The sequence below is a fragment of the Rhinoraja longicauda genome, chromosome 27, assembly GCF_053455715.1.
Source record: "Rhinoraja longicauda isolate Sanriku21f chromosome 27, sRhiLon1.1, whole genome shotgun sequence".
Classification (NCBI taxonomy): domain Eukaryota; kingdom Metazoa; phylum Chordata; class Chondrichthyes; order Rajiformes; family Arhynchobatidae; genus Rhinoraja; species Rhinoraja longicauda.
In genome coordinates, this window is record NC_135979.1 from 8,911,029 (window position 1) to 8,972,239 (window position 61,211).

Sequence of the window (61,211 nt, forward strand, 5' to 3'; positions counted from 1 at the left end):
GGTTTCCTGAAGGAAGATCTCTGCCTCTAACAAATTGAATGGTGGCCGTCCAAGTGCGGCCTTGAGAGATTATAGGGGAGGTGTGATTGTAGTTCTGCAATGTTGCTATGGGCACGGCCGTCAGTGAGAGAGTTCAATACACGTCAGACCTCATCCCTGTCCCTGGTCCCTGAGATGGGCTGTTTTATTCCCTCACACGTTCATTCATTGTTTGACGTGATAATTGCAAACCCTTGTCTCCAACGTGGTCAATTAGCCTGAAAGGCCTCCATCAGCCAGAGGGGCTCGGATTTTTCACAGCGAACCTTCTGTTAAAAGACGGCAGGTGTTCCTGCTTGTCTTCACCACCACTTTTCTTTCAGGCTATTTCTTCTCGATGTCAAGAATCTCAGAAAAAGCAATTGGTTATAGACAATAGACAATAGACAATAGACAATAGGTGCAGGAGTAGGCCCTTCGAGCCAGCACCGCCATTCAATGCGATCATGGCTGATCACTCTCAATCAGTACCCCGTTCCTGCCTTCTCCCCATACCCCCTCACTCCGCTATCCTTAAGAGCTCTATCCAGCTCTCTCTTGAAAGCATCCAACGAACTGGCCTCCACTGCCTTCTGAGGCAGAGAATTCCACACCTTCACCACTCTCTGACTGAAAAAGTTCTTCCTCATCTCCGTTCTAAATGGCCTACCCCTTATTCTTAAACTGTGGCCCCTTGTTCTGGACTCCCCCAACATTGGGAACACGTTTCCTGCCTCTAATGTGTCCAATCCCCTAATTATCTTATATGTTTCAATAAGATCCCCCCTCATCCTTCTAAATTCCAGTGTACACAAGCCATATTTCTCCAGCCTTTCAACATACGACTGTCCCGCCATTCCGGGAATTAACCTAGTGAACCTACGCTGCACGCCCTCAATAGCAAGAATATCCTTCCTCAAATTTGGAGACCAAAACTGCACACAGTACTCCAGGTGCGGTCTCACCAGGGCCCGGTACAACTGTAGAAGGACCTCTTTGCTCCTATACTCAACTCCTCTTGTTACGAAGGCCAACATTCCATTGGCTTTCTTCACTGCCTGCTGTACCTGCATGCTTCCTTTCAGTGACTGATGCACTAGGACACCCAGATCTCGTTGAACTGGTTCCGAGAGGATAATGGGCAGGGGAAAAAATAGTGCTTGCGGCACATTTCCTGCTGTTGCCTCGTGACAAGTTGGATATTATCTACTAGAATGCTAGGCCAGCCTCACAGATACCTGTACCATTTCAAAGGTAGACACAAAGTGCTGGAATAACTCAACGGGTCAGGCAGCATCTCGAGAGAAAAAGGATGGGTGATGTTTCGGGTCGGGGCCCTTCCTCAGCCAGAGTCACTCCAGCACTTTGTGTCTATCTTTGATATAACCAGCATCTGCAGTTCTTGGTTTCGACATTTTGTCAGTCTGAACAAAGGTCCCGACCTGATACGTCAGCCTACCTGTCCACCAACCAATTTACGTTAATCATTCATGCATCGTCAACATTTAAACGTTAATCAATTACACTTAAAATACTAGATTAGCTTGCTATGCTTAACATGAGCCTAAGATTTCTTTGTGCAAACATGCAAAAATGTGAGTATCTGCTCCTAAAAAAAAAAATCACAATTAAACGATCAGCAGGAATTCAGACGATGTGATGGTCTGATTTAGAGGGCACTTTGTGACAGGGTGGTGGAAGCAAATTCAAGAGTAATCTTTGAAAGGGAATTGGATAAATATTTGAGGGGGGAAAATACCGAACATTGGAAAAGAGAGGGAGGAATGGTTGTCAGTTCCAAAGTACAGGAATAATGGGCCAAATGACCTTCCTTGAGCTTTCTCTACCGATCCAGAATATTGCTGTGTCAGATTCTGCTGAAGGAAAAATGCAAGAGTCTCCAGTAAACCATATCTCAGTCCCAGACACATTTGTCCTCATTAATTATTTAGTCAGGTGCGTTTTGTTGCTATTTATAGGTGTACTGATATGGTTGGAGACACAAGAGATTGCAGAGCACATCTCCAGAACCTTGAGCAGAGAAAAACAAATGGATGGAGGCACTCAGCACCTGAATGGCCACTGTCCTTAATGGTCTAACTTCCAAAAAAATCCAAAATGGCTTTATTTGTCATTCGTTCTGAACGAGATTACTTAGCCAGCAGTACAAAAAACACAAGACACAACCCCAACACAAACATCCATCACAGTGGCTCCAAACACCCCCTCACTGTGGTGGAGGCCAAAAACTTCCCCTCTCTCTTCCCCCATGCCCCTCCCACGTACAGACAACTCGACCCCTACCGAGGCGACCGACCCGCACAGCCCCCTTAAGGAGATGGAAAGTCCACGCGGCCGAGCCGCACCGGGCGATGGAAAGTCCCGCGGCCGTGCCACACTGGAAAGTCCCGCGGCCGAGCCGCGCCGGGCGCTGTTCAGTCCCGTGGCCGCGCCGCACCGGGCGGAGGAAGGCCCCGCGGCCGCACCGGGCGCTGTTCAGTCCCATGGCCGCACCGCACCGGGCAATGGAAGGCCCCGCGGCCGAGCCGCACCGGGCGATGGAAGGCCCCACGGCCGAGCCGCACCGGGCACTGTTCAGTCCCATGGCCGCGCCGCATCGGGGGATGGAAGGCCCCGCGGCCGAGCCGCACCGGGCACTGTTCAGTCCCATGGCCGAGCCGCACCGGGCACTGTTCAGTCCCGTGGCCGAGCCGCACCGGGCGATGGAAGGCCCCGCGGCCAAGCCTCGCCCCGAGGAAGAGACCTAAAAAAGAAAGATTTCCCCAACCCCCCCCACACATGCACCCCCCCCCCCCACACATACACCCCCCCCCCCCCCCCACACATACACAACCAAAAACAAAACACCCCAACACCAACACACAAACAAAAAAAGGACAAAGGACAAACAGACTGCCAGCGAGCCGCAGCCGTTAGGCGCCGCCACACGTGAATGGAACTTCTATTATTATACCTGTGGCCTTAACCTGCAGAGTCTCACACTCAGGTGCAAGCATTGCAGCACAGGATTAGTGTGTAGGAAGGAACTGCAGATGCTGGTATGCACTAAAGGAAGACACAAAATGCTGGAGTAACTCAGTGACAAGGGGGACATCCTTGTAATTGAGGGGGACAGGAGGGTTTTCATAGAAGGCCAGGGAGGGGTGAGACGAGGATGAACAAAAAGATGAGTGTCTTTCCTCTCTGGGCTAATGAGGATTAGGCCTGCCATTATTACTTTCAGTATTACTTGCTGCTGTGGATTGTAGGTTACTGGAGTGGCAGGTGACAATGGACTAGGATCAAGGAACTACTAGTGCAGTTGGGACATGTTGGTCGGCGTGGACAAGTTGGGCTGAAGGGTCTGTTTACCCATGTAAATCGAGGGGGACTGTTTCCAAAAAAACAGATGTGTGCAGAAGCAGGGAAACAGATTTAAAGTTGAGGGCTAAAGATACAAAGGGGAGAGTGGTAAAAAAACGTTCTTATGAGGAGCAGCTGCTCGCCAAATGCAGAAGTGCTTGCAATTGAGTCGAACAGGACTTTCAAAAGGGATTTGAAGGGGAAAATCATTTGCAGGGCTTTGTGGAAAGTGTGGGGGATGGGAGCAACAGGATTTCTCTCTCATGTCCTGTTCAGGCCAGTGGCCCCTTCAGTGTTTGCAGTTTCAAGAACAGAAGCAAAGCTTCCAGTTCTACAGTTAAACTAACGCTCATCTGCAGGAAGTCAGCATGCTTATCTGCAGGTTTCTGTGTGTGTGTTAACCGCATCCTTAGCACAGAGGCCTGCGTTACACGCAGGAAGGGTAGGGTCTGTGAGCAAAATACCGCCTGTTGAAGACGTAAACAACGTACAGCAGAGCCCACATTAACCCTTGGTGCTTCCAGCACGTTGAGTGACCTTTGATGGACTGAGAACGAAATTCATAGAATCATCATTTGGGGCGGCACGGTGGCGCAGGGGAAGAGTTGCTGCCTTACAGCGAATGCAGCGCTGGAGACCCGGGTTCAATCCCGACTACGGGTGCTGTCTGTACGGAGTTTGTACGTTTTCCCCCGTGACCGCTTGGGTTTTCTCCGAGATCTTCGGTTTCCTCCCACACTCCAAAGACGCACAGGTTTGTAGGTTAATTGGCTTGGGCAAATGAAAAAATTGTAGGTGGGTGCAGTGGGTGTAGGATAGGCGGGGATCGCTGGTCGGTGCGGACCCGGTGGGCCGAAGGGCCTGTTTCCGCGCTGCATCTCTAAACTAAACTAAATTAAAATCATGTTTTAATTTTAATGACGGTAATGACTCACTGATGTGAATCCAGGTCCCTCCTGCGTCAATCAGCTAAGAGTCATAGAGTCATCGAGTGATACAGTGTGGAAACAAGCCCTTCGGCCCAACTTGCCCACACTGGCCAACATGTTCCAGGTACACTAGTCCCACCTGCCTCCGCTTGGTCCATACCCCTCCAAACCTGTCCTGTCCATGTACCTGTCTAGCTGTTTCTTAAACTTTGGGTTAGCCCCAGCCTCAAACACCTCCTCTGGCAGCTTGTTCCATACACCCACCACCCTCTGTGTGAAAACGTTATCCCTCAGATTCCTCTTGAATCTTTTCCCTTTCACCTTGAACCCATGCCCTCTGGTCCTCGATTCCCCAAATGCTGGGCAAGAGATTGTGTGCATCGACCCGATCTATTCCTCTTGTGTATCTTGTTGCTTGTTGCTGCTTTTCTATTTGTGTTCATTCAGCTTCATCTTATTGCCACTTAGCACCTGGTCCCTACAATATCTTGTGAGGATGACTGGATTGCTATTGATGTTAATGCAGCTCCCTCACCTTGTCCACTCCTCAGCATATCCCTGGAAACCTGTCAGCGACAATATCACGACCGACACAGAGCTACACCTTTCACAGTTCTGGCAAAAGCAAAATGGACAATAGGTGCAGGAGGAGGCCATTCGGCCCTTCGAGCCAGCACCACCGTTCAATGTGATCATGGCTGATCATTCTCAATCAGTACCCCGTTCCTGCCTTCTCCCCATACCCCCTGACTCCGCTATCCTTAAGAGCTCTATCTAGTTCTTTCTTGAATGCATTCAGAGAATTGGCCTCCACTGCCCTCTGAGGCAGTGAATTCCACAGATTCACAACTCTCTGACTGAAAAAGGTTTTCCTCATCTCAGTTCTAAATGGCCTACCCCTTATTCTTAAACTGTGGCCCCTGGTTCTGGACTCCCCCAACATTGGGAACATGTTTCCTGCCTCTAACGTGTTCAACCCCTTAATAATCTTATATGTTTCGATAAGATCCCCTCTCATCCTTCTAAATTCCACTGTAGACAAGCCTAAAATACGGCGTCTACTTAGAAAACTGGGGATTTCTAAGGAAAGATCTTCAAGCCAAAATGTTAGCTCTCTTTCCTTCTGCCAGATAACCTAAATGTAGCCGATTTTTCTGTTTTTATTGTATCAGAATCATTCCATCACAATGCGCGTTTGTGACTTCTCCGCTGATACTAATCCACGTCCCTCAGTCAGACTCAACATCTTGTTTCTGTTTGCCTGAGATGCTGAACACATTATCCTCCCCTCCCCCACTACCAATGTCAAGGCATTTTAAGAATGGTGTTTAAAGGGAGGACACAGAACATACAATATAATACAGTTGAGATTGACACAAAATGCTGGAGTAACTCAGCAGGTCATAAGTTTATAAGTTATTGGAGCAGAATTAGGCCATTCGGCCCATCAAGACTACGTCACCATTCCATCATGGCTGATCTATCTTTCCCTCTCAATCCCATTCTCCTGCCTTTGCCCCATAACCTCTGACACTCGTAGCATGGATAGGTGACGTTTTGGGTCGAGACTCTTCTTCACACTGAAGAAGTATTCCGACCTGAAACGTTGCCTAAACAGGTTCTCCGGGGATGCTGCCTGGCCCGCTGAGTTGCTCCAGGATTTTGCGTCTATGTTTGGTATAAACCAGCAGCTGCAGTCCCTTGTCGAACAGCACAGCACAGGAACAGGCCCTTCGGCCCACAATGTTTGTGCCAAACGATGCCAATATAAACTAATCTCATCTGCCTGAACATACCCTCCTACTCTCTAAGTGCTGTCACTTCAAGCGCTTGTTTGGATTTAGTGTCGTTTTCCTTCATTGCTGATCTTAGTGAGGCAAGGGTTAATGGGTCTGAGATCGCGGTTGCCTCACTGCATTGAGGTATCGCTACCGATGTTGCTTGCAACTGAGGGCAGACGGTAGACTTGGTGACACAGGTCCACCACCGATTTTCTGGCAACTGAAAGAAGGCCCGGCGCCTTCTTTGATCCGGACAAAATGACGGGACTTGATGCACTTGAAATTCCCTCCTCCCCGGAAGTCTCCCCGAAAATGTGGTGCCTCGGCCGGGTGAGGCGGCCGACCGCGGCCTCATTGAGACTTCCGCGGCCAATTGTTGGGTCGAATTCGCCCCCCCCCCCGTTGATGGGGCTCTGGAACTCCAGCCCAGCCGGGAGCCAGCAGGTCCGTTCCCAGTAGCCGACTTCCATGGCCGACTTTGTGGTCCGGTATATCATCCCCTCGCCAGCCTATACGGATCGTTCCAGCACTGTTGGACTCCTCTTGGAGGCCGCAACATCTGTTGGCAATACGGATAATCCAGAAAGCCTGGAACCAAGGGTACTGGGAAATCAGTAACATAATTACGGCGGCACGGTAGCGCAGCAGTAGAGTTGCTGCTTTACAGCGAATGCAGCGCCGGAGACACAGGTTCGATCCTGACTACGGGTGCTGCACTGTAAGGAGTTTGTACGTTCTCCCCGTGACCTGCGTGGGTTTTCTCCGAGATCTTCGGTTTCCTCCCACACTCCAAAGACGTGCATGTATGTAGGTTAATTGGCTGGGTAAAATGTAAAAATTGTCCCTAGTGGGTGTAGGATAGTGTTAATGTGCGGGGATCGCTGGGCGGCACGGACTTGGTGGGCCGAAAAGGCCTGTTTCCGGCTGTATATATATATATATGATATGATAATCTGTGTGTAATGGCAGTTTCTTTACCCTCTCATAGTCCCACTTCGATAGCCATTACTACTCGGGGATGAAATGTAGGTATAGCTTACGCACACGTCGCACCCTGATATGACAAAAACGAATCTTCCAAACTTCTTTTCTTCATTAATTGGTTTTTATTATAGTAGCACAAATCATAGAGTAATTCATCAGATTCCGTACTTTATCAACTGTTTCTTCTTCTAACAATATCTCAGAATTCTTGTAGTTATTACCGTATGGTTCTTACAAATATAACCAGTGCGAGCGCGTGTGATAAAGAACTGTATCCTCACCATCCTCCGAGTCTAAACTGACCCACAACCTCTGTCGACACGCTCCTCCCATCTAGACACTCCCAATTACGTATTAAGTCACACCCACAAGCAGGGCAAAAAAAAGACATAAACTAGAAATATTAAAACATAGCCATAACACAATGACAATAACTGAATTCAGCATAAATGGCCCCTACACTGTGGTTGAAAACCTTGCAGAGGCTTAAAAGTCTGGGTTCACAGGAGGGCAATGCATCTTTGTGGTGAACTACTGAATTAGCTGGCTGGTTAGCATGCTACCAAAGCTTTGCACTGAACCTCGGTACACGTGACAATAAACTAAACTGAACGGAACTGATTTGCAGCCATGTTAATTTTTAAAATAGCATCTCGGTGTTGAAATTAAATATTTGCGCAAAAAATTTAAATAAAATATATTAAATCCCTTGGTCAGTTCAAGTAATGCATCACTAGTAGTAATTCCACAGGCACATCCTCTTCTTTTTCATTTATATAATCTTTAAAAAAAACTATGAAAATGTTAATACAATAGCAATTTCTCCTGCCTAATTAATGTGGGGTTCCCACAGGGTTAAAAGTACGAAACGTATCAGTTCCCTGGATTAATCCTAACGGTCTTGGGTGACTGCGTCTTAAACAAGGGTGTAATATGTCTCCTCGTTGATACCTAATGTGTCTGCCTCTTTTGAGTTGCCATCTGTGACAAATTCTCCCAGGAATATTGCCCAGTTGTTGACTTTCTGTCAGACATAAAGGCTGACGTTCGCAGGACAAAGAGAGAGATGTGCACAGGAGACGCAAATACATGAGATAGTACGAAAGAACACACACACACACACACACACACATGCAGACGGACGTACACGCAGACAGACACACACGCACACGCAGAGCCAGACACACACACATGCAGACGGACGTACACGCAGACAGACACACACGCACACGCAGAGCCAGACACACTCACGCAGTCAGTCACGCCCATGCAGAGACAGACGCACACGCAGAGCCAGACACACTCACGCAGAGTCAGTCACGCCCATGCAGAGACAGACACGGACTCACGCCGTGACAAACGCATGCACGCACACGCACATAGAGGCCAGCACAGTGGCGCAGCAGTAGAGTTGTGGCCTCACGGCGGCAGAAACCCGGGTTTGATCCTGTCTGTGCGGAGTTTGCATGTTCCCCCTGGTGCTCCGGTTTCCCTCCAGATTCCAACGACATGCATATTTTTAGGTTAATTGACTTCTGTAAATCGTCCTTAGTGTGTCGGATAGAATTAGTGTACAGGTAATCGCTGGGGTCGGCAAGAACTCAGTGTGCCAAAGGGCCTGTTTTCACACTGTAACCTCTAATCTAAGATCCAAACAAAGAGAGACACACATGTATTGAAACATGTAGACAGATGGAGGACCATACATTCCTCCATGTTCCTCAGGACGACATCAGGAAGCGCTAATGTCATCTGTTGCCAGCCCTTATTTAATCTGGCTTTTTCTCGTCTCCAGTTACCCCCTCCGTTCCGTTTCACCCCCCCCCCCCACCTCTACTTTGAGTCTGAAGAAGGGTTCTGCCTTGAAACGTCACCTATTCTTTTTCTTTTTCTCCAGAGATGCTGCCTGATTCACCGAGTTACTCCAGCAATTTGTCTCTGTCTTTGGACGGCACATCTGATACATAAACACACACACACATGCACTCCAAGAAAAATGTGTTCATTAATAAAAACAGAAGCCTGCAAGCAATCTTACACATGTGCACTGGCACTCACTCACACATAGACATAGGAACAATATGCAGTTCACAAGTTATAGAAGTAGAATTTGGCCATTCGGTCCATCGAGTGTACTCTGCCATTCAATCATGGCTGATCTCTGCCTCCTAATCCCATTTTCCTGCCTTCTCCCCATAACCCTTGACACCCGTTCTAATCAAGAATCTGTATCTCTGCCTTAAAAAGTATCCACTGACTTGGCTTCCACACCCCTCTGTGGCAATGAGTTCCACAGATTAACTACCCTCTAACTAAAGAAGTTCCTCCTCACCTCCTTTCTAAAAGAGCGCCCTTTAATTCTGAAGCTCTGTCAAGTCAAGTCAAATTTATCCAAAAATCCAAAATCCAAAATTGCTTTATTTGTCATTCCTTACGGAACGAGATTACTTAGCCAGCAGTACAAAAACACAAGACACAACCCCAACACAAACATCCATCACAGCGACTCCAAACATCCCCTCACTGTGATGGAGGCCAAAAACTTCCCCTCTCTCTTCCCCCATGCCCCTCCCACGTACAGACAACTCGACCCCTACCGAGGCGACCGACCCGCACAGCCCCCGCAAGGAGATGGAAAGTCCACACGGCCAAGCCGCACCGGGCGATGGAATGCCCCGCGGTCGAGCCGCACCGGGCGATGGAAGGCCCGTGGCTGAGCCGCACCGGGCGATGGAAAGCCCCGCGGCCGCACCGGGCGCTGTTCAGTCCCGTGGCCGAGCCGCACCGGGCGATGGAAGGCCCCGCGGCTGAGCCGCACCGGGCACTGTTCAGTCCCGAGGCCGAGCCGCACCGGGCGCTGTTCAATCCCGTGGCAGAGCCGCACCGGGCGATGGAAGGCCCCGCGGCCGAGCCGCACCGGGCGCTGTTCAGTCCCGTGGCCGAGCCACACCGGGCGATGGAAGGCCCCGCGGCCGAGCCGCACCGGGCGCTGTTCAGTCCCGTGGCCGAGCCACACCGGGCGATGGAAGGCCCCGCGGCCGAGCCGCACCGGGCGCTGTTCAGTCCCGAGGCCGAGCCGCACCGGGCGATGGAAGGCCCCGCGGAAGAGAACTAAAAAAAGAAAGATTTCCCCCCCCCCCCACATACACCCCCCCCCACACATACACAACCAAAACAAAACACCCCAACACCAACACACAAACAAAAAGGACAAAGGTCAAACAGACTGCCAGCGAGCCGCAGCCGTTAGGCGCTGCCACACGTCACACGACATACACATAAATGTGCAGTGAAATGAAAGATTACCCACAGCCCAACAACAAGAGCAATAAAAGAGCAATAAAAATAAGCAATAAACTTATAAGCAATAAGCAATAAACAATAAGCAATAAGCAATAAGCAATAAACAGAGCTCTGACCTTTGGTCCTAGGCTCTCTCACCAGTGGTAAACATCCTTTCCACATCCACTCTATCTGTGCCTTTCATTATTCTGTAAGTTTCAATGAGGACCCCCCTCAACCTTCTAAACTCCAGCGAGTACAGGCACAGTGCCGTCAAACGCTCATCATGTGCTAACCCACTCAGTCCTGGAATCATTCTTGTAAACCCCCCTCTGGACCCTCTCCAGAGCCAGCACATCCTTCCTCAGAGATGGATGGGTGTTGCGTGATTAACATGCAGCCGACAGCCGGTGGAATTCTCTACCTCAGAAGGCAGTGGAGGCCAATTCTCTGAATGCATTCAAGAGAGAGCTAGATAGAGCTCTTAAGGATAGCAGAGTCAGGGGGTACGGGGAGAAGGCAGGAACGGGGTACTGATTGAGAATGGTCAGCCATGATCACATTGAATGCCTTCGACAAGGTCCCACATAGGAGATTAGTGGGCAAAATTAGGGCACATGGTATTGGGGGTAGGGTAATGACATGGATAGAAAATTGGTTGACAGACAGAAAGCAAAGAGTGGGGATAAATGGGTCCCTTTCGGAATGGCAGGCAGTGACCAGTGGGGTACCGCAAGGTTCGGTGCTGGGACCCCAGCTATTTACGATATACATTAATGACTTAGACGAAGGGATTAAAAGTACCATTAGCAAATTTGCAGATGATACTAAGCTGGGGGGTAGTGTGAATTGTGAGGAAGATGCAATAAGGCTGCAGGGTGACTTGGACAGGTTGTGTGAGTGGGCGGATACATGGCAGATGCAGTTTAATGTAGATAAGTGTGAGGTTATTCACTTTGGAAGTAAGAATAGAAAGGCAGATTATTATCTGAATGGTGTCAAGTTAGGAGGAGGGGGAGTTCAACGAGATCTGGGTGTCCTAGTGCATCAGTCAATGAAAGGAAGCATGCAGGTACAGCAGGCAGTGAAGAAAGCCAATGGAATGTTGGCCTTCGTAACAAGAGGAGTTGAGTATAGGAGCAAAGAGGTCCTCTACAGTTGTACCGGGCCCTGGTGAGACCGCACCTGGAGTACTGTGTGCAGTTTTGGTCTCCAAATTTGAGGAAGGATATTCTTGTTATGGAGGGCGTGCAGCGTAGGTTCACTAGGTTAATTCCCGGAATGGCGGGACTGTCGTATGTTGAAAGGCTGGGGCGATTGGGCTTGTATACACTGGAATTTAGAAGGATGAGGGGGGATCTTATTGAAACATATAAGATAATTAGGGGATTGGACACATTAGAGGCAGGAAACATGTTCCCAATGTTGGGGGAGTCCAGAACAAGGGGCCACAGTTTAAGAATAAGGGGTAGGCCATTTAGAACGGAGATGAGGAAGAACTTTTTCAGTCAGAGAGTGGTGAAGGTGTGGAATTCTCTGCCTCAGAAGGCAGTGGAGGCCAGTTCGTTGGATGCTTTCAAGAGAGAGCTGGATAGAGCTCTTAAGGATAGCGGAATGAGGGGGTATGGGGAGAAGGCAGGAACGGGGTACTGATTGAGAGTGATCAGCCATGATCGCATTGAATGGCGGTGCTGGCTCGAAGGGCTGAATGGCCTACTCCTGCACCTATTATCTATTGTCTATTGTCTATTGAAGGGCCGAATGGCCTCCTCCTGCACCTATTGTCTATTGACATGCGAGAACACGCATGCCACTTTCCTTGAACGCTTCGGAGTAGCGACCGACCCTCGGTCACCATGGCAACAGGCTGCTGGGTGTGTAATTGGTGTGAATGCACAGAACCAAACGACGGAAGCAAAGCAGCACAAAGAGGCACAACCCTAACCCTCAGCTCAGCTGCAGGAGAAAGAGAGTAAACACAACACAAACCACAACTCAGCAGAGGGGAGAATGATTAGGACTAGGCTATGTTAGTGACGGAAATACACCGGGCAATTTAAAAAGTCAAAATAACTGTGGAATAAGACGAGGAGGAATGAATTGCAAAACTCAATGCTGAAATGTTGAGAATAAGCTTTCATTCTAGAAATTTCCAGCCAGAAGCCAGAGGAAGGACAGGCTGAGAGGGGTGAGAGGAGGAAACAGACTAACGATGCTGAGGCCAAGATGGGAGAAGGGCCGGGTAGACGAAGGACAGAGTACCTGAACGTACAATGTTTACCATTTAAAACGGTGCCTGGGAACCATGAGAATAGAGCGAAATTATCGGTCATATTTTTACCATTTAGTTCCATATGGTGTCGCAACTGAGTAATCAAATTTCCAAGGAGATTCGAATATATGACAGAGATGGTATTGCTGAGTAATACCATTTCCAAAAAGATAGGTTCATAAGTGATAGGAGCAGAATTGAGCCATTCGGCCCATCGTCTACTCCGCCATTCAATCATCTACCTTTCCCTCTCAACCACATTCTCCTGCCTTCACCCCATAACCCCATAATCAATTTGATTGGAGTATATGATAGAGATAGTATTGCTGAGTAATAAGATTTTCAAGATTTGAGTACATGACAGGGATAGTATTGTTGAGTAATAATATTTCCAAGGAGATTTGTGTATGACATAGTATTGTTTAGTAATAATGTTTCCAGGGAGATTTGAGTACATGATAAAGATTATCACAGTCATAATCTGTATTATTACTCTGTATTATTCTGCATTACTCTGTATTATTACTCTGTATTATTACAGAGTAATGATATTTCCAAGGAGATTTGAATACATGGCAGAGATAGTATTGTTGAGTAATAATGTTTCCAAGATTTGAGTACATGACAGAGATAGTATTGTTGAGTAATAATATTTCCAAGATTTGAGTACATGACAGGGATAGTAATGTTGAGTAATAATTTTTCCAAGGAGATATGAGTACATGACAGGAATAGTATTACAGAGTAATAATATTTCCAAAGGAGATTTGAGTACATGACAGGGATAGTATTGGTTTTTACAGCATTTTAAAGGCTCTCCTGGTCAAAGTCCTCAAGGCAATCTGAATGCCAAGTGAGAGAGGATAGAAAGCTGAACTAATTATAAAAGATTATTTCATGCCTGGAGTGTCTCCTCTCTTATTGAAAAACGTCCTTGAAATAACTGCGTGGATAGTCCTATTTTTGTTATTAAACATGGAAAGACATCACATAAATGAGAATCTAGTTGGGGAAGAATATTTAACTGACAAAAACCCCCGCCTTCAAGAAGTGTAAACTCTCACCTTATGAGGAGAGTGGTAGTATTCCACTGATTCATGTGGGGATGATAGAATCATTCAGTGTAGATCTAAGGCATTTGGCCCTTCATCTCTGCCCTGGTTCCTTGTTAGAGTTTTTGTACAATCTTTCCTTTCACCTAGAACTGTAGAACGCAGAGCAGTACAGCACAGCGATGGGCCCTTCGACCCACAATGTTTGTGCTGACAAGATGCCAGGTTAAACCCATCTCCCCTCCCTGTACATGATCCATATCCTCTATTCCCTGTACTTCCATGTGCCAATCCTAAAGATAGCTTAAGATAGACACCAAAGACTGGAGTGATTCCGCGGGACAGGTAGCGTCTCTGGAGCGAAGGAATGGGTGACGCTTCGGGTCGAGACCTTTCTTCAGACTTAATCTCCACTCTCGTATCTGCTTCTGTGACCTGAGTGGATTTTCTCCAAGATCTTCAGTTTCCTGCCACACTCCTAAGACATACAAGTTTGTAGGTTAATTGGCTTGGTATAAAATGTAAAAGAAAGTCCCTAGTGTGTGTAGAATAGTGTAAGTGTGCGGGGATCGCTGGTCGGTGCGGAGTCAGTGGGTCGAAGGGCCTTTTTTCCACAGTGGATTTCTAAACAGCTTCTCCATCATGTTCATAAGTTCTAGGAGCAGAATTAGGCCATTCGGTCCATCAAGTTTGCTCCGCCATTTAATCATGGCTGATCTATGCGGTAACTCAGCAAGACAGGCAGCATCTCTGGATAGAAGGAATGGGCGACTTTTTGGGATCGAGACCCTTCTTCAGCCTGAGGATGGGTCTCAACCCGAAACATCACCCATTCCTTCTCTCCAGAGATGCTGCCTGACCCGCTGAGGTACTCCAGCTTTTTGCGTCCATTTTCTCTTGGCTAATACTGCCTTTCTCTACATTGAATGAGTTACATTATCCATTCGTGTATCCATTGATGAGGGTATCACAGGACAGGCCGGGATTTACTGCCCATCTCTAATTGCTCTCGACCTGAGTAATTTACTGAACCATGTCAGTTATGAATCAGTCACGTTGCTGCCTGTCTGGAACCACAAAACGGCCAGAGGTTTATGCTCTTTATAGTAAGGCGATACAGGCAGATTTTTATCTGATCTGCTGTGGCTAGATATGAATCCCAGGTGCTTGAGGTTAAGAACGGTATAATCATGTTCCCACATCGCCAACCGCCTACTCGTGCTCTTGTTAGTCATTTGACACCTTGTCTTAAGAGGATGTTTTAAATGTTTAAGCAAAGTTACAGGTTTTTAATGAGCATTTAGAAAGGAAATCATAGAAGAAGCCTGGGAAACTGAAATGAAGGTTAAATAAAAACTGGAGGAAAACTGAGATCTTGGGTAATTCCATTGCATCATGACATCAGGGTAGGTTTAGTTTTGTTTAATTTAGTTTTGAGATACAACATGGAAACAGGCCTTTCTGCCCACCGAGCCCGTGCCGAGCAGCTTCACTATTCGCAACCCTTCAATACGTTCATCACACACCTTCTGTCTTTTCATTTCTGGCCTTTGTCAAATCATCTGCCTGTCAACCCCTCCTCCCCCCCCCCCCCCCCCCCCCCCCCAACTCTATCTGCCTGCCGGACATTGTCCAGCTATTCCTCTCTTCCAGCTTTCCTCTCCCCCCCCACCCCCACCCCCCAACCACTCCCCACAATCAGTCTGTAGAAGGGTCCCAACCCGAAACGTCACTCATACATGCTCGCCAAGCTGCTCTGTGACCCGCTGAGTTACTCCAGCACTTTGTGTCTTCTAATCACAACTAGGCAGACAGCAGGACGCCAGCCTTTCTAACTGCCCAGAGGTTATACGTCTGTCAGCCAAATAGCCTTTCTTTTCCCTTCCTGCCAACTCTCCATAATTAATAAATCTTCAAAGAGAATGTTCAGTTAATTGTTCTACGGGGCTAGAACAATATTCTGGGGGTATTAATTTTTAATTCCTTGAGACTCCAAGACAATCTCCAAGACTCCAAGACACGCTTCACAGTGGCGCAGCGGGTAGAGCTGTTGCCTCACATCACCAAGACCTGGGTTCGATCCTGACCTCGGGTGCTGTCTGTGTGGAGTTTGCACATTCTCTCTGTGACGGCGTGGGTTTCCTCCGGGTGCTCCGGTTTCCTCCCACATCTGAAGGACGTGTGGGTTTGTATCTTCATTGGCTTCTGTAAATTGCCTCCAGTGCATAGGATATAGAATTAGATTAGAGATTAGTCAGAAGAAGGGCCTCGACCTGAAACATCGCCCATTCCTTCTCTCCAGAGATGCTGCCTGTCCCACTGAGTTACTCCAGCATTTTGTGTCTATCTTCGGTCTAAACCAGCATCTGCAGTTCCTCCCGACAGACGACCTCTAGTGACTGCTTTAATTTTTTCCTTGGGTTCTTTTTACTCAGTGGTACATTTTTGTATTGGAAGGACAGATTAACAATCCAAATTACCCCAAAGCCACTTATGTGAAAAATGCTTAATTTGAAACCCCAGACTGATTTTTTAGTCATAATCCGAAATTGCAAATACCACAATTTATTAACTATTTTTTGCTCAGATTTCCATCAAAGGACAGTATGCCAATAATATGTCCTTATTTATAATGCATGAAATTACCACAGGGGTTTTTTTAACGTTTGCCTGAAATTACTTTTAACGATTTGGATCTATCTCAAAATAACATTTCATAATTGATTTTAAAATATTCATTTTATATACATATCGAATTAAACTTGAATTCTTAAAACTTCGTAAAATTTAGCATCAATACCATCTCCAACCCTGCCCTCACCTTTAATTTGCTTTGTTTTATAGGTTGCATTGATTCTCCAAGCACTAAAACACACCATTATATCCAAATAAAACTGTTGAAAGTGGGAATTTCTGCTTGCCTGTTATGCTCTAAGTCTAATCGATCTCCCCATTGACTCCACGCCACCAAATTATTGTTACTGTTAACTTGCAAATTTGACTGTCTAAATATAATCCATCCAGTTTTTTTGTTTTTAGTTTTAGAAGTACCGCGCGGAAACAGGCCCTTCAGCCCACTAAGTCCGCACCGACCAGCGATCCCCACACACGAACGCTATCCTACACACGCTGGGGCCAGTTTTTACATTTGTACCAAGCCAATTAACCTAGAAACCTGCACGTCTTTGGAATGTGCAAGGAATCCGAACGTCTCAGAAAAAAACCACGCAGGTCACGGGGAGAACGTACAAACTCCGTACAGACAGCACCCGCAGTCGGGATCGAAACCGTGTGTCTGGCACTGTGAGGCAGCAACTCTACCGCTGCACCATTCATTCAGTCTCCAAATGGATTGATAGAAGAAGGGGGGCCAACAGATATTCACGCAGATGTTGCAAGGGCTGAACAAACTGAAACTTAAACATCTGAACCCAGCAGAACACTGAGAAGCTTGCAGGACCAAGAGGCAGGATGCAGCGTTTACTTTGAATACAGCTGAATATGAATAGGGATATAGATATGAATATGAATAAGAAAAATCTGGCATTTACCAGGCATTATATGGATTATGTTGTTAGCACGGTTGCCAACTGTCCCGAATTAGCCGGGACATCCCGTATTTTGGGCTAAATTAGTTTGTCCCGTATTAGTAGGGTTGCCAACTTCCTCACTCCCCAAATATGGGACAGGGTGATGTCACCGCCCCACGTGACCTCACCCAGCCAGGGGCCACATGCTCCCGCTCCACCAATGGCGGCCACATGCTCCCGTTCCATGAAGGAACGGCTGACGTTTTGGCTCGAGACCCTTCATCAGACTGAAGTGTACAGAGCCGCCAGTTTGGCGCCATTTTCAAGTCCCAGTTGTTACGAGTGCAGGGAATACTCACACACCCGTGATTCTATCCAAACCCCTTGGGGCACACCGCATGAAGCCATGAGATCAAGCTCAATGAACGCACAATCTGCACACTCCAGCACCTCCCCTGGTACATCCTTTGCCTTGGTTCATTGTCAAGCATTTGAGACGATTTGAAGAAGGGTCTCGACCCGAAACGTCGCCCATTCCTTCTCTCCCGAGATGCTGCCTGACCTGCTGAGTTACTCCAGCATTTTGTGAATAAATACCTTCGATTTGTACCAGCATCTGCAGTTATTTTCTTATAATACTTGTGAGGCATCTATTCACCCAATTATCGAAATGAACAACAACAATAGACAATAGGTGCAGGAGCAGGCCATTCGGCCCTTCGAGCCAGCACCGCCATTCAATGTGATCATGGCTGATCATTCTCAATCAGTACCCCGTTCTTGCTTTCTCCCCATACCCCCTGACTCCGCTATCCTTAAGAGCTCTATCTAGCTCTCTCTTGAATGTATTCAGAGAATTGGCCTCCACTGCCCTCTGAGGCAGAGAATTCCACAGATTCACAACTCTCTGACTGAAAAGGTTTTTCCTCATCTCTGTTCTAAATGGCATACCCCTTATTCTTAAACTGTGGCCCCTGGTTCTGGACTCCCCCAACATTGAGAACATGTTTCCTGTTCAGCTGACACCGTCTCCCGGTTACTGATGATAGATCACAACTTCCAGCCATGCCTGGAATATTCAAAAACCCCCAAATGAAATCCCACCGGCTAATTTCACTGAATACAAATGAATGAGTCAGGAAAGCTACCGAATTCCTGCAAAGCAATTAGTTCAATAACACCTGTCAGGGCAAGAAGCTTCTCGGGCTGACTGTAAAAGGTCACCTGTAATGTCTATGAAACTACAGCAATTTAGACTGCAACGTCACCAGACCAGATGATCTCATCATCATCTCAGCTGCAGCAATTTACTGTACGCGAGCTGGCTGACTCACTTGCTAATCTGCAGCAAGTTCACAAAGACCTTCACTGGCAGTCACGCCATTGGGACCTCCCGTGGCTGCATGAACAAATTAGACTCCCTTTCAAGTGACACTAATTCCACAGACTATGACTGACTTTCAAGTTTAATACTGTGTGTAGACTCAATGAAGAAGCCACTCATCTCCAATCTGGAATCAGGCATCAAATCCCTTAATTTCCCACTTTCCGGATCTTCACTATGACAAGCAAACAGATCAAACCAGAGACCCGAGTCCTTGAAGACGGTAAATCCTCCAAGTTTAAAAGCATAAAAACATATCTAACCTTAATATCTTGTTTGAATTCGCATTTAATTAAATTGTACGAAGGATTTACAATTATGTATAGGACGTCCTGCTTTACAATCCTGTCCCAGTTGGTGCAATGGGAGAACCTTGTTCCCACTGCATTGGGGCATATGAACTAGGAGCTGGAGTAGACCATCTGGCCCTTGGAGCCCAGACCACCATTGTTGCTCTTCTACCTTTGCACCATTTTCCTCCACTATCATCATATCTCTAAATTCTCTTAATACTGAAGAAAGGATGCACTTTCCATTGGGGGAGTACAATAACGGTTCCTGTCTCCTACAATCTATTTATTCATCCTACATCTATTACTCCTACAATCTATTACTGTGTTGAATGAGTTCAACACACAGGTTTCCACAGGTCTCTGGTGTGGAGAATTCCAAGGATTCGTCTTTCTCAATGAAGAAATATCTCCTTGGACTGAAACTGTGACTCTTGTTACTAGATCCTTCAGCCAGAGAAAACATTCTCCCGGCATCCAGCCCTGTTGCGAATTTTGGCACTTGCAATGAGATCACCTCTCATGCTTCCAAACTCGACAAAGCGCAATTTCTCTCCCTCTTCAAAAGTGCTCTCTCTTTCTCTCTCTCTCTCTCTCTCTCTCCCTCTTCAAATGGTAAAAGCCACCATATCTGGAACCAGTCCAATGAATGGTTGGTGCAATCGATGGTTGGTGCAGACATGATTGAATGGCGGAGTGGTCTCGCCGGGGCTATGACCTTGGGTCATATGTCTCCTGTGACCTATGACAGTGGGGCCAAAGGGTCTGTTTCATAAACGTATCACTCTAAGTGAACCTTCACTGCACTCTCTCTATGGCAAGTGCATCCTTTCTCAGGTAAGGAGATCAAAATTGTGTACAACACTCCAGGTGCACCCTCAACGAGGGCTGAAACAATTGTAATTAGGCGTCCATGGGCGATGGTCCAATCTTATTATAACAGCTAACCTACTATTTGCCTTCCAAATCATTTGTTCCCCTGCATTTTCACATTGAATGAGTTTTGTACATGCACACCCAGATCCCTTTGAGCTTCTAAAGCATCCATCAACTCCGGAAAAACTCTTCCTGCAGACCTTTGCAATTACCCATACTTAAGACCAGAATATTGGTTTTGGACTGGGCTGTTCATCTCTTGTACATTGTTGGCAATCACTACTTCTAGAGTTTACCGAGCTACAAGATCTTTTAATAATCCTCCCTCATTAACCTGATCAATTCTAAAATAATTCAGTTCAGGTATGTTCCATTACATATTGGCTTAAGAAACAATCCTTTTGGATATATGACCCAAGGTCATGACCAACGAGAGAACAGGCCATTCTAGACTGGGTATTGAGTAATGAGGAAGGGTTAGTTAGCAGTCTTGTTGTGCGAGGCCCCTTGGGCAAGAATGATCATAATATGGTAGAGTTCTTCATTAGGATGGAGAGTGACAAAGTCAATACAGAAACAAGTGTTCTGAACTTAAAGAAAGGTAACTTTGAGGGTATGAGGCGTGAATTGTCCAAGATAGACTGGCGATTGATGCTGAAAGGGTTGACGGTGGACATGCAATGGAAGGCATTTAAAGGTCGCATGGATGAACTACAACAAGTGTTCATCCCAGTTTGGCAAAAGAACAAACCAGGAAAGGTAGTGCATCCGTGGCTAACAAGGGAAATCAAGGATAGTATTAAAACAAAAGATGAAGCATACAGATTAGCCAGAAAAAGTAGCATACCAGAGGACTGGGAGAAATTCAGAGTCCAGCAGAGGAGGACAAAGGGCTTAATTAGGAAAGGGAAAATAGATTATGAGGGAAAACTGGCAAGGAACATAAAAACTGACTGCAAAAGCTTTTATAGATATGTCAAGAGAAAAAGATTAGTTAAGACAAATGTAGGTCCCTTGCAGTCGGAAACAGGTGAATTGATCATAGGGAACAAGGAGATGGCAGAACAATTGAACAAATACAACCAGGGGTCACAGCTTAAGGATAAGGGGGCAGTCTTTTAGGACCCAGATGAGAAAACATTTCTTCACACAGAGTGGTGAGTCTGTGGAATTCTCTGCCACAGAAGGTAGTTGAGGCCAGTTCATTGGCTATATTTAAGAGGGAGTTAGATGTGGCCCTTTTTGCTAAAGGGATCAGGGGGTATGGAGAGAAGGCAGGTATGGGCTACTGAGCTGGATGATCAGCCATGATCATATTGAATGGCGGTGCAGGCTCGAAGGGCCGAATGGCCTACTCCTGCACCTATTTTCTATGTTTCTATGTCTATCTACAAATTCCTCTTCCATGGTAGTCTTGCTGTGGAAGAGGTGGAATCTAGAGGCCCCCTAACCAAATCTGGTGTACGACAGCCCCCAATAAGAGCTTTGATGGATGACCTTACCATAACCACAACATCGGTCCCAGGGAGTAGGTGGATCCTACAAGGTCTTGAGAAACCTATCACCTGGGCAAGGATGAGTTTCAAGCCAACCAAGTCAAGGTCCATGGTGCTGAAGAAGGGGAAGGTGACTGACAAATTCTACTTCTTACTATCCGGAACTGCCATTCCCTCCATCACTGAGAAACCTGTCAAGAGTTTGGGGAAACTTTATGACGCAACTGAGAGACTCTGCCGCCATTAAAAAGTCCATCGAAGGCCTTGAAGCCTGGCTCACCAAAGTCGACAAGTCAGGCCTACCTGGCAGATTCAAGGCCTGGATCTATCAGCATTCCATCCTGCCCCAAGTCCTGTGGCCTCTGCTGGTTTACGCTGTTCCATTGACAACAGTTGAGTCCCTCGAAAGGAAGATCAGTGGCTTTGTTCGCAAGTGGCTTGGCCTTCCCCGCAGCCTCAACAGTGCAGCACTGTACGGGACCAGTAACATCTTGCAGCTCCCTTTCAGTGGTCTCACTGAAGAGTTTATGGTGGTGCGGACAAGACAAGCCCTACAGTACAGGGACTCCAGGGACCAGAAGGTGCCATCGGCTGGCATCGAGGTGAGAACAGGGTTGGAATGGAGGGCGGAGAAAGCAGTGGAGGTGGCAGAGTCACGCCTAAGGCAAAAGGCTTTGGTGGGAGTCATGGCAACTGGCAGAGCGGGCTTGGGATACTTCCCTAAGACCCATGTTGGCAAGGCCCAGGGCAAGGAGAGACACCTTCTCATCCAGGAAGAGGTGCGAGCAGGTGTGGAGGAAGAGCGTGTGAGCAGGACGGTGGGGCTCAGGCAGCAGGGAGCGTGGACAAGGTGGGAGAGCATACCGCAGCGCAGGATTACCTGGTCAAACATCATGCAGGCAGACTCCCAGCCCGTCCGGTTCCTTGTCCAAGCTGTCTACGATGCCCTACCAAGCCCAACAAACCTCCCTGTCTGGGGCAAGAGCGTGACACCTTCCTGCCCACTTTGCACTGGAAGGGGACCATTAGAACATCTTCTCAGCAGGTGCCCAAAGTCTATTGGCGAAGGTCGCTATCGGTGGCGCCACGACCAGGTGCTCAAGGTGGTTGCTGAGAGCATAGCCACTGCCATCAGTAACAGCAAACACCACCACGCCCCGAAGAAATCAATCACTTTTGTCAATGCTGGAGGGAAGCCTGGACCACAACCAAAAACAAGGGTGGGCCTCCTCTACACGGCCACTGACTGGCAGCTGCATGTCGATCTGGGCAAACAGCTGAACTTTCCGCAGCACATCACAGCAACATCACTCCGGCCAGACATAATCACCACCTCCGAAGTGACAAAACAGCTGATAATTCTGGAGCTGACAGTGCCCTGGGAAGAGCGTATGGAAGAAGCTAATGGGCGGAAACGTGCAAAGTACCAGGAGCTGGTGGAGATGTGCCGGCACAGAGGCTGGAAGATACGCTATGAACCCATAGAGATGGGCTGCAGAGGCTTTGCAGGTCGCTCACTCCGCAAAGTCCTCAACCAGTTGGGCATTACGGGGCTGGCAAAGAAGAGGGCCATTCAATCCGCAAGCGAAGCCGCAGGGAAAGCCACTAGACGGCTTTGGATTAAGAGGGCTGATCCGTGGGCAGTTGCTGCTGGGACGCAAGTCGGGGCCTGATCAACCCCGGCTGGGTCACCTGGGTGAGGGTGTCTGAGGCCTGAAAAACCCCAATGACCCCAGGGTCACATCACTGAGGATGCGTCCCAGCGCACCCAGAAGATGTATCTTTCACATTCACATTGCCAGTGGATCAATCTGCTCTGGGAAACGTTGTTGTCATTGCTTTGCTTATCCTGCCAGTGGACCTGGAAGTGTTTGCTGCCACATCTGTTTGGTACCTCCCCGTACATCCAGGTGTCTCTCCAGGTAGTCCATAATTCGGAATGTGCGAAGGGCTGGAACCGTGCTGCCCAATAGACTGTCAACTTTACACAGGGTTGGAGATCTTGTTCCTCAAATACATTTCTCCTCAAAATTAATGTGGCAAAAGCCACATAAACCACACTTGAGGCAGGAGCAAATCCCTCCATCGGTGTCCGTGTTCTTTGAGAGATGGCTCCCAGGATACTGAAATAGTCTAAGCGTTCTGGGGTGTTGTTGGTGTTGAGCAGGTTTTGTTTTATACTTTAGGCTTTGGAGACACAGCGTCCTTTGCCCACTGAGTCCATGCCAATCAGTGATCACACTGTACACCAACACTATCCGACACACTAGGGGCAATTTTACCAAAGCCAATTAATCTACAAGCCTGTATGGTTTTTGGAGTGTGGGAGGAAACCAGAGTACCTGGAGAAAACCCACAGGTAGAACATACAAACTCCATACAGAGAGCGTCCGTAGTCAGGATCGAACCCGGGTCTCTGGCGGCGTGGGGCAACAACTCTACTGCTGAGCCGCCCACAGAGGGGTTGATGAAAGGAATTTGTTGTGTGCAAAGACCCGACCCTCAAGGATGACTTGGAGCTCAGTCTCAAAACATGTGCACTTGTAAGTGCCTGTGTACTGTGTTCAACAACTGTGTTCAACAACTGTGGTGAAGTGACCTTGGTTCTGGATGGAAATGACAGTGGATGATAGACTCTTGTTTGAGCCTTCACCCCAACTCATCCCACTGGGAACCTTGTGGAGGTGCAGCAATCCACCACCTAAGATTGCGAGAAAGTCTTGGGGTGATGGCACAGCATCACGTCACGGTGATGGCGGCACGGTGGCGCAGCGGTAGAGTTGCTGTCTTACAGCGAATGCAGCGCCGGAGACTCAGGTTCGATCCTGACTACGGGCGCCGTCTGTACGGAGTTTGTACGTTCCCCCCGTGACCTGCGTGGATTTTCTCCGAGATCTTCGGTTTCCTCCCACACTCCAAAGACGTACAGGTATGTAGGTTAATTGACTGGGTAAATGTAAAAATTGTCCCTAGTGGGTGTAGGATAGTGTTAATGTGCGGGGATCGCTGGGCGGCGCGGACTCGGTGGGCCGAAGTGCCTGTTTCCACGCTGTATCTCTAAATCTAAAATCTTTCACATTAAGATCGAGTGTTTTGAGCAGTGGAGGATATCGACAGCATTGCCAGGCCATGCCGACCCCTGCAACACAGATCCATTGCCCGCCGCTGGAATAATAGGTCTTTAAGGCCAAGGTCAGACACTAAACTTTTAACGCAACGATACACCAGCGAAGGGAGGTGCCCACATTTCACCCCAATGATATCCTTGCATCTACACGATCAGTTTAAAAAAAAAATGTGCTTGCTAACATGTAGGTAGCTGATTATTGCACATGGAGTTAGTTATTGTCCTTAGCATAACTTTGTATAATCAATTAGAAACATAGAAAGTAGGTGCAGGGGTAGGCCATTCGGCCCTTCGAGCCAGCAACGCCATTCAATGTGATCATGGCCGATCATCCAGAATCAGCACCCTGTTCCTGCTTTCTCCCCATATCCCTTGATTCCGTTAACCCTAAGGGCAATATCTAACTCTCTCTTGAAGACATCTTAGACAGTCCTTTGGCTTTGGACTTGGTTTTCTGGGTTGAGCGATTATCCTGGTGTTAAGGCACAAGGACTTTATGCTCTAAATGTAATTTAGAACTTGAAGGGACTAAGTCACACCGGCAACTTGGCGATTCTTATGTACTTCCTCGGTGAAGTCTAATATTACATTATGCATAATATTCTTGCATTAGTATTCATTGTGCTCTAGTAGTTATTCATGACTGCACTCATGTATAGTTTGATTTTACTGAATTGTATGAAAAACAAGGAATCCCTTTGTACCTAGGGTGATATGATGACAATGTATCATTGAGCCAAGATCATGGTTGGTCAAGGTCATGTTGTATACCATCATGTGGCAGACAAGATGGAGATGAATGTCTGCATGGCCCCACAGCAAAAGCGTCCACATCGCGGGGCTGGAAACTGGGAGTGTCCTGAGCTAATTCTGCTACCACCGCCATCTATTGCAACAAGTGATGGCTCCCACTGATGGTCGCCGGAAGCTTGCGGCCTTTCAGGACGGATGGTGACAGCGATGTCGACTTTTGAAACATGGACGGTGGACACGAAAGAAGAAGAATGTCTGCATGTATTAATTGGAAAAGGATTGTTCACATTTACAGAGGCGAGGTTTGTTTGCGAGGTCGATGTGGGAGCCTGCTCTATTCTTGGAGCCGATGTGATGTGTCTCTTCTGACACTATGTGGCTGGAATCAGAATCCACAATGCAATTTGAGGTGCTCTTCAGTCAATAGCAAGCGGTTGAAGAGGACCCTGGTGGGAAGGACGGGGATAGGCAGAGAAAGGAAGTGCAGAGCTCTGCATGCAGCCTAATCACACTCGTGCAGCCTTGCAGTCAGTATCCTCCTAGATCTTGCACACAAGGCATGACCATTCAAGCTCTGGAAAGCAAGCCCCTGGTGCATCCTCCAGTCAGATCTCACACCAAGGATCCAGCTGCATGTTCTGTTAAATGCCTCGCGCCTTTAAGTCAAAGGGGGAGACCCGGGAACAACATGGTCGCCTTTTCCTTCCACAAGAGCGTCCCATTGATTAAAATCCTTTGGTAGATCTAGAAATTAAATCAGAAAGTGGTCAATAATTTTGTCCATTAAGTATGGGCATCAGTCTGAGGCAGGGTCTCGACCCGAAACGTCACCCATTGCTTCTCTCCTGAGATGCTGCCTGACCCGCTGAGTTACTCCAGCATTTATGTGTTTACCATTAATTTTCACAAAGTGATTTCTAACTGTTTCTCTCGCTTTGTCAGGCTTAACCGGACTCGAGGTGAATGACGAAGACAGACACAAAAAGCTGGAGTAAATCAGCGGGTCAGACGGCATCCCTGGAGGAAAGGAATAGGTGACACATGTCTCAGGTCGAGACCTTTCTTCAGACACCCTGCTCACGGTGACATGCACTTCCAGCACTGACCTCTAGATGTCATTGATCACTAAGCTGAGTCAGGACCATTGCTTAAACAAACTCACAGAACACAGGCACTTCTGACAAAGCCAGGATGCTTTGCCTATCCCCATTCTCAGTGGTGCAAGCTCGCTCATACCGCTGTGGGACTGCGAGAATTTTGAAGCAGTGGCAACTAGGAGCCACTGGCAACTAGGCAACTAGGTGGCACAGCGGTAGAGTTGCTGCCTGACAGTGCCAGAGATCCAGCCGATCCTGACTACGGGTGCTGCTGTCTGTACGGAGTTTGTACGTTTTCCCTGTGACCCTGTGGGGTTTCCCCCAGGTGCTCCAGTTTCCTTCCACACTCCAAAGACGTACAGGTTTGTAGGTTAATTGGTTTGGTATAATTGTAAATTGTCCCTAATGTGTGTGAGATAGTGTTAGTGTGAGATAGTGTTAGCGCTGGTCAGTGCGGACTTGGTGGGCCGAAGGGCCTGTTTCCGCTCTGTGTCCATCAACACCTTCCGAACCTACAAGCTCTTCCACCAAAAGGGGCTGTAGAAAGCATCTTGTCTGGGAACATCTCAATCTGGTTTGGGAACAGCTCTTCCCAGGACAGGAAGGCCCTGCGGAGAGTATTGCGTTCGCCTGAACACACCATGGGAACTACACTCGCCCCCCTGCAGGACCTATACATCAGGAGGTGCAGATCCAGAGCCAGCAACATTATGGGGGACCCCTGCCACCCCAGCAACGGACTGTTCCAGCTGCTACGGTCAGGCAAACGCCTCCGCTGTCACGCTGTGAAAAAAGAGAGGATGAGACAGAGTTTCTTCCCACAGGCCATCAGGACTGTTAACTCTCATATCACCAGGGACTAATTTAAATTTACTGTATTAATTTATTTTTTGTGTTAAATTGTTTTTTTCTATTGTGTTTTGTAGTTTAGCACAATCCGCAGGCGTTGCCACTTTCATTTCACTGCACATCTTGTATATGTATGTGACAAATGAACTTGACTTGAGCAGTGGGTGCAAGGTAATGCCACTACTACAAGCCCCCTTCAGATCTACATGTCATTCTGTCCAGGAAACATACCACCCACGGTTTATTATCACTAGACCCGCATCTGGCATTTTTTAGTTTAGTTTAGTCTAGAGATACAGCACGAGAACAGGCCCTTCGGCCCACCGAGTCCACGCCGACCAGTTAACCCCACACACTAGCACTATCCGACATACACTAGGGACAATTTACATTTATACCAAGCCTATTAACCTACATACCTGTACGTCTTTGGAGCGTGGGAGGAAACCGAAGATCTCAGAGAAAACCAAAGCAGATCACGGGGAGAATGTACAAACTCCGTAGACAGCACCCGTAGTCGGGATCGAACCCAGGTCTCCGGCGCTGCAAGGCAGCAACTCTACCGCTGCGCCACCGTGCCTGACGCCCCAGGCATCTTCACTGTCGAGACTTCAGGCGGCTCTTGATGATGGCTACAACTACTTCCCCCAAGGGCAGTGAAGAATGGGCACCAAATACCCATCAGTAAAACCCTTTCCCCATAAGTGAATAACCACCATGACAACTGGAAAGCGAGCTAGTGAGGCAACCAGGTGAGTTTGTTCTCAGGCGTGTGTTATTACGGTCTGAAAAGCACTGTCTGAAGAGGCAGGTTCAACCCCGTCTTTCAAAGGGGAATAAAACTGGGTAGATCTGGGAAAATAAGCGGGGAACTGTTCGACAGCTCTTTTAAAAGCCAGGCGCATACATTTATGAAGCTCATGATACTGTCGGACCTTACCTAGGTGTCTTTGCAGGAAGGCCAATGTTGCTTTCTGGATGATTGCAAGACCCTCCAGAGGATCGATGGTCCCCTTGGTCTCAAATGCCAGGTTGAGCAAATCTCCAGCCAGCAAAGTGAAGTCCGTCATGCTCTGATGAACTGACCCTCTGAAAACAAGTACCAATGGAGCAATTACCGTGAATATTAGCACCTCCGTGTACAGAAAAAAGGTCGAGGTGCCCAGAAGTCCATGTTCTCCTTGATAAATACCAACTCCAAACCATTGCTCTCAGCCATCTCTACAAGTGCATTTAGTTGTCTTATCACCAAACACTAGTGCTTATTCAATGGATATAAATTGCTGTTGTCTATTCACAGAACAGTCACAGCATGAGCATTTGAATCGTCTCTCAAGAGGTAGTAGATGGTATTTACATTAGTGCAGCTCCGCAATTCTTTCTTGATCCTCGATTCTATCATACTTTGTGCAGGCGTTTCTCATCTCCTGACTTGTCTGCTCCCTTCCCAGTGGAACCACTTCCTTGCGGTGAAGAACTCACCCAAATGGATCATCTCCATAACTCTTAACATTAAACCAAGCAAGGAAGTCATAGGCAAGAGGACTGAAAGCTTTCTCAGAGTTATCTCGTAGAGACAGTCACACAGTCAAGGGGACACAAAAGCTTGGGAGAGAATTCTAACTGTCCTGACCCAGTAAGACCACATCTGGAGTATTGTGTACAGTTTTGGTCTCCTAATTTGAGGAAGGACATCCTTGCTATTGAGGTAGTGCAGCGTAGGTTCACGAGATTGATCCCTGGGATGGCGGGACTGTCATATGAGGAAAGATTGAAAAGACTAGGCTTGTATTCACTGGAGTTGAGAAGGATGAGAGGGGATCTTATAGAGACATATAAAATTATAAAAGGACTGGACAAGCTAGATGCAGGAAAAATGTTCCCAATGTTGGGGGAGTCCAGAACCAGGGTCCACACAGTCTTAGAATAAAGGGGAGGTCATTTAAAACTGAGGCGAGAAGGAACTTTTTCATCCAGAGAGTTGTGAATTTGTGGAATTCTCTGCCACGGAGGGCAGTGGAGGCCAAATCACGCGATGAATTTAAGAGAGAGTTAGATGGAGCTCTGGGGGGCTAGTGGAATCAAGGGATATGGGGAGAAGTTGGGCACAGGTTACTGATTGTGGATGATCAGCCATGATCACAATGAATGGCGGTGCTGGCTCGAAGGGTCGAATGGCCTCTTCCTGCACCTATTTTCTATGTTTCTATGACCCCCAAGCTCTGAAGATAGATTTTCTATCACTGAAGGCTCCAAGGTGCACAGCAGGCCAGTATTGGAAAGATTGCACTGCTTGGCGAGATGCCCGAGATTGGGAGTAGCAATGGGGCGATTTTAACATGAAGGCAAACAGAACTGACTGTATGATTTGTTAAGGTGGTACAGGGTACCAATTTCTGAACAAAGCTGGATTCTGATTCATTGTCCTCTTTTGTGGGAAATAATGCTGCCACTGGAACGAGACTATAGTTGGAGCAAGTCAGAATGTTGGAGATGGGACCTGAAGAGGAGGAAGAAAAATTAAAAATAAAACATCTTCTGAAATCTGGAGAGCACAGTGCACTGGAGTACTTCTGAAGTATGCTCATTATAATGCAGGAGATGCCAGCCAAACTGCTCTCAGGAATGAGATAATGACTAGATAATTTGATTTTCTGATGTTGAATTGAGGAATGGATATTGACCGGGACACTTCTCGAATAGTTTATGGGTCCTCTTACACCACGCTGGAGAGTTGATAGGACATTGATTTAATGTTTTATCTGCAAACTCAGACGTCCAAGACTCTCAATGTCCCCCCATTAGAGAATTGACGTAGCAGCATAGATTTTTTGAGAGAATTATAGCGACGCTGGAAAATTAGGAGCAGGAGAACATCATTAAGAGACTTGTGTCGTTTATCTAGGCCGTGATCGATATGAACGGCAGCTCTATTACATTGCTCTGTATCATCAAAGATAAAACTGGTGCCTGCAGTCTTGAAAATCTTCAGTTACCCTGGAGAACCTGCAGTCTTTTGGACAAGAGAAGCTTCAGACTTTCATAGGTATTTATTCACAAAGTGCTGGAGTAACTCAGCAGGTCAGGCAGCATCTCGGGAGAGAAGGAATGGGTGACGTTTCGGGTCGAGACCCTTCTGAAGTGTGGGAATACTCAAATATAATGTTATCAAATGGTTGCACGTTTCAGAAGCAGATGAAACCCAAGGAACTGCAGATGCTGGAAGCTTGCGTAGAATGCAGAGTGCTGGAGTAACTCAGCGGGTCAGGCAACATTTGTGATGGACATGGAGCTCCAGAGATGCTGCCTGACTCACTGAGTTACTCCAGCACTTTGTGATCTAAGGCAGGCTTAGGACTGGACAGTATTATAGAAGTCTGAAGAAGGGTCTCGACCCGAAACGTCACCCATTCCTTCTCTCCCGAGATGCTGCCTGACCTGCTGAGTTACTCCAGCACTTTGTGAATAAATACCTTCGATTTGTACCAGCATCTGCAGTTATTTTCTTATACCTCAGACTTTCATGATCTGTTGGGTGAAAACTGTTCCCCGACTTTACACCTGAGTGAGCCAACTCTAACTGTAAAAGTCACAGAATGCTGGAGTAACTCAGCAGGTCAGGCAGCATCCCTGGGGAACACGGACTGGAGAAAAGGAATAGGTCATATTTTGGGTCGACCCAAAACGTCACCCATTCCTTCTCTCCAGAGATGCTGCCTGACCCGCTGCGTTACTCCAGCATTTTGTGTCTATCTTCGGTGCACTAGAAAACCTGTACTGGAATATTTAATTAGCATGCAGCCCAGACATTTCACCTCTCTATACTTACAATATGGTGATTATCTTGATCTTATCGTTCCCGGACTGCAGCCTCTTCATCTTCCCGATGGTGTCTTCAGTCTGGAACTTTTCAGAGTTAATGAAGAACACAGGACCGGGATTCTTGGAATACATCCCTCCCGACAGGGGCAGCATCCAGCTATCCAGAGCCACTGCACACCTGCAGGGAAGAGATGCACTTAGAAGGAGCAGGGCCTTGGGGAAACTGCAGCCATGTGCTAAGTGGACATGTTCCTCACTGATGGAGATGATTTGGTGAGATACTTGAGGTGGACGGATTGAGCAGAATGTACAATTATACACAAGGCAGTCTAACTGCAAGTTTAGTTTAGTTAAGATTTAGATTTTTAGATTTTAGATTTAGAGATACAGCGCAGAAACAGGCCCTTCGGCCCACCGGGTCCGCGCCGCCCAGCGATCCCCGCACACTAACACTATCCTACACCCACTAGGGACAATTTTTACATTTGCCCAGCCAATTGACTTACATACCTGTACGTCTTTGGAGTGTGGGAGGAAACCGAAGATCTCGGAGAAAACCCACGCAGGTCACGGGGAGAACGTACAAACTCCATACAGACGGCGCCCGTAGTCAGGATCGAACCAGAGTCTCCGGCGCTGCATTCGCTGTAAGGCAGCAACTCTACCGCTGCGCCACTGTGCCGAGATTCGAGTTTCGAGATACAGCACGGAAACAGGCCGACACCGTGCCGACACTAACGCTGTCCGATACACACTGGGGTCAATTTGCAATTATACCAAGCACATTAACCTGCAAACCTGTACGTCTTTGGAGTGTGGGAGGAAACCAGAGATCCCGGAGTAAACCCACGTGGTCACAGGGGGAACAGACAATCTCCTGCACAGACAAGCGGAGTCAGGAGTCAGGATCGAACTCGGGTCTCCGGCGCTGTAAGGCAGCAACTTTACCGTTGTGTGACTGTGCCCCCTGGTTTACGTCCATGTGAGTATGTAGTAAGCTGAGCAATAGGGTTTAGATTCTGCAGGTTAATTGGTTTTCCGTGAATTGACTAGTGTGTAGGGAATGGTTGAGAGGGGTTCATTTGAGGGCAGGTAGCTGGCAAACCAGATCATGATGGAGTATTCTCAGGGCATGCAGCGTAGGTTTACTAGGTTAATTCCCGGAATGGCGGGACTGTCATATGTTGAAAGACTGGAGTGACTAGGCTTGGCCACACTGGAATTTAGAAGGATGAGAGGAGATCTTATCGAAACGTTTAAGATTATTAAGGGGTTGGACAGGTTAGAGGCAGGAAACATGTTCCCAATGTTGGGGGAGTCCAGAACAAGGGGCCACAGTTTAAGAATAAAGGGGTAGGCCATTTAGAACTGAGATGAGGAAAAACTTTTTCAGTCAGAGAGTTGTGAATCTGTGGAATTCTCTGCCTCAGAAGGCAGTGGAGACCAATTCTCTGAATGCATTCAAGAGAGAGCTAGATAAAGCTCTTAATGATAGCGGAGTCAGGGGGTATGGGGAGAAGGCAGGAACGGGGTACTGATTGAGAATGATCAGCCATGATCACATTGAATGGCGGTGCTGGCTCGAAGGGCCGAATGGCCTCCTCCTGCACCTATTGTCTATTGTCTATTGTCTACATATTCCTGATGGGCAGCTTTCCTTGACTGCTGCCATGGCGACCACCAGGTTCAAGAAAAGCTTCTTCCCGACGATCTCCAGGCTGTTGAACCCTGCACAACACGAATCTCAACTTTGAACTTCTTGTTTTGGTTACACAAAGGAATTTGGGGGGTTTTTTTGGCACAAATATTGTGGATTATTTCTTTAGTGAATTATTATTGTTTATTATATATTATCTATGAGTAGTAGTATATCTACAGGCCTCTTATGTTACTGCAAGTCAGAATTTCAAGTCTGACAAAGGGACTGGACCCAAAATGTCATCTATCCAACGTGCTGGAGTATCACAAGGTGCTGGAGCAACTCAACAGGTCAAGGAACATCTCTGGAGAAAAAGGAAGGGTGACGTTTCGGTCGGAAACCCTTCTTCAGGCTCATCCATCCATGTTCTCCAGGGATGCTGCTTGACCCGCTGAGTTACTCCGGCATTTTGTGTCTTTCCTTGGCAAACCAGCATCTGCAGTTCCTTGCTTCTGCCTCAGACGTTCACTGTTCCGTTGTCAGGTCAAATGACGAATCGCCTGGATCGAGTGGATGTGGAGAGGATGTTTCCACTAGTGGGAGAGTCTAGGACCAGAGCCCACAGATTCAGAATAAAAGGACGGACCTTCCTAAGGAGATGAGGAGGAATTTCTTTTGTCAGAGGGTGGTGGATCGGTGGAATTCATTGCCACAGAAGGCACTGGAGGCCAAGTCAATGGATATTTATAAGGTGGAGATTGATAGGTTCTTGATTAGTAAGAGTGTCTGGGATTATGGGAAGAAGGCAAGAGAATGGGGCTGAGAGGAAAGATAGATCAGCCATGATTGCACACATTGGAGTAGACTTGATGGGTCCAATGACCTAAATCTGCTCCTGTGACTTGTGAACCTATGAATGAAACACTCCTAACACAAACCAAAGCACCCTACATACCGGAAACGTGTATCATCGGCGACAGCTTGGATCGATGTAGAACCTCCAAAGGAATGGCCCATCACAGCAACCTTTTGTAGATCTATACAGTCCTGCAGCAACACAAAACATCACCTCAGATTCTCAGCAACACAGCTCCGTCTGTTGCAATGAGCGAAGGACATTGGTGCAATCTCCTCCAATCCCTGCTGGAGGAGCTTAATTCAACCACGAGATGGAACTGCGGTTGAATGTATTGCAATGTTTACCATGGTCCTCATTATGGGACATGCTAAAAATGAAAATGGGCCCACCGTTTTCATCAGTCTAAATCTCTCTTCCAATGTCCAGATCTTGTAACATCATATAACGAGCAAACGTATTACAGTGCTGAAGTGGCAAGCAGATTGAACTGGGTAAACGTTCCCTTCAAAGAAGGAACCCAACACGAAACGTCACCTATCCATGTTCACCAGCTCACAACCCAGCGAGCAGTATGAATATTGATTTCTCTAACTTTAAGTAACCCTTGCATCCTCTCCCACGCAAATCGTTGTACTAGTTCTAAAGTCGTCTTGTTGAGTCTCATTGTCGGTAACTCGTTTTCACCTAGCCCACAACTAACAACGATTCCGTTTCCTTTATCATCCTTACTTTTTTGCATATCTTTAATTCATTTGTTCTATTTCTCTCGAGATCACCGTCTATATCTCTCGTTTCCCTTTCCCACTGACTCTCAATGAGATGAGAAAACATTTCTTCACATAGAGAGTGGTGAGTCTGTGGAATTCTCTGCCACAGAAGGTAGTTGAGGCCAGTTCATTGGCTATATTTAAGAGGGAGTTAGATGTGGCCCTTATGGCTAAAGGGATCAGGGAGTATGGAGAGAAGGCAGGTACAGGTTACTGAGCTGGATGATCAGCCATGATCATATTGAATGGCGGTGCAGGCTCGAAGGGCCGAATGGCCTACTCCTGCACCTATTTTCTATGTTTTCTATGTTTCTATGAAGAAAGGTCTCGACCCAAAACATCACCTATTCCTTTTCGCCAGAGGTGCTGCCTGACCCAGCTGGGTTAGTCCAGCTTTTCGTGTCTGTTCACCAGGGATGCTGCCTGACCGGCTGAGTTTCTCCAGCACTTTGTGCCCACTCAAAGGCACACCAGCCTAACACCTTCCTCCCAATTTAAAAGCTCTTAAGTGACCACACCCCCGAGTTTCAACTGAACCAACTCTCAGTTCTAATGGGCCACGCTCTCAATTGAGTAAGGAGTTTGTGAGTTCAACGTCCACCCTGGCAGTGAGAGAGACTTGCACAGTCCAAGATGTTGGATGAAAAGTTAAGATAAGGTCCCCTATACGTCTCTGGAAGCCACGACCGCCCCGACGTGCAGCAGCAGAGACAGTGTCTTCGTCCGCCCCGGATCGCGGGGCTTGGGTCGGCCCGCTGCGGACCTTTCACCGTCCGGCGCGGCCTGGAACGTGGCAACTACAACAGCCTGACCGCGGGAGAAGACGGCAGGGGAAGAGAAAAGACACTCTGGCCTTCCATCACAATGAGGAGGTGACTGGACGAGACTCACTGCGATGGATGTTTATTTTTTGTTGTTGTTTTGTGTTGGTTTGTGGTTGTGTAATTGCTTATTTTATTGCTCTTACTGTTGGACTGTGGGTCATGAAATCTCGTCCAAAAGGCTCGTTTTTTTTGGATGACAGTAAAGGTAATTCTGATTCTGATTCTGATAAGTTGTTCAATGGCACTTTTACAAAGGAAGGCAATGTCAAGGGATAACTAGATTTTCTCGTGTTGGATATCCCCATTTCCCAAGTGGCGAGAATGTGGCATCTTTGTGCGAGGAATGATTCCAACCAGTGGAGGGGTTTGCTCCAGGCTCCCATTGACTCCAGTTTAACTACTAGTTTCCAATATTAGTTTTCTAGAGATTCAGCACGGAACCAGGCCCTTTGGAACACCGAATCCACACGCTCCAGCGATCCCCACACATTAACACTGCCCCACACACACTCGGGATGATTTTACATTTACACCAAGCCAATTAACCTACAAGCCTGTACGTCTTTGGAGTGCGGGAGGAAACCGAAGATCTCTGAGAAAATCCAGGCGGTCACGGGGAGAACGTACAAACGTACAAAACTCCCTACAGGCAAGCACCCGTAGCCAGGATCGAACTCGGGTCTGTGAGCACAGGAAGGCAACAACTCTACTGCTGTGCCACCCTTATTAATTAATATTATATTCTTTCTTAGAAAAACAATTTAATTTGTCGTGCTTTCTGCATCTGTAGTCATTTTCCCTCCATGGCACAACGATTGCACTTCACATAAACATCCCTCGTGTGTGTGGGGTAGTGTTAATGTGTGGGGAATTTTTGCGCTGGAACAGCTTTGCCAATGTTATAGACAGACAATAGACAATAGACAATAGACAATAGACAATAGGTGCAGGAGGAGGCCATTCGGCCCTTCGAGCCAGCACCGCCATTCAATGTGATCATGGCTGATCATTCTCAATCAGTACCCCGTTCCTGCCTTCTCCCCATACCCCCTGACTCCGTTATCCTTAAGAGCTCTATCTAGCTCTCTCTTGAATGCATTCAGAGAATTGGTCTCCACTGCCTTCTGAGGCAGAGAATTCCACAGATTCACAACTCTCTGACTGAAAAGGTTTTTCCTCATCTCAGTTCTAAATGTTGAGTCCAGATGTGGAGCGCAAGTCTCTTGACGTACCCACCTTCAGAACAGAGGGGCACAGGTTACCGAGAAGGGCGTTTTCGATGGGCTTCCCTTGGTTGATATCCGTGAGAAGGTCCAAGACCTGGCCACATTCCTTCACTCGCTGTTGTAGCTGAGAGAGAGAGAGGGAGAGCAAACACAACAAGAGTTCATTGATGTTGATATTACGCTTGAATATTTTACTAACAGCGAGTGTTTAGAAACTGGGTATCTGGCTGCAATTGATCAATAAAAGCTTGTGGGCGTAGAGTCTGAAGAAGGGTCTCGACCGGAAACGTCGCCCATTCCTTCTCTCCCGAGATGCTGCCTGACCTGCTGAGTTACTCCAGCATTTTGTGAATAAAAGCTTGTGTGTCGGCATAAAATGCAAGTCAGACACAAAATGATGGAGTAACTCAGCGGGTCTGGCAGCATCTCGGCAGAGAAGGAATGGGTGACGTTTCGGGTCTCGACCCATTCCATTTCTCCCGAGATGCTGCCTGACCCGCTGAGTTACTCCAGCATTTTGTGTCTACCTTGCATTTTAACCAGCATCTGCAGTTTTTTTTCCTACAAATAAAATGCATGGAAAGGTCTCAGTGAATGCCAATGGAGGCATAATGCACCAGGCATTTAACTTGGCCTTCAGTTGTACAGATCCTTCTTCCTCTGCCATACTGAGATGAGTTTTGAGCATTGCACATCTACAAGGATGCAATGCCATTTGTAGGAAAAGATACCTCCTTTGAAAATTATTACTCAATTGACCAGAGGATGATTAATATGTGAGCTATTGCAGATCTGAAGAAGAGCCCTGACCTGAAACGTCACCTATCCATGCTCTCCAGAGATGCTGCCTGACCCGCTAAGTTGTTCCAGCATTTTGTGTCACAGAGCAATACAGCGTGGTAATAGACACTTTGGCCCAACTTACCCACAACGACTAACATGTCCCATCGACACTAGTCCCAATTGCCTGTATTTCACCCATATCCCTCCAAACCTATCCTAACCTAACCTACCTGATAATAACTACTTCAACTACCTCCTCCGGCGGCTCGTTCCATACACCCACCACCCTTTGTGTAAAAAAGTTAACACTTAGGTTCCTATTAAATCTTTCCCCCCCCTCACCTTAAACCTATGTCCTCAGGTTTTTGATTCTCCTACTCTGGGCAAGAGACTCTGTGCGTTTACCCAATCTATTCCTCTCATGATTTTGTCCACCTCTGTAAGATCACCTGCCACCCTCATCCTCCTGCGTCCCAAGGAATAGAGTCCTAGCCTCTCCCTGTAGCTCAGGCCCTCGAGTCCTGGCAACATCCTCGTAAATCTTCTCTGCACCCTTTTCAGCACGGTGGCGCAGTGGTAGAGTTGCTGCCTTACAGCGAATGCAGTGCCGGAGACTCAGGTTCGATCCTGACTACGGGCGCCGTCTGTACGGAGTTTGTACGTTCTCCCCGTGACCTGCATGGGTTTTCTCCGAGATCTTCGGTTTCCTCCCACACTCCAAAGACGTACAGGTATGTAGGTTAATTGGCTGGGCAAATGTAAAAATTGTCCCTAGGGTGTAGGATAGTGTTAATGTGTGGGGATCGCTGGGCGGCGCAGACCCGGTGGGCTGAAGGGCCTGTTTCCGCGCTGTATCTCTAAATCTAAAAAAACAAAAAAAAACGCCTTTCCTCTAACAACATGGTGCCCAAAACTGAACAAAATACTCTAAACGTGTCCTCAGCAACATCTTATATAATTGCAACACAACCTCCCAACCTCCATACTCAAAACTCTGACTGATGAAGACCAATGTAAGAAAATAACTGCAGATGCTGGTACAAATCGAAGGTATTTAATCACAAAATGCTGGAGTAACTCAGCAGGTCACGCAGCATCTCAGGAGAGGAGAGAGAGTCTGAAGAAGGGTCTCGACCCGAAACGTCGCCCATTCCTTCTCTCCTGAGATGCTGCCTGACCTGCTGAGTTACTCCAGCTTTTTGTGAATAAATACCTTCGATGAAGACCAATGTGTCAAAATACTTTTTGCCCACCCCATCTAACTGTGACACACACAACATAAGGAATAGTGTCCTTTGTCATTGCTGATCTGCTTGAGATTTCATTGCTCTGCTGCAGTATTGGAGTCAGCCACCAGGTGTCAGGGTTGCAGAATGTTCAATTGATTCCACTGGCATGCCTGGTATTGGAGCTACAGTGCCGAAACAGGCCCTTTGGCCCACTGAGTCCGGGCAGCCCACCAATGCTATCCCTGCACACTAATGCTATCGTACACACACTGGGGACAATTTACAGGTGTACCGAGCCAATTAACCTACAAACCTCCACGTCTTTGGAGCGTGGGAGGAAACCCAAGTTCTTGGAGAAAATACGTGCTGTCACGGGGAGAATGTACAAACTCTGTACAGACAGCGCCCGTAGTCAGCATCCGCAGTTCCATGTGCCTCCGTTCATTTTGAAGAGGAACAGGGTCCGCCCCTGGGAACGCTGTGGTCAAAATCACTGTTCAGACAGCCTGCGGTTTGTGGGGAGTTTGCTACACACTTGATAAGGTGCGTTACTTTCAATATGACCTAACCACGGTGGAAGAAAAAAAATCCACTGGCTGAAAACCGTTTTGGTACATTGTTCACAATAACCTCTGCTAAGACAGATAGCAGAGATCCTACCCACAACTAGAGAGCAGTCTGAGCTACTGTCTACCTCATTGGAGACCCTCAGACAATCTTTGGTCAGACTTTACCTTGCACTTAACATTATTCACGTTATTCCCTTTATCATGTGTCTGCACACTGTGGACGGCTCGATTGTAATCAAGTGTTGCCTTTCCGCTGACCGGATAGCACGCAGCAAAAGATTTTCACTCTACCTCAGTACATGTGACAATAAACTAAACTGTGGAATTCTCTGCCTCAGAGGGCAGTGGAGGCCAATTCTCTGAATACATTCAAGAGAGAGCTAGATAGAGCTCTTAAGGATAGCGGAGCCAGGGGATATGGGGAGAAAGCAGGAACGGGGTACTGATTGAGAATGATCAGCTATGATCACATTGAATGGCGGTGCTGGCTCGAAGGGCCGATTGGCCTACTCCTGCACCTATTGTCTATTGTCTAAACTAAATATCATTCAAAGAGAAATCTACTGCCCAACTCTAGGCAGGTACCACTTTGAGTTCCCAAAGTCTAATTTCCACCTGAACAGACACTGATGGAGTGGTCCCAAATGGCAGCTTACAAAACGACCGAGTCCACAAGCCTGCAGTTATCACCGATGATTAAAACTGATCCTACGCTAGTTTCAAAGAACGACCAGGGAGACAAAGAGCAGCACAGCAACAAGGTGGCTGAGTGGCACAGCTGGTAGAGCTGCTGCCTCACAGCACCAGAGACCCGGGTGCAATCCTGACCTGACCTTGGTTTCTGCCTGTGTGGAGTTTGCACGTTCTCCCTGCGACGGCGTCGGTTTCCTCCGGGTGCTCTGGTTTCCTCCCCACACATCCAAGACGTGGATTTGTAGGTTAATTGGCCTTTGTAAAATTTCCCGCAATGTGTGGGCATTGGGGGAACATAGAATGAGTGTTGATGGGTGATCGATGGTTGGCATGAACTTGGTCGGTCAAAGGCCTGATTCCATGCTGTAACTCTAAACTGAACCGGCACGGTAGCGCAGCGGTAGAGTTGCTGCTTTACAGCGAATGCAGCGCCGGAGACTCAGGTTCGATCCTGACTACGGGTGCTGCACTGTAAGGAGTTTGTACGTTCTCCCCGTGACCTGCGTGGGTTTTCTCCGAGATCTTCGGTTTCCTCCCACACTCCAAAGACGTACAGGTATGTAGGTTAATTGGCTGGGTAAATGTAAAAAAATTGTCCCTAGTGGGTGTAGGATAGTGTTAATGTATGGGGATCACTGGGCGGCACGGACTTGGAGGGCCGAAAAGGCCTGTTTCCGGCTGTATATATATGATATGATATGATGATATGATAAACATCCTTCGGCACACAACAACTGTGTTGAGCATCATGCCAAGTAAGACTAATCTCCTCTGCCTGCATACCCCTGGAAACCCTTTCATACCCCTCCATTCCTTTCATATCCATGTGCCTATCTAAAAGCATATCAAAAAAAAACGGGCGGCACGGTGGCGCAGCGGTAGAGTTGCTGCCTTACAGCGAATGCAGCGCCGGAGACTCAGGTTTGATCCTGACTACGGGCGCCGTCTGTACGGAGTTTGTACGTTCTCCCCGTGACCTGCGTGGGTTTTCTCCGAGATCTTCGGTTTCCTCCCACACTCCAAAGACGTACAGGTATGTAGGTTAATTGGCTGGGCAAATGTAAAAATGATCCCTAGTGGGCGTAGGATAGTGTTAATGTGCGGGGATCGCTGGGCGGCGCGGACCCGGTGGGCCGAAGGGCCTGTTTCTGCGCTGTATCTCAAAATCTAAAAAAATCTAAAACCACTATCATATTTGTCTCCATCATTACTCCAGGCACTCAACACTTTATATGTAAAAAGAAATGGTGACTTATATCCATTTTAATCCTTGCCGCTCTGGCCATAAAGCACAGGCACAGCTGGTAGAGCTGCTGCCTCAAGGCGCCAGAGACCCGGGTTCGATCCCGACCTCGGGTCCTGTCTGTGCGGGAGTTTGTACGTTCCCCCTGTGACCGCGTGGGTTTCCTCCGGGTGCTCCGGTTTCCTCCCACATTCCAAAGATGTGCGGGTTAGAAGGTTAATTGGCTTCTGTAAATTGCCCCAAATGTGTGGGGAGTGGCTGAGAGAGTGGGATAAGGCAGAACTAGAGTGAACGGGTGATGGATGGTCGGCGTGAACTCGGTGGGTGGGGTTAAACTAGTGCAAGTGGGAGATGTTGGTGGGCGTGGACTCGGTGGACCGAAGGGCCTGTTTCCAGGCTGTGTCTCTAAACTAGACCAAAACAAGCTACGTATCAAGATTTTTAAATGGCACCTGCTCATTGCGCAAGGGGAATTCCTCCTCGCCCATCTTCAGCTTCCTGACTGGGAGCCACACTGCCTCCAGACCAGGCCGAGCAGCCTGGAGTGAAATGGGTCCAGCAAAGGATGAGCCAGCTTCACAAGCCGGCCCAGGCGGCTGCTCCACATCCCCAGCGGCTGGCCGGAAGTAGCAGGTGCAGGCAGCAGACTCGTCTCTGATTCAAAACAAAATGAGAAAACCTTTGCAATAACCCGATGTCTGGAGAAATGATTTCAATAAGTGCAAGCACAGAGTAAAGCTCCTTCTACCAACACAAACACTCTCAGGGCATCGTGAGGATGATCTGGCGGCAACATCTCTCACCCCATTGATCGCTAGGTCATAAGGTCTTAAGTGATAGGAGCAGAATAACGCCATTCGGCCCATCAGGCCCACTCCACCATTCAATCATGGCTGGTCTATCTCTCCCTCCTAACCCCATTCTCCTGCCTTCTCCCCATAATCCCCGACACCCGTACTAATCAAGAATCTGCCTATCTCTGCCTTAAGAATGTCCATTGGACGGTCTCCACAGCCTTCTGTGGCAATGAATTCCACAGATTCACCACCCTCTGACTAAAGAAATTCCTCTTCATCTTTCTAAAGGATTGTCCTTTAATTCTGAAGTTGTTGATCGTGTTGATTTGGTGGTGTGGTTGGCTAGGAGGCACCCTTCCCTCACTGTTCAATGTGTGTCCCTCTCGAAGCTCAGCGCTCGGTCACAGAGGATGACCCCTGGAGGACTACTAGTGGCACAGCAGTAGAGTTGCTGCCTTACAGCGCCAGAGACCTGGATTCGATGCTGACCACGGGTGCTGTCTGCACAGAGTTTGTACATTCTACCTGTGAACCATGTGGGTTTTCTCCGGGTGCTCTGGTTTCATCCCACACTCCAAAGACATGCAGGTTTGTAGGTTAATTGGCTACAGTAAAATTGTAAATTGTCCCTAGTGTGCGTAGGATAGTGCTAGTGTGCGGGGATCGCTGGTCGGGACCTGTTTCTAAACTATCTCTAAACTAAAAACAACCTCAACAAGTGCACGTCCAGCTCCTTCTACAAACACAAACACTCTCTCGGTGTGTATAACATGGGAATACATACAGCACAAAGTTTCTTCAAACACTTCTGCAGACAGTAGTTCGGACACAAAAATCGGGCGGCACAGTGGAGCGTCTGGCAGAGCAGCTGCCTCACCGCGCCGGAGAACCCGGTTCGATCCTCACCTCGGGCGCTGTCTGTGTGGAGTTTGCATGTTCTCCTCGTGACCGCGTGGGTTGTCTCCGTGTGCTCGGGCTTCCTCCCACTTTCCAAAGACGCGCGGGTTTGTAAGTTAACGGCTCTCAGTAAGTTGCCCGCAGTGGGCAGGGGTTGGATGCGAGAGTGGGTTGACAGAGAACCAGTGCGAACGCGTGATCGATGGGTCAGTGTGGACACGCTGGGCCGTAGGGCCGGTTTCCATGCTGCGTCTTTCAATCAAGGGCACTCTTTCCGAGTGGCATCGCAGCACAAGCCGCTCACTTGATGCCACCCTGCAACAATACTTTGATGGTTTTGCTGGATCGATAGGAAGCCAGGGAGACCCTTCCATTGTGGCCACAAGTACGTGAATAGTGCTTAGTTTAGTTTAGAGATACAGCGAGGAAAATGGCCCTTCATTCCAATGAGTCCGCACCGACCAGCAATCCCCGCACACTAACACTATCCTACACGCACTCGGGACAATTTACAATTTACAATTTCACCAAGCCAATTAACCTACAAACCTGTACGTCTTTGGAGTGTGGGAGGAAACCGAAGATCGAGGAGAAACCACATGCAGGTCACGGGGAGAACGTACAAACTCCGTACAGGCAGCACCCATAGTCATGCTCAAACCCAGGTCTCTGACGCTGTGAGGTAGCAGCTCTATCGCTGCACCACCGTGCCGCTCTGTAAAGTGTTAGGACCTCCTGAGAGACAACAACCAACCTGTGCTCCACGGCAGCGACAACAAATCCACGGGACGCTATTTCTAAGCAAATGGCGGAGTACACGGTCCTGGGAAAGAAAGAACGGAGCAATCAGACGCCGCCATACACAGGGTGGTACTTTACTTGTTACACGTAACGAGGTACAGTCACATTCGTTTTTGTGTTCAGTTCAGTACTAGTATCACTATACATAAGCACTTAGCTTATTACCACATTGCTCAGCCATGATCATATTGAATGGCGGTGCATGTTCGAAGGGCCGAATGGCCTACTCCTGCACCTATTTTCTATGTTTCTATGTTTCTATGTATCATTAAATGAGGGCAAGAAAGGGACGACGTTCTTACACTCACACAAGAGCAGTTTAGTTTAGTTTAGAGATACAGCGCAAAAACAGGCCCTTCGGCCCATCGAATCCATGCCGACCAGCGATCCCCGCACACTAACACCATCCTACACACACTCGGGACAATTCACATTTATACCAAGCCAATTAACCTACACGCCCGTACGTCTGTTGAGCGTGGGAGGAAACTGAAGATCTTGGAGGAAACTCACGTGGTCACGGGGCGAACGTACAAACTCTCCGTGCAGACAGCACCCGTAGTCGGGATGGAACCCGGGTCTCTGGCGCTGCAAGGGCTGCAAGGCAGCAGCTCTACCGCTGCGCCACCGCGGTTACACCGCCCTTAGTGGCGTCCAGTAGCGAGGGAAAATGCAGCAGCATTGATTAACCAAGCGAGTGATGGAATTCCTTTTAGATAGGCACAGGGAATGGAGGGCTATGGATCACGTGCAGGCACATGAGGTTAATTTATCTTGGCATCCATGTTCGGCACAGAAATTGTGGGTGAAATGCTCAATGTTCAATGAACTTTCTACCATTCAGAGAGATGGCGCTAAGGAGCAAAGTTGTATCCAAGCGGCAGTCAAGTGTGGCCTTGCAAACCACGGAAAACTATGCTGCAGAGTTCCTCATTTTTATTACTATAAAATATAAATAAAACCACTGACAAAAATGCACACGACAATAAACTAATCTGAACTAGGCCCATCCTCCAGAGATGCTGCTTGACCAGCTGAGTTACTCTGGCGCTTTGTGTCTTTCTTCTATTAAAGTCAACGGGTGGATCGTCACCAAGGCCAGAAGGCAAGATGGAGATGCAGAGTTCAGATACGTGTGCCCGCACTCTACCTGAATGCCCCAAGTCCATGGGAAAATATAATCAGTGGGTATTTCTCTTCAGCTCTAAACGGAGCATTCCACCCGACTGGGACGGTGTGATAACCTAGAGGAGATAACAAATTAGTCTAGTTTGGAGACACAGCACAGAAACAGGCCGCCCGGCTCACCGAGCCCGCGCTGACCAGCGAATCCCGCACACTAACACCATCCTACACACACTGCGGGCAGTTTATCATTTTACCAAAGCCAATTTGCCCACAAACCTGTAAGTCTTTGGGCTGAGGGAGCTCCCGGAGAAAACCCACGCAGGTCTCGGGGAGAATGTACAAACTCCGTATAGACAGCGCCCGTAGTCAGGATAGAACCTGGCTCCCTGGCACTCACTGCGCCACCGTGCCAACCCGAGTGGGGCACAATAATAAACTATTATTGAGATGGAATGGAATTGAGATGTGGGATTCCATTGTTAAAGCTTATTTTCCAGAATTGTGCTAGAAGCTCATTTTTAAAAATCACAAAAATACTTGATCCTAATTGACAGTAATATCATCCACAATAAATGGCAATGAGGTTTTGATGCCCATGAAAACAGTTCCCGTAACTTTGGCCCATATTTTCCTCTCCCCGTAGCTCTGGGCAGAATGTGTTCCTCTCTACACGTCCATTTACCTTGAGGTTACCAAAGCAATTATCACCAGCTGCTGGAAATCCAAAATCATAAATATTAAATTAAATGAAAAAGTGAGATAGGCATAAAATGCTGGAGTAATTCAGCAAGACAGGCAGCATCTCTGGAGAGGAGGAACCGGTGACCTTTTGGGTCGAGACTCTTCTTCAGTCAGACCTGATACGTCACCAATTCCTTCTCTCCAGAGATGCTGCCCCACCCACTGAGTTACTCCAGCATTTTGTGTCTATCTTCGGTTCAAAACAGCATCTGCAGTTCCTCCCTAAACATTTCCAAAGTACCTGGTTGTGGCTGCACGTCTAGCTCCGTTCACAGATAACCAGACCTCCTTACAAGCCTCATTGTCACCTTCCCCTCAGCTGACAATGTACCATTCTAAATGTCCTTGATCATCATATGCTAGGTGTTTTCACCGTACCATATCTTGAGTCTCCCCCTCCCCTGACACTCAGTCTGACGAAGGGTCTGGACCCGAAACGTCACCCGCTCCTTCTCTCCAGAGATGCTGCCTGTCCCGCTGAGTTACTCCGGCATTTTGTGCCGATCTCCTGACATCCCCATCCTTTGCTGGTCCCTTGAAAGTTCTCCTCCCACAAGCTCCTGTCTCTCGTGGCCACACATCACCCACCTTCCGCCTCCCCCCACCCCCACCCCTCCCCTCCCCCACTTCAGTCTGGGCGCCTCTGCCCACCGTTACTGCCTCCGTAGCCCAGCAAGGCGAGATTATTGTCGAGCGCCACTTACCGAATGCCAGGTTGAGTAGAGGGACGCTCCACCTGCTCTGATTGAGATAGTTCACAAGACCGGCGCAGTACTCGTACCGTGGAATCCACAGCGGCTGCCTCGACTCCGCCTCAGACTGGCATGGGTAATAAAGACGAAAGAAGCTTCCCTGGAATAAACGAAGCGGGAATGTCACAGGGCGGGAAAAGACGTCTCAGAATCTCAAGGGCGATCTCAAGTTGGCACAGCAGTAGAACTACTGCCCTACAGCGCTAGAGACCCAGGGTCGATCCCGACTGCGGGTTGCTGTCTGTACGGAGTTTGTACGTTCTTCCCGTGATCTGCGTGGGTTTTCTCCGAGATCTCCGGTTTCCTGCCACACTCCAAAGATGTGCAGGTTTACAGGTTAATTAGCTTGGTATAAATGTGAAATCTGTCCCTCGTGTGTGTAGGATAGTGTTAATGTGCGGGGATCACTCATCGGAGCGGACTCATAGTGACTACATATCAAATAGAAACTCACAGAGCACTTATGTAGTTTCTTTAACCTCTCGCATTTCCATATCTTCACCACTCTCTTATACTCGAGGTGGGTTTTAATGGCCATTTAACCAACCAGTTGGCTTTTGGATGTGGGAGGGAAACCAGAGCACCCGAGGGAAACCCACACGGTCGAGGGAAACCCACACGGGACTTTTCATCGCCGGTGCGGCTCGGCCGCTGGACTTAACATCACCCGGTGCGGCTTGGCCGCGGGGCCTTCCATCGCCCGGTGCGGCTCGGCCACGGGGCCTTCCATCGCCCGGTGCGGCTCGGCCGCGGGACTTAGCTGCGCACGGCTCGGCCGCGGGGCCTTCCACCGCCCGGTTCGGCCGCGAGACGTCTCAGCGCCCGGTGCGACTCGGCCGCGGGGACTTCCATCCCCTTGCGGGGACTGTGCGGGTCGGTCGGGGACAAGTTGTCTGTCCGTGGGCGTGGGGAAGAGAGTGGAAGTTTTGTTGCCTCCATCACAGTGAGGGGGTGTTTGGAGTCACTGTGATGGACGTTTGTGTTGGGGTCATGTGTCTTGTGTTCTTTTTTGTGTGTGACTGCTATGTAGTTTCGTTCGGTACCTTGGTACCGAATGACAAATAAAGCTCTGTCTGTTGAGAATGTGCAAACTCCACATAGATAGCAAAGATACAACATGGAAACAGGCCCTTTGGCCCACCGGTGATAGACACAAGATGCTGGAGCAACTCGATGGGTCAGGCAGCATCTCTGGAGAGAAGGAATGGGTGACGTTTCGGGTCGAGACCCTTCTTCAGACCTCGACGGAGTCTCGACCCATTCCTTCTCTCCGGAGATGCTGCCTGACCCGCTGAGTTCCTCCAGCATCTTGTGTCTACCTTCGATTTAAACCAGCATCTGCAGTTTTCTTTCCTACCCTTTGGCCCACCAAGTCCATGCCAACCATCGATCACCTGTTCACACTAGCTTTATGTTACCCCACTTTCTCATTCACTCCTTACATATTGGGGGCGGACTATCATAGAGGCCAATTATAGTACAAACCCGCATGTCTTAGAAACCGGGGCTCCTGGAGGCAAAACGTGTTCGCAGGGAGAACGTGCTAACTCCACACAGACAGCACCCAAGGTCAGGATCGACCCCTGGTGTCTGGTGCTGTGAAACAGCAGCTCTACCAGCTGCACCACTGTGCACCCCCTAGTGTTCTCACTCTGTAATATACATGTTGCCAACAACCCTTGGCACAGCAACAATTAGGGTGGCACCACGGTAGAGTTGCTGCCTCACGGCGCCAGAGACCCGGGTTCGATCCCGACTACGGGTGCTGTCCGTACGGAGTTTGTACTTTCTCCCCGTGACCTGCGCGGGTTTTATCCGGGATCTCTGGTTTCCTCCCACACTCGAAAAACGTACAGATTTGTAGGTTAATCGGCTTGGTACAATTGTAAATTGTCCCTAGTGTGTGTAGGATAGTGTTAGTGTGCTGGGATCGGTGCGGACTCGATGGGCCTGTTTCCGCACTGTCTCTCTAAACTAAACTATCTCTGGAAAACCCATCAAGCTCCTTTCATTGGTAAAGAACAACTTCTCAATTTTTCTTTGCTGTATCATTTTATCGTATCTATTGCGTTTTTTTTCGAAAAAAAAATCTGCTAACACTAAGCACTTTATCAATATTTTCTCCTGCTTAAGAAAATTTGGAGCCCTGAAGCATCCCTCTGCGTCTTTCTCCCCAGATCAGCGCGAGTTTCCTCCTCTGGCTTCACCGCTGCTGCCCGAGAGATTGCAGCAAGATTACGGGGGGGGTGATGGAACTAGGCAAGGGTAGCGTGGATGTGCTCTTTCTTTCAGGGAACGTAGCACCCCAGAAAGCCCCGAAAGGCGAGCTGAAGGAGATGCCGTTCAATAGACAATATTTACAACACGCGAACGGTACAATTCTCCCTCCGTTGAACGCACGATTCCACTTTACCTCCCTCGTGTGATCAACCATGATGTCCGTACAGCCCACACGGAACGGCCCTTTTCCAGTCGGCAGCTTCAACGAAAACAGGTTTCCCATCGTTCCAGCCGCATGCGACCCTTTCTCTGGGATGGACAAGACAACAAAAAAAGGGTTTCATTAACCTTCCCTCAGTTGAACCAGAGGCGACAATTAAAGAGAGAACTATCTTAATGATTTGGACGAGGGGATAGAAGGTTTTGTGGCCAAGTTTGCGGATGATATGAAAATAGGCCCAGGGGCAGGTGGTGGTCGAGAAAGCAGGGACTCTGCAGAAGGACTTGGACAGGTAGGGAGAGTGGGCAGAGAAGTGGCAGATGGAATACAGTGTGGAGTCGTGCGTTTTGGTAGTAGGAATAAAGGCGTAGATTATTTTCTAAATGTGGAGAGGATCCAGAAATCGGACGTGCAAAGGGGCTTGGGAGTGCTGGTGCAGGATTCCCAAAAAAGTTCATCTGCAAGTCGAATCAGTAGTAAAGAAAGCAAACGCAATACTAGCATTTATTTCGAGGGGACTTATATACAAAAACAGGGATGTAATGCTGAGGCTCTATAGGGCGCTGGTCAGGCCGCATTTGGAATATTGTGAGCAATTTTGGGCACCATCTCTGAGGAAGGATGTGCTGGCTCTGGAGAGGGTCCAGAGGAGGTTTACAAGAATGATCCCAGGAATGACTAGGTTAACCCATGATGAGTGTTTGAAGGCAGTGGGCCTATATTCGCTGGGGTTTAGAAGAGGGGGGACCTCATTGAAACGTACCGAATAGTGAAAGACTTGGATAGATGGATGTTGGGAGGATATTTCCACTAGTGGGAGAGTCTGGGACTCAAGGTCATAGCCTCAGAATTAAAGGGCGTTCTTTTAAAAAGATGGAGGAATTTCTTTAGTCAGAGGGTGGTGAATCTGTGGAGTTCTTTGCCACAGAAGGCTGTGGAGGCAGTCAGTGGATATATTTAAGGCAGAGATAGGTAGATTCTTGATTAGTACGGTGTCAGTGGTTATGGGGAGAAGGCAGGAGAACGGGGTTAGGAGGGAGAGATAGATCAGCCATGATTGAATGGCGGAGTAGACTTGATGGGCCAAATGGTCTAATTCTACTATCCCTTATGATCTGATGACCTAGAACAAATTGCATAGGAAAATAACTACAGATGCTGGTACAAATCGAAAGTATCACAAAATGCTGGAGTAACTCAGCAGGTCAGGCAGCATCTCTGGAGAGAAGGAATGGGTGACGTTTCGGGTCGAGACCCTTCTTCAGACTGCGGGGTCTGAACAAATTGCGAATAATCAGTGGTTCAGTTTAGGTTATCGTCACATGCACTGAGGTACAGTTAAAAAGCTTGTAGTTTAGTTTAGAGATATAGCACAGAAACAGGCCCTTCGGCCCAACGAGTCCACACCGACCAGCAATCCCCGCATATTAACACTATCCTACACACACACACTACGGACAATTTACAATTTACACTTACACCAGCCAATTAACCTACAAACATGCAAGTCTTTTGGAGTGTGGGAGGAAACCGAAGATCTCGGAGAAAACCCCAGCGGTCACGGAGGGAACGTACAAACTCTGTACAGACAGCACCCATAGTCGGAATCGAACCTGGGTCTCGGGCGTTGCGAGCATTGTGTGGCAGCAGCTTTACCGCTGTGCCACCATGCTGCCCTTTTGTTGCATGCTAACCAGTCAGCGGAAAGGCAATACACAATTACAATCGAGCCATTCACTGCGTACAGACAATTGATAAGGGAATATAAGAAAATAACTGCAGATGCTGGTACAAATCGATTTATTCACAACATGCTGGAGTAACTCAGCAGGTCAGGCAGCATCTCGGGAGAGAAGGAATGGGTGACGTTTCGGGTCGAGACCCTTCTTCAGACTGATGTCGGGGGGCGGGACAAAGGAAGGATATAGGTGGAGACAGGAAGATAGAGGGAGATCTGGGAAGGGAGAGGGGAAGAGAGGGACAGAGGAGCTACCTGAAGTTGGAGAAGTCGACGTTCATACCACCGGGCTGCAAACTGCCCAGGCGAAATATGAGGTGCTGCTCCTCCAATTTCCGGCGGGCCTCACTATGGCACTGGAGGAGGCCCATGACAGAGAGGTCAGACTGGGAATGGGAGGGGGAGTTAAAGTGCTGGGCCACCGGGAGATCAGTTTTGTTAATGCGGACCGAGCGCAGGTGATAAGGGAATAATGTTTAGTGCAAGGTGAAGCCAGCAAAGTTCGATCAAAGATAGTCGGAGGATATCAACCCACCTTGCCAAGAGCGTTTGATTGCCACAGGTACTGACAACAGAACAATGAAACTCTTACTTGTAGCGGCTTAACACACACAAAACACATAGATCATATTAATAACAAACAGATCGATGAATGGATAGCCTTAATACCAATGAATGAATAACCTCAATAATGTAAAACACATAGATGATATAATACGAAATAGATCAATAAATAAGGAACCTTAATGCTAGTGCAAAAACCAAAGACCTTAATGTCACCAAAGACGGTCCATACACATCTGGGGTTATTGTTGTGCTGTGCTCAACGTTGGGAAGAAGCTATTCTTGAACCTGGCGGTTACGGTTTTCAGGCCCCCTCTCCCTCACCCCCTACTTTCAGTCTGAAGAAGGGTCCCAACCCGAAACATCACCCCTCCTTATTATCCAGAGATTCTGCCTGATCCGCTGAGTTACTCCAACACTTTGTGTCTATCGTTGGTTCTTCGTTTCTAAAAACATCAAGCAAGTTTGCTGTTTGGCCTCACACCCTGTCTCACACAGTCTCTCACTTCCTGCCTTCCTCCTGCTACTTTCTGTCTCAATCACTTTTAAATCTGATGCCATCTCTTTCTGTTTTACCTCATTTTTTGTCAATCGCTGTCTCAATCAATTCTTCTTCTTCTTCTTCCGCTTCATGTGTAGGAAGGAACTGCAGATGCTGGTTTAAACCGAAGATAGACCCAAAATGCTGGAGTATCTCAGCAGTACAGGCAGCATCTCTGGAGAGCAGGAATGGGCGATGCTTTGGGTCGAGACCCTTCTTCAGACTTCTCTCCGGAGATGCTGCCTCTCCCGCTGAGTTACTCCAGCATTTTGTGTCTATCTTCGGTTTAAACCAGCATCTGCAGTTCCTTCCTGCAACAATCAGCTCCTTGATCTTGCTAACGTTAAGAGCAAGATTTCTGTTCGGCTAACACCTCCACTAAGTCCGCGATCTCATGGTTGCTAAACACGAACCCCCCCCCCCCCCCCTGCCATTCCCACACTGACCTTTCTGTCCTGGGCCTCCTTCACTGTCCGAGCAAATTCGAGGAACAGCACCTCATATTTCGCTTGGGCAGCTCACGACCCAACCGTATGAATATTGATGTCTCCAACTTCGAGTAACCCTTGCTTTCCCTCCCTCTCCGTCCCTCCCACACCCTCGTGATTAACTTTACTGATTGTATACCTTCCCCTCAGCTAACAATGAACCATTCTACATTTCCCTGACCATCATATGCTTTCGTTTCCACACCTTACCCTTCCATATCTCTAGTCTCCCTCTCCCCTGATTCTGTCTGAGGAAGGGTCTTGACCCGAAACGTCACCCATTCCTCGTCTCCAGAGACACTGCTTGTCTTGTCGAGTTACTCCAGTGTATCTTCAGTGTAAACCAGCATCTGCAATCCCTTGCTGTACATTTCCCGTACTTTCGACCCCCCCCCCAAAGTGCACTTCTCCTCTAATCCGATTATTGTGAAAGAAAACCCAACAATCCTTATACCCGACATCAAATATTTTGATGGAATCGTAGGTCTTTGTTTCACACAAAGGGCGGTGGGTGTATGGAACAAGCTGCCAAAGGAGGTAGTCTTAAGGATAGCAGAGTCAGGGGGTATGGGGAGAAGGCAGGAACGGGGTACTGATTGAGAATGATCAGCCATGATCACATTGAATGGCGGTGCTGGCTCGAAGGGCTGAATGGCCTACTCCTGCACCTATTGTCTATTGTAGTCGAGGCTGGGACTATCCCAACGTTTAAGGGACAGTTGGACAGGTACATGGATAGGACGGGATATGGACCAAACGCGGGCAGGTGGGACTAGTGTAGCTGGGACATGTTGGCCGGTGTGGACAAGTTGGGCCGAAGGGTTTGATTCCACACTGTATCGCTCTATGACTCTAATCTCTGGATCAAGCCTAATGATTTCTCAGGAGTTTAAAGGATCACTGGATGAACTCACCATCAAGGAAGGAGAGTGTTTGCATACAATGGAAGGTGCACCTCATTTACTTAGAGACAGCAGGGTGGATACCAAATACAATATTGGGCACTATATTAAAGATAATTTGCATTCTGGTTTCTCATCAGTTGCCAAGAGAAAATGTCGTGTCAGTATCATTGGACTTGATGACTTCCTTTATTTGCCTCTTGCACATCAGTCCTCTCACCGCTCGAAGAAGATAAGTTTATAATTATGCTCTCTGAAAACACCAGGGCATCTAGATTAGGCAGTCTCTCCTCAAAACCTCCTCCATTTTTGAAAAACATCATACAGCCCGCAAAACACCATAGATAAAAAACCCAATAGAGATTAAAAACAGATATGCGTGACCTGCGTGGGTTTTCTCCGAGATCTTCGGTTTCCTCCCACACTCCAAAGACGTACAGGTATGTAGGTTAATTGGCTGGGTAAATGTTTTTAAAAAATTGTCCCTAGTGGGTGTAGGATAGTGTTAATGTACGGGGATCGCTGGGCGGCATGGACTTGGAGGGCCGAAAAGGCCTGTTTCCGGCTGTATATATATGATATGATATGATATGATATCCTTTCGTGGTGAATATCGTGACTGAGTGCGTGTTCTATTAATAGTGCTGGAGTAACTCAGCGGGTCAGGCAGCATCTCTTGGGAGAAGGAATGGGTGACGTATCGGGTTGAGACCCTTCGGCAGACTCCGATCCGAAACGTCTCCCATTCCTTCTCTCCAGAGATGCCGCCTGACCCGCTGAGTTACTCCAGCATTTTGTGTCCATCTTCGGTTTAAACCAACATCTGCAGTTCCTTCCTACACATTCTGTTAATTCCTACACATTGGCACAAAGGCACTGACATAGAATGGGACATCAATGTTCCTCTGTAAGAACCATCGGCATTAGCTCATTTCCCAATCTCAGTAGACTTTTAATTGCTAAAGTATTCATTATTTCATAAAAAAGCTTTTTTTAAAAAAAAGTGCCACTTCCATTGTGTCACTGATATGTGGTGATATTTCAAATCCCATCAGCTTGGTCTTAAAAAAAATGTCTCTTTTGTGAAATCATTGAATCTTTTGGCACTGAAGACGGCCGGCCATTCAGCTCATTGGGTCCATGGTTGACTGAGCTGCAGAGATCCCTGCTTGTCCACATTTATCAGAGATGGAGACAACAGACAGTGGGTAGCTCAAAGCTCCGGGGTGATTTTAGTTTAGTTTTAGAGACACAGTATGGGAACAAGCCCTTCGGCCCATCGAAAACCTGCCAATCAAGGGGATGGTGTGGGGACGAAAGAGGAGGGGAGGGAAATAGGACTGTTAAAGGTTACCTCAAACTGGAGAGTTCAATGTTCAATCCTCTTCCCCATCCCTTCCCTCACACAACCCATCTCATCCCCATCTCCTCTCCCCACCTTCCTTCCCCTCGCTCACAATCTATCTCACCCTCTCCCCACCCCCCTTCCCCTCCCCCACACACCCACACACCCCCTCACCCATCTCACCCCCTCCCTCACACCCCCTCCCACTCACCCCCTCCCCTCCACCCCCTCCCCTCCCACCCCCTCCCCCTCCCTCACCCCCTCCCCCTCTCACACCCCCTCCACCCCCACCCCCTCCCTCTCAACCCCCCCCTCCCCTCCACCCCCTCCCCACTCACCCCTCCCTCACCCCCCCCACCCCTCCCCCTCCCACACCCACCCCCCCCACCCCTCCCTCCCTCCCCTCCCACCCCCCCACCCCCTCCACCACCCTCCTCACCACCCCCACCCCACTCACCCCCTCCCTCTCCCCCCTCCCCTCACCCCCTCCTCTCACCCCCACCACAACTCCCTCTCACCCCTCCCCTCTCACCCACCCTCCCCTCTCACCCCCTCCCCTCTCACCCCCTCCTCACTCACCCCACCTCCCCCCCCTCACCCCCCTCCCCTCTCACCCCTCCCCCCCTCCCTCCACCCCCCCTCCTCTCTCCCCTCACCCCTCCCCTCCCACCCCCTCCCCTCCCACCCCCTCCCTCTCCTCCCACCCCCTCCTCTCTCCCTCCCACCCCCTCCCCTCCCACCCCCTCCTCTCTCCCTCCCACCCCCTCCCCTCCCACCCCCTCCTCTCTCCCTCCCACCCCCTCCTCTCTCCCTCCCACCCCTCCTCTCTCCCTCCCACCCCCTCCCCTCCCACCCCCTCCTCTCTCCCTCCCACCCCCTCCCCTCCCACCCCCCTCCTCTCTCCCTCTCACCCCCTCCTCTCTCCCTCCTCCTCTCTCCCTCCCACCCCTCCTCTCTCCCTCCCACCCCCTCCTCTCTCCCTCCCACCCCTCCTCTCTCCCTCTCACCCCCTCCTCTCTCCCTCCTCCTCTCTCCCTCCCACCCCTCCTCTCTCCCTCCCACCCCTCCACTCGCCCTCCCACCCCCTCCTCTCTCCCTCCCACCCCTCCCCTCTCTCCCCCCTCCTCTCTCCCTCCCACCCCCTCCTCTCTCCCTCTCACCCCTCCTCTCTCCCTCCCACCCCCTCCTCTCTCCCTCTCACCCCTCCTCTCTCCCTCCCACCCCCTCCTCTCTCCCTCCCACCCCCTCCTCTCTCCCTCTCACCCCCTCCTCTCTCCCTCTCACCCCCTCCTCTCTCCCTCCTCCTCTCTCCCTCTCACCCCTCCTCTCTCCCTCCCACCCCCTCCTCTCTCCCTCTCACCCCCTCCCCTCTCTCCCCCCTCCTCTCTCCCTCACCCCTCCTCTCTCCCTCCCACCCCCTCCTCTCTCCCTCTCACCCCTCCTCTCTCCCTCTCACCCCATCCCCTCTCTCCCCCCTCCTCTCTCCCTCCCACCCCCTCCTCTCTCCCTCCCACCCCCTCCTCTCTCCCTCCCACCCCCTCCTCTCTCCCTCCTCCACTCTCCCTCCCTTCCCCAGCGACACCGGCTGGTTCGCCTTCGCACAGAAACCAGGAAACATTGTTGTGAGACACCTTTGCCCGCCGGAACAGTTACACCCTGGAGCAGTTTTTAAAACACAAATGCCTTTCCCCCCCCCCCCCCTTCTTTTTAAAGGAGGTCCCCTTGACAGGAGGACATGGAAGTCGTCTCCAAGTCCCACAAGCAAGTGCAACTTTCTGAAGGGGGTTCAAACTTGGGGAACGTGTGTGCACTGACACTGACAGGCGCTGTCTGCTACTGTTGCAGTTCCCTGCCTCACACTGTTACATTCTTACTCACCTTGCACCCCTTCCTGGCAACGTAGCTCTCGCTGGACCCTCACAAGATAAACCTCCTCGCTCCGATCTCACCCAAGCCTGGCAGACTTGGTGGAGGCTGGTCGTTGTGGTCGCTTTCAGGGCTCTGCATTGAGGAACAACAACTCCAGAGCTCTCAATGCAAGTACACAAAACCGAGAGAGAGAGAGAGAGAGAGAGAGAGAGAGAGAGAGAGCTGCGCCCTCTGTGAGCTTTGCGTTGGAACTGCATACTTCCCCATTGAGTTTTTATTTCCCCTTCCACATTGAGTTTTTATTTCCCCTTCCCCATGAGCGGGACTGTCATACGTTGAAAGACTGGAGCGACTAGGCTCGTATACACTGGAATTTAGAAGGATGAGAGGGGATCTTATCGAAACGTATAAGATTATTAAGGGGTTGGACACGTTAGAGGCAGGAAACATGTTCCCAATGTTGGGGGGAGTCCAGAACCAGGGGCCACAGTTTAAGAATAAGGGGTAGGCCATTTAGAACGGAGATGAGGAAAAAAAAATTCAGTCAGAGAGTTGTGAATCTGTGGAATTCTTTGCCTCAGAGGGCAGTGGAGGCCAATTCTCTGAATGCATTCAAGAGAGAGCTGGATAGAGCTCTTAAGGATAGCGGAGTCAGGGGGTATGGGGAGAAAGCAGGAACGGGGTACTGATTGAGAATGATCAGCCATGATCACATTGAATGGCGGTGCTGGCTCGAAGGGCCGAATGGCCTACTCCTGCACCTATTGTCTATTGTCTATTTCCCCTTCCCCGTTGGGTTTTTATTTCCCCTTCCAATTTGAACTTAGTGATTTTTTTTCACACTATATGTAAGAAAATAACTGCAGATGCTGGTACAAACCGAAGGTATTTATTTCACAAAATGCTGGAGTAACTCAGCAGGTCAGGCAGCATCTCAGGAGAGAAGCTTCTCTCCTGAGATGCTGCCTGACCTGCTGAATTACTCCAGCATTTTGTGAAATAAATACCTTTTTTTTCACACTAAATTCACTAAGTCAATAGACAATAGACAATAGGTGCAGGAGTAGGCCATTCAGCCCTTCGAGACAGCACCGCCATTCAATGTGATCATGGCTGATCATCCACTATCAGTACCCCGTTCCTGCCTTCTCCCCGTACCCCCTGGCAACCTCAACCTATACAATAACACCAGACCTGCCAGTCCAAGTGCACATACAGGAAAACATACAGGGAACGTGATAGAGGGGAGGTGGCATGCCCTAAACTTAGATTTAAAAAAACACGCGTGAGCAAAAGTAGTTACACAGAGGCACAAGAACATGTGAATGATAAGGGTGTCAAAGGTTAGGAGGAGAAGGCAGGAGAACGAGGTTGAGAGGGAATAATAGATCAGCCACGGCGGAGCTGACTCGATGGGCCGAATGGCCTATTTCCGTTCCTATGTCTTATGATGATATGAATTGGGTCAAAGTGACTGTTAATATGCAGTATAACTCTATGGATAAAACCAAAGTACTTAAGACAGAGTTACATATAGCTCTCAGGGCTAATAGAATCAAGGGTTATGGGATGAAAGCAGGCACTGAATTTGGATGATCAGCCACGATCATATTGAATGGCGGTGCTGGCTCGAAGGGCCGAATGGCCTACCCCTGCACCTATTTTCTATGTTTTGGACAGTGGTCTGACTGACTGTTTAAAATAGATGATCCATGATCAAATGGCAGAGCAGAATCGATGGGCTGAAGGGCCTAATTCTGTTCCTATGTCCCTATGTCACCTATGAACATGAACTGGATAAAAATGCAGTAAATGATAATAAGATTTGTGTTGAATGTAATATTTATTCTAAACTATTTATGTGTTCCCAAGACCAGCTGTTTTGAAATTTTAGATTGTTATCTTAAATTGTGTTCTACAGCTGCTGCAACGTGATTATATCATTAGCCCAGGTCTCCAGGAAACTCGTCTAGTCGCTTAACTGCTGCGTAACAACAGTCATGAGCTCTAATGTAGGAAGGATCCATTTTACAAATGATAGTTGAAGGCGGCACGGTAGCGCAGCGGTAGAGTTGCTGCTTTACAGCGAATGCAGCGCCGGAGACTCAGGTTCGATCCTGACTACGGGTGCTGCATTGTAAGGAGTTTGTACGTTCTCCCCGTGACCTGCGTGGGTTTTCTCCGAGATCTTCGGTTTCCTCCCACACTCCAAAGACGTACAGGTATGTAGGTTAATTGGCTGGGTAAATGTAAAAAATTGTCCCTAGTGGGTGTAGGATAGTGTTAATGTACGGGGATCACTGGGCGGCACGGACGTGGGGGGCCGAAAAGGCCTGTTTCCGGCTGTATATATATGATGATGATGATGATAAATAAAGCAGAATGCACTGGGGATGGAAAGTCTGTGCAGAATTTTGTGGCAAGAGGAACAGAGATATGGTTTCAGTCAATGAGTGTGCACCAGAACTGGAAAATGATGGAATTGGAATGACTTGTAAGTGGCAGCCTAGGAGATGGAGGGAGGAGAGAAAAAAGGGAAGGTTGAAGATGACGAGAGATTTGCTACCAGATACTTAATGGGGACTAGAACTGTACATCTGTGCTGAGAACCAACTGGTGTTAAGATAGACACAAAATGCTGGAGTAACTCAGCGGGTCAGGCAGCATTTCTGGTCTCATGGTCCAAGCATCATGCCTTTCCTGTGCAACCCATATCTGAAGAATGAAGATCAAAAGAAGGCATTTTAAGTTAAAAAAATTATTTATTAGAATGAACCTATCTAGGATTAAAAGTAATTGCCCTCCAGATAAATTTACAGGTAAAGGATCGTGACTCAAGGGACTAAGAGTTTGGTCTCTAACTTTGCACAACACATTTCACCCGTAAAAACGTTATCGTTTTTTTAAAAATCGCACTGTTGTAAGCTGCATTGAGGGGAGTAACATTTATTGCATTGTGATCAAGACTGCAAAGTGGTACCCATTGAAATTCAAAGAACTGTGCTGTGCTGTTCCATGCTCTATGTTTAATGTAGTTGGACAAGAGGGTTACAGGGTTGATACCATAACTGAATTTCAGAATTGGAAAGATGGTTGGGAGGGGGGCAGGGGGGAGAGAGGGGATCTGGGTGGGGGGGGGGGGGGGGGGGGGGGGGGAGGAGAGAGGGGATGGGGGGGAAGGGTGGGGGTGGGGGTGAGAGGGGGGGGGAGAGAGAAGGGGGGGTGCAGGGACTGAAAAGTCACTGGCTTCTTCCTAGTCATGAGGAACTTTTGTGCTTGCAAAGAATCTTTCTATAAATCTCTATATATCGGAATGTCAAATTATGAGTGGTAATAACAGGGTAATCAGTCAGAGCCTTTTTATCCAAGGGTGGAAATGTCCAACATGAGAGAGCAGATCTACAAGGTGAGAGGGGGAGAGTTTAGTGGAGATGTGAAAGGCTGAGAGTAGTGGGGGCCCGGCCGGAATGTGTTGCCCTGGGTGGTGGTGAAGGCAGATACGATAGTGGTGTTTAAAGAGGCTTTTGGATAGGCACGTGGAAGTGCAAGGAATAGAGGGATATGGATCATTCACGGGCAGATGAGATCAGTGTAACTTGGCATCATGTTTGGCAAACACATTGTGGGCCAAACGGCCCCTTTCCTCTGCCGTGCTGTTCTATGCTCTTTTCCTAAAAGGATGCAATTTTGCTCTTCGGGAGAGAGGAAATCTTAGCTTTTGAGAGACTTTTGGCTAAAGTCCAGTTTGTGGTGCGCAGATATTGCCGTGGATGTGTTTACACAAAAACAAAGTTCTATCAACACTCACTTAAACTTCTGCTGACAATCTCTCACAATCACTGCTAATCTTATTGGATAAGGCAATTAACATTGGTCCATATTAAAGTCATGCAGGACCCCTTAGATTGGAAATGGAGATTTACAGGGCAGGTTTTTTACACAGAGCGGTTGGGGCCGAGAAGTACGGTTGCCAACTGTCCCGTATTAGCCGGGACATCCCGTATTTTGGGCTAAATTAGTTTGTCCCATACGGGACCGCCCTTGTCCCGTACTAGTAGGGTTGCCAACTTCCTCACTCCCAAATAAGGGGACTAAGGGTGACATCACCGCCCCGCGCCCCATGTGACCTCACCCAGCCAGCGGCCGCGTGCTCCCGCTCCACCAATGGCGGCCGCCCGGGCTGGGAGCACGTGGCCGCTGGCTGGGTAAGGTCATGTGGGGCGCGGGGCGATGACGTCACCTTGTCCCATATTTGGGAGTGAGGAAGTTGGCAACCCTACCTGGAAGTGCTGCCAGGAATGATGGTGAAGGCAGATACGATAGTGGCATTTAGGAGACTTTTTAGATAGGCATGTGGCAATGCAAGGAATAGAGGGACATCATTCAATGAAAATGTTTATAATTTTTGCTGACCTTAGTAAATAGAAATTGTCATCAGAATAGACTTAGAGCACCCATTTTATAATTTTTGCTGACCTTAGTAAATAGAAATTGTCATCAGAATAGACTTAGAGCACCCATTTCTCAACTTGCCTTGGATTTGACAGCACATTAATATCATTCCTTGGTAAAATAAAGGAGACCCAATACTGAACCAAGCCCTGGAGCACTGCAGGGTGACTATGAGGTTGCGTTTGCAATCCTGTTCAATTCCAATTGAAAGCTACAAATTGAAAACAAGGCCAGCTTTTTTGCACATGCGTAATTCGGTGCCTCAGCCCAAGTTAGCTCGAGGACTTGGCCATTACAGGGGGAAATGAGTTGGAAGGAGCCGCAGATGCTGGTTAAAAAAACCGAAGATGGACTCAAAATGCTGGAGTAACCCGTGGGACATGCAGCATCTCTGGAGAGAAGGAATGGGTCTTCTTCTGAAGAAGGGACTCGACCCGAAACGTCACCCTTTCCACTCCAGAGTTTTTGCAGGAGGAAATGAGTTGGGAAAAACAAACGCCTACAGTGGCATGCACAGGATTGAAATGTGTTGACTTTTGGAGGGGTATATACATGATCATGAATGCTATCTGGAGAACATGGTGTGTGCATGTATCTGTGATCCCACCAGGTTGGTTTGGTCGGCGAGAGACCTGGTCTTGATTTAAACTTTACTTTAGATTTTTGACTTTGGAGATACAGCACGGAAACAGGCCCTTTGGCCCACCGAGCTGCGCTGACCCACTGTACACGTACACCATCCTATACACTGGGAACAATTTATCATTCTAACGAAGACAATTGACCTACAAACCTGTAGGTCTATGGAGTGTGGGAGGAAACCGGAGCACCCGGAGGAAACCCACGTGGTCACATGGAGAACGTATAAACTCCGTACAGACAGCACCTGTAGTCAGGATCGAATCCGGGTCTCTGGCGCTGTAAGGCAGCAACCCTACCGCTGCGCCACCGTGCCGCATGTTATTACCACCCACCACCCCAACCTTGATAGATAGATAGTGGATGTGGAGACGATGTTT

The 61,211-nt window shown here is 48.4% G+C and overlaps 1 protein-coding gene across 3 annotated transcripts; it reads right to left on the reverse strand.

Moving 5' to 3' along the window:
- Window positions 1-14,128: 14,128 nt before the first annotated feature.
- Window positions 14,129-55,906, reverse strand: LOC144606657 (platelet-activating factor acetylhydrolase 2, cytoplasmic-like). 3 transcript variants are annotated; one of them, XM_078422952.1, is made up of 11 exons: window positions 55,750-55,906; window positions 48,267-48,382; window positions 45,806-45,953; window positions 44,383-44,476; window positions 43,186-43,254; window positions 41,190-41,391; window positions 36,231-36,344; window positions 33,500-33,591; window positions 30,913-31,083; window positions 28,024-28,172; window positions 24,510-25,881 (listed from the first exon to the last, which is right to left on the reverse strand). In XM_078422952.1, exons 2-11 carry the CDS (start codon window positions 48,354-48,356, stop codon window positions 25,796-25,798), a joined length of 1,215 nt encoding a protein of 404 aa, XP_078279078.1. In that variant the 5' UTR covers window positions 48,357-48,382; window positions 55,750-55,906; the 3' UTR covers window positions 24,510-25,795. The 3 variants fall into 3 exon arrangements, with proteins under 3 accessions (XP_078279079.1, XP_078279078.1, XP_078279080.1); XM_078422953.1 differs by lacking the exons at window positions 24,510-25,881; window positions 28,024-28,172 and adding an exon at window positions 14,129-14,159; XM_078422954.1 differs by lacking the exon at window positions 28,024-28,172 and having other exon boundaries at window positions 25,782-25,881.
- Between the last annotated feature and the right edge of the window lie 5,305 nt (window positions 55,907-61,211).

Bases quoted from the DNA above. Each gene is read 5' to 3' on its own strand.
- LOC144606657 (XM_078422952.1), bottom strand. From the start codon at position 48,356: ATGGGAAACCTGTTTTCGTTGAAGCTGCCGACTGGAAAAGGGCCGTTC. The intron at 45,954-48,266 runs GTAAAGTGGAAT...CGTTTATTCCAG, and splicing joins TGGTTGATCACACGAGGGAG to GGAAGCTTCTTTCGTCTTTA. The intron at 28,173-30,912 runs GTAAGTATAGAG...ACTTGTTTTCAG, and splicing joins ATCAAGATAATCACCATATT to AGGGTCAGTTCATCAGAGCA.